At 38.6% G+C, this 72089-nt stretch overlaps 2 protein-coding genes across 2 annotated transcripts; both read left to right on the top strand.

Annotated features, from left to right (window-relative positions):
• The first annotated feature begins 13459 nt into the window (after nt 1–13459).
• Nucleotides 13460–16192, top strand: LOC104444381 (pectinesterase 2-like). The gene is made up of 2 exons (XM_010058038.3): nt 13460–14308; nt 15391–16192. Exons 1-2 carry the CDS (start codon nt 13471–13473, stop codon nt 16077–16079), a joined length of 1527 nt encoding a protein of 508 aa, XP_010056340.3. The 5' UTR covers nt 13460–13470; the 3' UTR covers nt 16080–16192.
• Nucleotides 16193–60371: 44179 nt separating this feature from the next.
• On the top strand, nt 60372–64382 carry LOC104446299 (pectinesterase 2). Its single transcript, XM_039302298.1, has 4 exons — nt 60372–61319; nt 62280–63077; nt 63696–63736; nt 63840–64382. The coding sequence occupies exons 1-4, from the start codon at nt 60461–60463 to the stop codon at nt 64380–64382; spliced, it is 2241 nt and encodes a 746-aa protein (XP_039158232.1). The 5' UTR covers nt 60372–60460.
• Nucleotides 64383–72089: the final 7707 nt, after the last annotated feature.

Here is a 72089-nt window from a genome sequence, read left to right as displayed (position 1 = left end):
CTATTAAGTTTGATCCCCTTAAGGGTCCCCAATTCGATAGCTTGCTGAATAAGAGTAGATAAGACGTTAGCCAAAAGAATAAACAAGTATGGAGAGAGAGGATCTTGTCTTAGGTAATTGTTACTAAAACCATCCTTATTTTCACTCCTAATCACTTACCCTCCTTTACTTTTGAAAATTCCACTCACTGTCCTCTAACAAAATCTTATTTGTTACTAAGACAAAATAGCCCTCTTTAGAATTTCCAATCCTCCTAGATTCTCACAAATCCTCACCTCTTTCATCATCCGCCACCATCTACTGCCGCGGCTGCCGTCATGATGGTGAGCACCGAGCGGGCAAAGGCCTCGGCAACAACTGGTTGTGATGACTGAGCCTAGGGTGAAACTTCAATCATCTAGTTTAATTAAATTATATTCTTTTCTTTTATTCAATCAAGTCCTCTAACTTAACAAGAATGCTCAATCAATTTCACTTTCGCTTGCCACTGCCTAATCCGCTGCGTTGATGTTTTGACATTGCCGAGGTGGACTTTATAAATTGGTGACGTGGCAATAGGATTGAGATTACGTATATAGTTTATACTTTCTGATTTAGGTAAGAGTGGACACAATCTCTAGATAAGATAATAAGTTAACTAATTGAAATCATAAAGTGCTACTCGTTAAGTCATCAATCATAAATGTCCCGATCCAACCAGACATTTCTGTTTGACCAACAAAAAAAATCACACATCTCTGGCGTGGCTCTTCGGGACCCTCACTAGACAATAATGAGAATAATTATGTAAATTTAGTAGAGTTATATATCCTTTTGGGATAATGTATGACCAAACTTTGTTGGCAGTCAAATAACTCTGGTCAATTTGTTTAATAATTAGTTCTTTTTTTTTTTTCGCTTAATGTTAGATTAGTGCATCAATGCATGGTTTATAAGTGAAAAATATAGTGAAGCGCAACGCTTCGATGGCTACCCTTAAATTGTTCATTCAGATTTAATTTCAATTTCTCATTATGTTTTAATCAAATTTTTTTTTTTTCATTTCAATTAACTTTGCTATCAATTTAGGATTATTGCTAACTCATATCAATCAGAGCTGCTGAAGAATCTGAAAATTCTTTAGCTGGTTGTACATGCAGCATGTACAATATAAGTTATCCAACGGGGAAAATAATGATAGAAATCGACGTGTGCTTTAATATTTCCTGATAATATGCTAGATAATTCGGAGATTGGTTCTTGATTTTGAAGCTACATCTTGAAAATTTATAGGAATTCTATGGCATTTTTTTGTTGTATACGAAGTTTAAACTAAATCCTGACAATTCCTCTCCAACTTGCACGCATCAAGAAGTTTGTCCTATTGAATACGGCTTTCAATGGCTTCTTTAAGCTCTATATGAAATCGACTTGGTTTCTGGTTTCAATATAATGGGTATGCATTTTTCAAATGCAAGTTTAGACCATTTACGAACTGTATAACTACTCTATTTGTGGCCTTTAATATACACACAAACTGCGTTCTTATCAGAACTTGGAATTGAATGAGTAACGCTATACTTACTAAGGCTGGTTACAATTGATCCACTACGTAACATGTCAAGCTACGACTAATCCTTTAAATAAATGGGTCATATTTAAGAACCAATAACAGTTTGACACATCACTTGGTATATCAAATTTGTAGGCAAGTTTAATATTTTCTTGGAATTGAAACGTTAGAGTAGGCCCCCCACATTTTTTTTTTGGGAGAGAAAATAATCATACAAATACCTAACAAAAATATTTAGTTTTCAGAACGTATCTAAAGTGAAAAGTAGATTAAGGTGCTCTCTGATCCGTTCCCTTCGAATGCTACTAACCAATGAAGGAACATCCTCCGTCATTTTATGTGTTAACTCAGCGCTAATTTAGACAAACCTAAAACTGGAATTTTAGTTTTAATGAGGAGATAAATTTACTTTGATCGCAACATGGTTAGAACTTAGATTGAAAGAATCAACGAGCGACACTAGAAAATATTCAAACAAAGGAGGATGCACCAAAACTCCCCATCTCATTACAGGCTCGTAGACATGCATGTGGACGCATAATCATTTGAGTAGATAAATCATGTCAATAACTGCTTTTGTTTTGTACATGATTATGTCTTTTTGCTTATGGTCGTCTGAGAGAAAAATAATATTCAATAAATAATGTTAGTTAAACGAATGATTGTTTTTAGCAAACCGCAACATCTGAACCCCAAATAGTCCAAGAAGTTTGTTATCTACAAGTCAATCATCACGGGACGCACGATGGGATATTAATAGAAGAAAAAATCGTATCATTCTTATGATTACTCTTTATTACTCAATATGTAATAATAAACAATAATATTCGATACGATCGGGCAATGGTAGCCCAATGATTAGGGGTCACACATCATATCATTGGTGAATCTTAGACCAGCTTGTGTCAAGGACATTTGTCAAGTCATGTGAAGAGAACATTTTAGCTTCTAGCATGTCTATGGGGTTACATGACAGGCCTATACACTTATGAGTTGTCTAGTTATTACATTTTGGAGTAAGAGTAGAACCCTTATGTTAATGCTCAGGTGGATAACCATGCCAATTGTCCCTCCTAACCTTTAACTCATAAAAAAAAGAAAAAAAAAAAAAGAGAGGACATGTCATATATTTGATTTGTCTACCGGATGTATCAGCATGTCATTGGGCATGACTATTTGTATATTACAAATTTTGTTCAAAATTACTTGTAGAGGGTGTCACGCCCTAAACCCCGAGCGTGCGCATATCCCACTGCGGTCGATCAAATATGCGACATCCCAGGATATGTCGCTGACTCATTCATTTATTTACGCATGCGGAAGTGAAACAAATCCCCTGACAACATTTAACTTGGAATAGAAAAGCAGGTGTCGCAACCTACCCTCAGGGAGAGGGAGCAGGTTTAGGGGTATTGCCTAAAGGACGGGCCTAAGGCCCATGATTAGGCGTGGGCTCTCCCAAGCCCATACCCCGCGTGGCATTGGGATATTTTTAAGAAATTTTGTACAAAAGGAGTCGCCACTAGCCTATTGGGGTCGGCTAGAAACCAAGTGAGACATGGGAGCGTGCCTCACTTCCTACGCAACCAGAGAGTCTAGGATCGGGGACTTGATTACACTAATTGACTAATTAGTGCCCTTTCGGTACCTAATCTTGTTCATTTTAACAAAATGATTTTGATCGAGCAGTTTAGATCGATTTCATACCTATCCACTAATATAAGAGGTGAGCATGCGGGTGCACAATCAATAAAGTAATAATTATACCTACCAAGATCCTATTTGCCTTAAAATTAAACACGTGCAAATTAAACATAAAACACACAAATTAAACATCCGATAAAAACAACATATAAGAAAATAAAGGCTTAATCACACTAAAGCAGCAATACATAGCAATTCCTAACCAAACTTTATCATTTTGGATTTTCGGAATTTTTAATTTAATTTAAATTTTTTAATTAAAATTTTCTTTTTCTTTTTTAGAAAAAGGCGAAATTTTTAATTTTTTTGAGTTTTTTTTAAAATTCCAGAAAAGATTTTGAATTTTTATCATTTTTCGAAATTTTTTATTTTGATTTTTTTAATTTTTTTTAATTTTTTTTTAATATATATTTAATATTTAGTATTATTATACTTCAATAAAATGGGTTCGACCGGGTAAACCCGATCCGCCCGTGGGCCCAACCCAAACTCGGATCCAACATTTTTGGGTTAAAAAACCATTTTTTTTTTTAAATTTTCTTTTACAGCCTTTTTTTTAAAGATTCTTTTTGTTATTATTTTTTTAATCTTTTCCCCACTTCATCCTTTCCCCCCGCACATTCTGCCCAACGGTCCTTCCTGAGGCCAGCTTTGCCGTTTTAGTTTTCTATTTTTTTTTATTTATTTTGCTTTTCTTTTTTTCTCGATTTTTCTTGGTTTTTCTTTTCTCTTTCTTTTATTTCTTTCCCTCCTCCCTTCTGACATTTTCACCGAACAGCCCCATCTACTGTCTTTTCTTCTCTTTTTGGGTTTTCCTCTTCTTCTCATTTTTTGTCATTTTCTGGCTTTTCTTTGTTCCTTAATTCTTTTGTTTTTTTTTTTTATTCTTTACGCCCCTCTTCTTCTTCGATGGTTTCCCCCCATGCCCGAAGCTAATCTTCATCAAGGCAAGCCCACACACTAGCTCCGGTCGGAATAATGGGCGCCACCCATCGCCAGCGACCACCACCTAACGGTCGCCCACTTCGACTGGCGTCACCCGCCGTCGGCCATTTTCTCCGGCAACCAAGTGACATCCGACGTGAGGGAAAACACTTGCCGATTCAACGATACAACGCCACTTCACAAAAATGACACCAAAGCATAGCAACACACAAGACTTAAACATTGAAGAACCGTTACAAAAGTAAAGACAAAGTTGATCACCGGTTTAAAAAATGTACTAGCCTTCGGCCTTCTTTGAAGCATTTAGTCGAACATATAGGATGCACCAGTTAACAAAAGGAACCTAGTCTCACTCGGGACATAGATTTGGGGCAAACATCAACACTACATGCACAAGCCATACTAAAAATCTGCTCATGGACCAGTTAATCAAGTCGGAACAGACATAAACGAAGAACAACCATCTCCAGGCTTCAAAAAAACTTGCAGAACTTAAATATAATTTAGGCATTTTCACAAGCACTTGGTGTGCTCGATTGGCACGGGGGATTTTCCACTTGATAGAGACATGAGACAAATCTAAACTGCTACCACGTACTAGAATAGCTAGTAGCTTACCAAGAGGACCGGCTCGGACCGAAACTTGCGCGAACTAGTCAGCACGAGTTCCGGCCCGACGCCTCCCAAGAAACAAAAGACACACGCTCAAAACAAAGCCTACCAGGTTCGAGAGGAGGGTTGCGGCGATGAACGGACCTCCGGCGACGACCAAACACTCTCCCAAGCTTGCTCTTTGGTGTTCTTTGCTCTCTCTCGACTTCGGGCAACGGCGAAACGCTCTCTCCCTTATCGTCTCTCCCTCTCTCAAGCTCTCTCTCCGGTGCGACGCTCTCCCCTTAATCGTCTCTCCCTCTCTCGAGCTCTTTGTTCTCTCTCCACCAAAGAACTAGTCGAGACCTACCTCCCTTTCTTTGTGTCTGTCTTCTCTCGTTTTATACCCGGCCGGCAAGCGCGCATGGCCTCTGCGGCTGCCAGCTTGCCGGCTGGACTGCCCCTCCGACCCGCGGATCACGCCGCTCACCTGCCACCGATCCCCTTGCTCCCTCTGTTGCTGCCCTGTTTTTGTTCTTCTTTGCAGGTCTTGCAGCGAAGACCGACTGCAGGAGGGAGACGGCCAACTCGTGCGTGGGCTGGGTTGAAGGGAAAAAGAAAAACCAAGGCTGGGTCGGGCCTAACGTGAAGTAAAGAGGAAAGGAAATGGAGGAATGGGCCTGCTCAAGGCTTGTCCGAACTTGGCCTAATTGCCCCTCTTTTTCATTTTTTTTTTAATTTCAAAATTTTCTTGTACTAATTTTTTTGATAAAAACTTTTGATTGATTATAAGACTAGTGACACAAATTCTCCTAATGTTTATATGTGATGCAATTTTAATGAAATTTTTTGTTAAGAGATTGGAAATCAATCCCCAATTTTTCAATGCAATTAAGAAACACTTAAACAAATCGCCAAAATTTAGGTGTCAACAGCAGGCAATCAATCACAATACTAAACACTCATTTACAAACACAAAGGGTTTAAATACATCATTTGACTGTCTACAAAATAGACCAGCTCGACAAAAGGGGAACTATCCTAAAACCAACTAGCATGACACATTCTCCAATTCTTATGACTTCACCTCTACAACTCATTAAGGCCAACCAAAGCTATCTGGCCGCTCCGTCCACCAGGGACCTGAAATTTTAATCCCACAACCGGGATGAGACATCGTCTCAGCAAGTTCAACCCCCTAAACCCCTATTAGAAAAAAAATACACCCTGGGTGGCCTAGCCACATCACACAAAAGACTTACCTCGCATTAGTCTTCATCGTAAGTTAACACAGTTTATATAATTCAACCACGTGCAATTATGATAACCAAACAACTTTGGCATAATCACATTATCGAACAATTCAACCACTTGGATCGTCTCGGCGATCAATCGACTCGGTCGATTACATGTCATTCTAGCAAATCAATCACCGTCTCCAATCACGACCCTATAGGTAAGTCTAACATTTAGTGATAATCACGACCCCACTCGGCACAACCTTTAAAAGGTGGTAGATCACGGCCCAATGGGCACAATCTTTGTTAGGTGGTCAATCATGGCCTCACTAGGCACAATCTTTAATTGGTGGTCAATGACGGCTCCACTGAGCACAACCTTTAATAGGTGGTCAATCACGGCCCCACTGGGCATGACCTCTAATCGGTGATTAATCATGGCCAATCTCCCATCAATTTCCACACTTGGGATTTGATAAAGAATCCCTAATTATCGCAATCACACTCAATTTGCCACAACCAATCATCAATTTCAAATTCTAGATGCACAGCATGCGATCGGCACGAAATTCTGAACAACCAGGGTCAAAAATTTTTTTTTAGTTTTTTTAATTATAAATAATAATATTTTAATAATTTCGGAATATAATATAATATTATAAATTCCAGAATTTCGAAACAGTTAAATAATTCAAAAATAAAACCCTAGTATGTCCCATCAAGGCTTAATAGTAAATAACTCTATTAGCTTTAATTAAACACACTTTAAATTAAACAAGCTTCTTAATCCAAATCACAATTAAATAAACTAAACTATCCACCTAAACTTACTTAACTTAGACTAAGTACACTTAGGGCATCATTAACTGTCTAATCAAGATTTAGTGAGCTAAACTCACCAGATTAACGAGCCGAGTGGACCAAAACGACTGGACGACGCGAGGATAGACTTTTCTCAAGGCGGGCCGAGCATCCAGGGTCGGGAAGCCGGCCAAAACGGGCCAAATAGCTGCTGCCATACCCATTTTCTGCAGTTGCTATTCACGTTTGGACGAAGGGGTGTCTTCTGGTCACTGGTTGGGCGCGGGAATGGCGGAGGAGGGCGCGGCGCTCGTGTGGGTGAGGCGGCAACCTCGGCGGGTCTCCCGGCGACCTTGGCGACGGTGAGCTGGCTCCGAACAGCAGCTGGACGGAGGGCTGGAGGCTCGGGGTCGTGCGGAAAAAGGCTGGAGTCGTCGGAAGCGATGTGCGGGCCGACGCACGGCGGCGGCGGCGACGACGTGTGAGCGGGTGGCCGGTTGGGCATGCAAGCAGGCTGGCGAGCTGCTAGTCGATCTTCGCTGTTGCTGGCGCTCTTAGATCTGTTGGAGATGTTAAGCACGAGCGGGAGGTGGAGGAGAGAGGGAGGCAATGGCGCGGGCGGGCGGCGAGTGGCCTGGCGGTGCGAGCGGTGGTGGCAACCGGCGACGAATGGAGCTGAGGGCTGCTGCCTCCGTCTTCTTCGGTTGCTAGGTGAGCGAAGAAGGAGAAGAAGATCGAGAGGGGGTCGACGGGAGAGAGAGGGAGGAGAGAGAAATCAAGGGGAACACTTCTCTCATTTTCTTTTCTTTTTATTTTTCTTTAATCCAACACAAATGGCCCACCATGACCTAAGATGACATCACTTTCCACTACATTCAAATCTCCCACAACAATCTTCAATGGATCCAATTCCATCCTCCGCCGGGGCATGAAACTTTGTACATTAATTTCTTTAATTCCATTCAATTCTCTTTCATTTGAGTCCAATCAAAGTCCATAAAATTAATTCAATGTCACCACACTTCAATTCACATCTTCACTTGTCCATAGAATCAACTTAAGTCCCAAAAGTATGACCAAAAGCGGGTCTACTAATTTCTCGAGCCAAATTATCTATTCTCTGATTATCTTGCTGAAAAACTCGGATTGCATGAAAAATCTTCCAAAGATGAGTCAATGATCCTAAAATGATTTGTGACACACCTTGACTTTCAATTTCTAAATTCGATCTTCACGGTTAATTTCACTTTGGCACGATATTAGTGCGGCCCAACCTACTGGGTAGCCTTTATAAATTTTCATGCATTTAACCTGTGGTTGATCATTTCAAGCCACAATGTACATATTTGAAACATTGGCGACTTTCGGTTGTCGAGGTAATATCAAGGTTTCAAATACGAGCACATGGTACCCAATGGATAGAAAAATCGGTCAAGTGCTGGTTGACAAGAATTGTGCGATCCGGTGGAATCACCCACACTCGATCACATGCCTCTATTGAGTCGACCTATCTCCGGTTTCTAATTGATTTTTATTTGTGCCATAATGACCCTTGCAGATTAGCTCGGTCGAAAGGTCGCTTTCTGGCTAAACTCTCGAGTCTGATGCATTAGAATCTCTTAACGGCTTCACCTGATAGACTAGTTTTTACATGAGTGGCCGACTCAAGGAAAAGAACTATATGCGTGCTAACGAAATGCCCGTCTCAATTTATTAAAAATAAAATTGGAAAATTGGGATGTCACAGAAGGTGCTTCTTATATAAAGAAGTCATCCCATGCGCACTAACTTACCTGCTAGTTTGGATTATCAATACTTTATCAAGCTAAAAACTTTCTCATCGAGCAGACCCTTTTCTTTTTCCTAGAAATGATCTTTCGTTTGCTTCAACAATAATTAGTACATCAAACTACTTCTTAATTATAAGACACTTAATGATCCGTATGCTTTCTTCAACTGTTCATCGATGGTTCTCTCTCTCTCTATAAACGTGAAGAGAAAGAACTTCTTAAGATAAAGGCGACACGTTTAGGACACCCTTTCTCGGGTCAAAACTCAAGAAGAAACCTACAGATTCAACGCTGTTGATCCCACGATATCCACTTTTCGCTTTTGAAGGATTGGCAATAGGGACGGAAGACAACAACCGTCGCCTTCTTTCGCCTGTAGATGTTGCAGAAGCCGCCTGCCTTAGTTGCCTCCCCTAAACGTCAGCTGCCTTATCTCCTATCAGAAATAAATAAATAAAATTTCGGATTCATGTAGGGTTTCGAGCGGCACGGCGCCTGCAGTTTTTTCAACATGCGGTGCCATTATGGGAATTTTCTCTTGAGTTTGTTCGTTGACCGAAAGGCATTGACCCTGGTTGTACGGTCGGCCTACCCTATTCACTTGTTGAGACATTGGATTATACTATTAACCCAGGTTTAATCCCAGTCCATTCAAACCGGAGAAAACAAGACCCAACGCGCTTGCATGAACTAACGAAGAAAGGTTTACTTATAATTCTATAAAGTATATATCAAATGTATCCAGCACATCAGCGTTCGCTCTCAACCTTTAACTTGCTCTATCATTCCAAATACTATGTTTGCTCCGTCCTTTATCTCGCAGTGAGGTTATGTCCACATTTTTACGAGCCGATTTAGACATGAGAAATAGTGTTACGAAATACATTAGAAACATGTTGCAAGCAATGTTATTTGACAAATTAATCATTTTGAAAATAATGGATATGTCTAATGGGATGAATTATGATCCTAAGTTATAATCAAATGGACAAAATCAAAGTTCGATGGTATAGTTGATATAATTATCAGGTAAGTGTGTCTTGGCATTATGTTCTAAATTTGAACTTAGATTTTTCTCATCAACAACCATTTTTAGATTTTATAGTTACTTTTTAAAATTAATTAAATTAAACACAAGAGTTGGGCCTATGGTTGGGCTATCATGGGATTCGAAACTCAAGAACAAGGTAACTTCTATTCAAATCTTATTAATTACATGCAAACTTTTCTACTTGAAATCACATGCATAGGTCTAATGCCCAACTTTTAAGAATGGCTTTTTGTACCCAAAGATTCCCTACAATTTGAGCTTAACGCTAAATTCGATGTCATCTTAAGTCCATACTACCAGCTCGGTTCTGTCTTAGACTCTTAAGTAGTTGTTACCTACAGACCATCCTCACATTTCGCTCTATGATCACTCACTCTCCTCTACTTCTAAAAATCTCACTTATCATCCATTACCAAATTATCGTCAGCTAAAAAGATTAAATTGCCTCTTTCTAAAATTTCCAATCCTCCAAGTCTCCTATAAATCCTCACCTCTTTCATCACCCACCACTGTTTACTGCCGCCGGCACCATGGCGACAATGGGCACGGTAGCGGCTCATAGCGGCAGCTAAGCTTAGGGTTCAGCAGTTATGTTTTGGATTTGGTTTTGGGGATTTTGCCGTGTGGGAAGTTTAGGACTAGGGCGGTGGCTTTTGAGGAAGGAAAATGACATTAACATAAATAAGGCAAAACATGAACAGGCAAAATACCCTAAAAATGACAAAACTCAAGATGTTAATTAGCTCCTTCATTCCCGTCAGTACAAAACTCATTCCATTACGTTTTCTATTCCCCCTTCTCTTTGTTGGGTTAAGTAAACAATCAACCCGCTAACTCTTTTGGTCGGTCAACCTCTAACTTATTATTTATTTATTTATTTATTTTTGCAGTTTCTTAAGTTAAGTCTTCTGCCTTAACAAGATTGTTCTATTAAGGTTCCGTCTATTTTGAGAAAAATGAATAATTTAAAAAATATTTTTTAGAAAATGATTGTTGTATCGCTTGAAACTAAAAAATATTTAAACTCATTCAATTTTCATAAAATAAATGGAACCTAAGTCAGCCTGTCATTTTCCATTAATTAAACCGTTATGTTGATGTTTTGACATTGCTGAGGTGGTCTTGTTTAAATTGGTGACCTGAGAATAGGATGGAGATTATGTATATAGTTTATACTTTCTGATTTAGGTAAGTGGGGACAAAATGATTAGATAAGCTAAGAACTTAATTGATTGACATTATAAAAATACAATTTTTTAAGTCATCAAATTCTCAGCGACAAACTCGCCGGGCTTCTCTGTACCCTCACTAAAGAATTAGCGAAATTGATGATGAGCGAACTTTGCTGACGGTCAAAAAATACTCGTTATTTTTCTTTTTATGTTTGGTTTTTTTTTTTTGGCGCCACAAAAGTTAGATTAGTTCATCAAAGCATGGTTAAATCAGATTTACTTTGAAAAATTCGGATTTAGTTTCCATTTTTGGTGAAGGTGGTTAAATCAACTTGCTTCCATAGTTCAATCCGAGCTGCTGAAATAATTTTGAAAATCCTTTAGGTGGTTGCACAAGCAACACGCAAGACATAAGTTATCCAATGGGAAACTTAATAGAAAGTCTGTTTCTATTATACACTGATAATATAGGTTATCCAGGAAATTGATTCTTCATTTGGAAGTTACGTCTTGAAATTTATTGGACTCGTGCGGTGCTGTCCATTTGAATATGAAGTTTAAACTAATCTTTGACAATTTGGGTTAAACTTAAACGCATCAATTTGTCCAATCGAATACGGCATAGACTTAATTGGCTTCTTTAAGCTCCATCTGAAATCAATTTGGTTTCGAGTTCCGACAGATTACATATATGCATTTTCCAAATACAATTGTAGACCATTTACCCAAACTGGATTTGTTTAGAATTACCCAAAAATACAAAAAAAAAAAAAAGGGTTAATATTCTAAAAAATCCCAAACTGGTACACCTGTGACAAATTTACCCCAAACTATTTTTTTGACCATGAAAAACCGAAAACTGGTATACTTGTGACAAATTTACCTCGACTAATTATAAAAAATCCTAAACTGGTACATTTATGACAAATTTATCCCAAACTAATTTATTTGACCACAAAAAACCCTAAACTGGTAAATTTGTGACAAATATATCATCTGCTAAATTGGATTAATATCACAAAAAAATCACAAAAAGTTTTAAACTGTAACAAACGGAATGTAAAATTATACAAGTTAACTATCATGTGTCATTAAATTTAATAATTTGACAATAAAATTTAACCAAAACTAACAGAGAGCAAATATGTCACAAGTATACTAGTTTGGGGTAAATTTGTCAAAGGTATACCAGTTTGGGGTTTTTGGTGGTAAAAAAAATAGTTTTGGGTAAATTTGTCATAAGTATACCAGTTTTGGGTTTTTCAAGGTATTAACCCAAAAAAATATAATTATTTTTGGCCTTTAAAGATACACATCGGTGCATCACAAACCACATTCTTATTAGAAGCTTGAATTGAACAAGCAATGCTAGACTTAGTGAGATCGAATATAAAATTGATTTATCAAGTAACATGTCAGACTGTGAGTGGCCTTTAAATAATTACGCCATATTCATGAACCAACGATAGCTTAATACATCACTTAGCATATTAAATTTGTACGAAAGTTTAACAAATCTTTAGTTTTCATAAATATACTTCTTTAAAATGAAAAATATAGATTAAGGTGCTCTCTGACCCTACACCATTTTATGACAAAAAAAAAAAAAGGCCCACCCCAGCAGGAAAATTCTCAGTCGTTTTAAGTCTTCACTCAGCGCTACATAATATAAACCCAATGAAACTGCGATTTTTTTTTTTTTTTTAAAGAGGAGATGGATTTACCCTTAATCGCTACATAATCAGAACTTGTATTAAAGAATCAACGAGCAATACTAAGAAAATATTCAACCCTAGGAAAGATGCCCGAAAAACTCCCCAATCCGCATCTCCCACCATTTCATTACTGGCTCGTGTACATAAAGAAAAAGAATAAAGAAATAAAAAAACAAAAATAATTATAAAAATGATATTGTATAAATAATATTAGTCAGTAATTAAGGAAAAACTCATGCAGGGCCGGCTTTTAAGACAATAAAAATTCCAATTTGGCTCAAACTAGCCATATAATCTGACCCTCTGAAAAATTACAAGTGGGCAGATCATTGCAACGCAGCTGGACTCTCTTCATAATCTAATTATATAGATTCGCAAATTAATTTTTTCCACAAATGTATCAACAAAGCGTTTCATAACTCTTTCCCCCTTTTCATTCTCTTCTCTCATTTTAGGCATTGGTCAACTGTCCACAAGCACCCGGAAAAGGCAAATGCAGCAATCGATGTCCATCATTAAAAAAAAAAAAAGAATGATGTGACATGTTTGTCCTAGTTGACAAGCCTGCATTCTCTCTTTCTCTCTCTCGCTCTTTTCTTCTATATTCATCCTCATTATTCAAAATCAACCCATTGTATATAATCTAATAATTAAAACGAAAGTTTCTCAAAAGGAAGGATCATGGGGCACGAACGAACAAAGGAGGTGCAACTGCCGGCCTCTTGTCCCCATTGCGACTTCTTTTCTATATAAAGAGGCCAATCCATGGCGAACGAACCACCCCAACCCAAAATCACTTATCTCAAATTCTCTCATTAACATTCTCGTTTCTCTGCATTCACTCACGTCCAAATTGAAAGTTGCACTTAGCAACATACACGAGTTCGATTATGGGTTTTTATCTAAAGGTGATGATCCCTCTCTTTTTGCCTCTCTTGCTATCTCAAACCATCTCTTGTTATTCCTCTAGTGAGGTGAAGTCATGGTGTGGCAAGATGCCTTACTCACAATCGTGCGAGTACTTCTTGAGCCAAAGCCCTAAGCAAACCCCTCTCAAGCAAAAATCCGATTTCCTCAGGGCTTCGATGCAGGTCGCCCTCGAGAGGGCTCAGCTCGCCTGGACCAACACGTACTCGCTAGGTCCCAGGTGTCGCAACGAGCATGAGAGGGTTGCGTGGGCCGACTGCCTCCAGCTTTACAAGCACACAATCCTCCGCTTGAACCACACCATCAACCGCCAGTGCACTCAGGACGATAAACAGACATGGCTCAGCACCGCCTTGACCAACCTCGAGACTTGCCGGGCCGGGTTCGTCGAGCTTGGTGTCTCAGACAATGTTTTGCCCTTGATGTCGAATAATGTCTCTGAGTTGATAAGGAACATTCTGTCTGCAAACCATGTGCCCTACGTTATGCCGAACTACACTAATGAGTTCCCCACTTGGGTGAGGCCCGGCGACCGGAAGCTCTTGCAGTCTTCATCCGCGGCATCTAAGGCTAATATTGTGGTGGCCCAAGATGATTCAGGGAACTATAAGACAATTAGCGAAGCTATAACCACAACATCGAAGCGGTCTGGCACAACAAGGTACATAATTTATATCAAGGCCGGTATGTATAATGAGAATGTTGGAGTTGGAACCAATTTGGTGAACATTATGTTTGTGGGTGATGGTATTGGAAAGACCATAATTACTGGAAGCAAAAGCGTTGGTGGCGGATCTACTACCTTCAACTCGGCAACAGTGGGTTAGTTTATATCATTTAAGTTATTTATGATTTTGTGCATTTTATTCAAAAAAAAAAAAATTCTTTAAAAGTAAAAAAGAGAGAGAAGAGAATTATCAACAACCAGTTAGTCTATTCATGGGGCTAGCAGGCTTACCTTAGTAACTTAATATGCCTTACAAGATCATAGTTTTGAATATCTGTTGTGATTTTGTTGAACCGTCGAAAAATGTTAAGATATGTGCTATGTTCCACGTGTGATCTGATCCATAGAAATAATTTATACGACCTAATCTAGTAAATAGTCGAATAAACAATTCAACGAACTAAGGTTGTCATTTGCTAATTAAGCCCATACGAATTTTCAATTAGTTAAATTTTGTGGCCGACCTAAGATGTCCCTTTGAGCAAACCAACCTTCTATTTTTCCTTGATTAAAGAGAGGGGGGGGACATTTCGTAGAGATTGGATAAATTGACATATATACTAAGGACTTGTTTTTTTTTATTTTATGTATAAGAAGGTATGAACAGTTTTTTCACATATTTTCTACTAAAAAACTGAAACATTTATGCTAATGTGGCTATTTATTGACTTTCTACAACAGAAAAAGCGGGCGTAAACACGAGATTTTAGATATAATGATAATTAATCGAATTTAGGTTTTGACTGCTGTAAACAATCAATCTTCATAGGAGGAGAATAATTATAAGCTTTGACTTCAATTAATCTGATCGAAGATTAACCTTGATTGAGAACACGTACACAGCTTCGCTTAACATCATCAATAAGACACAGTATATAATAAATATTTATTATACCGCCACTATTACTACATATAGATAATATAATAGCCTTTCGATTGCCTTTATAAGATAGTAATAAAATTAAATTTACGAATAGTCTGATTCTTTTGATTCCTATAATAATTAATGGAGTAGGTCAAGATCATGAATGCACGATTTGGACAATTATTTGGTTCTATATGATGTAGTCAATAATGCATCTGGAGGTCAGTTTAATTCTCGAGATACTTTTTTCGATTTAGATTGTATTCACAAGTAGACATGCATACTAATAATCTTTTCTATCTTGAATTTCAGCTATCGTTGGCGATGGATTCATTGCCCAAGACATCACTTTCCGCAACACTGCCGGTGCAGCAAATCACCAAGCAGTGGCTTTGCGTTCCGGCTCCGACCTCTCGATCTTCTATCAATGTGGCTTTGAGGGTTATCAAGACACCCTTTATGTTTATTCTGCGCGACAATTCTACAAAGAGTGCGACATCTATGGCACAGTTGACTTCATCTTTGGAAATGCTGCCGTCGTTCTCCAAAACTGCAACATCTATGCTAGAAACCCTCCTAACAAGGTCAATACCATCACTGCACAAGGCCGAACTGACCCCAACCAAAATACTGGCATCTCTATCCACAACTGCAAAGTCACTGCAGCTTCAGACTTGACATCGGTTCAAAGCTCTGTCAAAACGTACCTCGGGAGACCGTGGCAAAAATATTCAAGAACTGTTTTCTTGAAGACTTACCTTGATAGTTTAATTGACTCGGCTGGTTGGTTGGAGTGGAATGGTAGCTTTGCCCTTACGACTCTAAACTATGGCGAGTATATGAACACGGGCCCCGGGTCATCGACCACAAATAGGGTCAAGTGGATAGGTTACCATGTCATCACGAGTGCAACAGAGGCCTCAAAGTTCACTGTCGGGAACTTCATCGCCGGTGGCTCTTGGTTGCCCGCCACTGGCGTGCCTTACATCTCTAGCCTTTAAGCTTTGCAAAGGCAGAAAATCATAGCGAAGCACAAAGCTTGGTCACAAGTCGATGGTGCTTAGCGTATATGCAGTATATAGAATCCATGAATACAGATATAGATAATAAGCGCAAGCATATGTTATGGTTTCATTTATCGAGTTTCCTCCTCTTTGGATGTATCATTTGTAATCAAGGAAAATCAGATGTCGTTATTTCACAATTGTATAATTTGCATAAATATAAGGAGTTTACAACAGTCTCTTTGGTTATATCATCTCTCAATTAGAATTTTCCATATTGTTATGCCATCTCTCAATTTTGGAAGTCAGATATCTAAACATATTATTATTTAATTAAGACCATCCCTTTTGCTCACATCAATAGTCGACAAGATCGAACTAATTTTCAGCCTAGGATTATAAGCCTATAATGCAACAATTGAAATGGGCATAAAGTCCAAGAAAGTTGCTGAATCAGAACTGATTAGACTCCACAAATCATTTTTCTCTGTCGAGCAAGCTTTTAAATTGATACTGATCGTTTCAATGTCAACTACTGCTTCTATTGCCTACAAGTTTACATCGACACTTTACGGTATAGATGAGCAACTAGCAAAGAACTGCAAGTATCAGCCTCACCTTTGTGGGTCTATTAGACATCATTTTCTGGTGCATAACGAGTGCTTCTAAGGACTCTGCAAACACAAGGAATGATATGGAGTTGGTGAGATTATATTGACTCTCTAGTTGGGCAGACAAGCATGGCGAGGAGAACCATCGATTATGTGAGGATTGAGATCCTCTTCATTTAGGAAGTAAATTGGCATGGCCTATTTGAATTTAGGGTTTGGGTTGATGTGATCCTTTTGTATTTCTTTGGTAGTTATAAGGGTACTTCGTTTGTGATCCTTTAGATGATGTGGTCGAATCTATTTTCGTTTGTTTTGTATCGATGTTTCATTCATTTAAAACAGGTAAATGAGAGATGTAAATTTATTTAGTTTTGGATAGTTAGCACCCACGCCGAATACTGTACTCCTACCCAAATGCAATCCTGCTTGATTTATTGCATTCTCCTATATTCAAGAATAATGTGTGCTTCTAACAGACCTCCCACCACCTACATGGTGAATTTTCAAAAGTCAACTAAAGTTTCATTTGTTTCTTGCAAAATAGATGATCTGAGATACATTTTTCTAGAAATAATTGCTCACATTACTGGGAAAAATTAATGAACAAAAGTCTTCGGGTGCACTTCCCAAATCCATTTCCTTTTTGTTAATGAATTTAAATGTCAATACACAAAATCTTACATGGCCTCGAAACATAAAGTTGTAAATTCATATCTTTTAAGAAATATTTTGTTTCCTTCATTATAAATTTCAATGCTTCAATCTCAAACCAAAGTCCAAGCTATGCATGAGAAAAAGTTTAAAGAATTTAATTATTGCCTTAATTTAACCGGTTCATTTTTTAGAACAACAGTTAATTGTTCAACAGAATTTCTCGCTTTCCCTTTAGGCAACCTACCTAGTTTTGAAGACAACGGCCTTTACTTAATTTTTCGGCCACACCTAGTGTCCTAAATAACCACCATCGAGTGTGATTAATTCAGTGTTTAGATGCACGCTTGTTTTTCATGAAATTACAAGTCTGAGTCATATGGAGAGCAAATTCCTGGCTAACTTGTACTCTTGGTATTGTTACCAGCTTATGTGGAGTGAGTTACAAATTGCTGGCATGTCGACGGCATGGCAATGACAAGATTGCAAATTTGAAATCTTCGGACAAAAAATGGTGATAAATAGCTATGACTTAAATCGATCATTGAGACTCTTACAGTAGCGTTCAAAGAGGTCAATTGATGCTCCTCATCCCTCCTCACTCTTTTACTTATGATAAAACTCAATACATAGAATGGCAGTTCCATCAAGACAAGGGAAGATATTTCATTTTTAGCTTGCAAGGCTCAAAGATAGTTGCTTCATACTTGATCGATCAATCAAGGTCCTTATCTTCAAAAGTAGAGGACAACCGTAAGTTTAGCCAGTTCAACAAGGAATCGGTTAATTCTCCAATCCAGTTAGAAGACGCAAACCAGGCTGAAAAAGTATGACAAAACACATATGACAAATAGATAAAATGCATAGGCCAACATTTTTTTTACACGAATTGACATGTTTGGTGTAATTTTTCTACATATTACTAACTTAGACCTAAACTTTTTTTATAAAAATTGACTTGTTTGGTGTAATTTTTCTATACATATTACTAGCTTAGTTTTAATTTTTTTGATGATTTGCTAATTATTGGCCTTCTACCTATCTAGCTTTAGGACTGACTGGAATTTTTTTCCTCCTAATTCTTACTTGGTATGTTATCTTGAATTTGCCTCAATCACAAATGCACTTTATCCATGGTTATCAAATTTGGCAACCAAGACTTGAACCTATAAGCCATAAGTCAAGACCTCATACCCCATTACATCTTCTCTTGCTTCCAAGGACGTTTCACTTCCTCTTTAAGATTCTGTACTCTTTTTCTTCAAAAGCTTCACTGGAACTGTTGATGATGTTCTGGATTTCCTGCTTGAGAAAGTTAATTTCGCAATGGGAATTGAAGAGATTCTTCCTCATTCATTTAGCCTACGCTACGGAAACTGCATGCTGTTTTTTTCATTCAAAATTCAATTACCAAAATCGAGAAATGTCATACTTCTTTAACAACTTCTTCCACTCTCCATCTTCAAGCCAGGAAGTTTCGAACATAAATTCCTTCCTCCTTTTATCGATTAGCTGATGGAGAAAGCAAGATTGGGCTGATCTGACCAAATGGCAAGAATTGCACAAGCTTTAACGTCTGGGAACATCAACCTCCATTCAATGTTACTTTAAATACCCTACCTAGTTGCTTTTTAGCATAACCATCCCCTTCTCAATTATTTGCCCATCTGTATGCACACCCTTTCTACTCAATATCCATCAAAGAACAAGAATTCAAGCAGTCCCGAAAAGCATTTAAGTGATAATTTTCAGTCATATATTTTCCAACTTTCTCCCAACGGTGGAGAATGTCATTGAAACCTCCAAAACAAACTCCAGGAAGAAGATTGAGGGAATGCATTCTTTGCAAATCGAAGTGTCTCTTGATATACATTTCACGAATGAACAAAAGTGAGTCTCGTTTGTTGTCTACTTCAATATCTTCCCAAATCAAATTTATATTCTCCTCAGAAGCAGCATCAGTATTTATAGAAACCATTTCATTCCACGAAACAGCCAATTCCCTTGCAATTCCTACTAGGGGTGATCGGGTCCATGGTGGGTTGGACCCTGTTCCCGACCCTGTTATAACCGGTTCTCTTTTTTTGGATCCTCTTCTCTACCCTGTTTGCATTGGACCCTGTTCCCGGCCCACTATGTTTTTCTAGTTCGGGAATAGGGTTAACCCTGTTTATATTGGAACCTGTTTTGCAAAATTTTTCTGTCATCTCCAACTTTTTTTCCCTGGAGAAGAACTCCAACACGTAACTCACTGCCAAGAACACCACTAACTGCTTCCATAACTGCCCTCTGCACACAGACAAAAGAATTTAAAGAACAAAGAATTAACGGAGATCAGTAACCAAGAATGATGGTGTGAGGTGGATACAAATTCTAGAAGTACCAACTTGAAACTCAAAATGAGCTTACTCTAGCAAATCTGGTGGCCCGGGGCATGGTAGGCACTTGATAGCCATTGAATCCATATTCTAACCTCCTATTCAGCACCATATCGCAGAAATCATACTAAATAAGATCAACCAGATACAGGGAACAAACTCTCTTCAATCCATCTTATAATTCAGCTATCATTCAATGCTTGAGACACCATACCAGAACCTGAAAGCATAAAAAGCTTGCAGCATTAAACTAAATGGAGAGCAGACATTATGATCCAAAATAAAAACACATAATTTGCTACATTATATCTATCCGAAGAAAAAAACTTGCTTGATTAATTCGCAATTATCATGATCGCACGCATGCATGCACAAAAGCAGGCACCCACACACACAGAATACCACTCCAATCTTTTGTGTCGCAATGATCACAAGACATAACATTTAAACAGTAAAAATCAATTCACGAAATCACATTTGGTGGAAATTCCAATTAGGAAGCAGTTTTGATCGGCAATATTACTCTCCCCAACAAAAACTCAGAATAATGTCACTGCTTAGGGTAGTCGTCAAGAAGTGAAAAGACAAATTAATAAACCCGTTCTAGCCATTATGATCTAATTCCCACAATTAATGCACAATTTAACAAAATTTAAAAACATTTATCCGTGACAAGAGTTCAAAGTCCAGAAGTTCGCAGATCCAGCCAAGCTTGACACTCGGAAAAAAATACATTAATTTGGGAAAACTCTAAGGGATATGCAAACTGCAGAAAAGAGAGGAAAAGATTGGGTTTTGACAACTCGCGTAAGGTAACATCAAAGAAAAATACTGATGGACGGTCAGAAAATGTCAAGACTTGAAATTCAAGAACGGAAAAGCGGAATTACGAGTAATTCCCAATTTGGAGAAAGGTACGAGGAGAGGGGAAAAGAAAACCGCTTAAACCATCACAAAACCCTCATGCAGAGCAAGGAATCGCCAACATTGGTTCTCCGGCGGATCCGAAAGCCGCTCGAATCTTTGAACAAGGTGGAAACAAGGAGATCCATAACACTCATCGAACGCCGTCACGTTTGTGTCTGACGCTAACGGCGCCGGGATGGTGAGGATGGCTAGGACTAGGTGGGCAAGCGGAGGCAGGATGGACGCGAAAGCAGCACCGTTGGCAATCGCCCGTGCCGCTCACCCGTTGGCAATGCCCGCGCTTGGCCAACGCTTGGATGGATCGGTGGAGGTGAGAGGCCGAGAAATATTGCAAATTGAATGTTGAGCGGCGTGAGAGTAAAGACTAAAGATAGTAAGAAACGACTAGGGTTTTGGTCTTTTGGAATTTTGGGGCCCAAAATTCGGTTCTCAAACCGATTCCCGAACCGGAAATGCTGTCGATAGAACCGTGGCATGGTCGATCCGGTTCCGACTGGGTATTATTCTAGAAATGCTGTCGGTGGCTCTTGGACCATTATTATTCTAGAAATGCTGTCGATAGAACGACGTGGCTTGGTCGCAGTAGTGGCGAGACCGACTGGACCATTATTATTCTATGGTCCCCTCGGGGACCATTATTATTCTAGAAATGCTGTCGATAGAATCGGTTCAAACCATTATTATTCTAGAAATGGGTTTGAACTTTGGGAACCGGTTCGAGACCGACTGGACCATTATTATTCTAGAAATGCTGTCGATAGAACGACGTGGCTTGGTCGCCCGACCGGTTTCAACCGACGTGGCATGGTCGCAAGTGGCGAGACCGGTTCCCGAGACCGATTGGACCTTTATTCTTCTAGAAATGTTGTAATATTAGTAGATAGCCAACGGTCCCTATTTTCTTGGGTGGGCTCAGTGGTTATTGAACGGGAGGAGTTGCAGAGGTGAAGCCATAAGGATTGGAGCGTGTCCGATTTGTAGGTCGTAGGACAGTTCCTTTTTAACCGGTCTTTTGTAGACTTTTGGCTGTAGACCCGTATTTTATTGTCGGGGTTTTATAATACGTTCCGCTTGCGCAATAATAAATTAATGGGGTCGGCGACATTACAGGTTGCACACCCCGGTTCAATTCCTATAGCATTTACCACAAGACAAAGCTGAGATTTTGAAAAGCTTTTTGAACCTTTGAATCTCTGATTTCTGATTCTTCATCTCCCTCAGATATACTACATTAGTTTTTTCTTGAGCCATGATAACTCATAAAGCCCGGATTGTCAAAGGTGTGTCCAATCTCTAATAGTTCCAACATAAAGTTTTAATTTGTAATCCGGTGACTTATTATGGTTAGCCACAGAAACCCCTTTATTCAAATCATCGAGCACCAGAATTGGAGTATCCAAAATCTGAGTATCCAGAATTAGGTAATTGAGTTCCACAAGGACTACATCTCCTTAATTTATTATTTACTGGGTTTAGGACCACTGCAAGTTCTCTTTGGGGTTTCTACCACCATTGGCTCCACCCTCTTTGTTGGCCTTGGAATAACTAGCATACTTTCACAAATCTCTAGCTTTTTAGTTCTGTGTTTACTTTCTATTTGTACCTTTTTCTATAGGAAAAGTGCCAAAAAAGTCTTAAACCTTTTGGCTTTGTGCCGATTTAGTCATAAACCTTTTTTTGGTGCCGATTTAGTCATAAACCTTTTTTTGGTGCCGATTTAGTCCTAAACCTTTTTACGTTGTGCCAATTCAGTCCTTTCTGGCCAATTTTGGCTGGATTTTGCTGACTGGACGCTGGCCGGCTGACGTGGCCTGATCGGTGCTGACATGTACAACTTTTAATAATATTTTAATATTTTTGAATATTTTTTAATTTTTTTCTCTTTTTAATTTTATTTTTATTCTTTTTCTTTTTTTCTTCTCATCTTCTTCCTCCAGCCGGTCGCCGGAGCTCGGCGACCGGCCAAAGGTGACGACCGGCGTGGTCGAGGTCGACTTGGCCGGCCACCTCGCCGGTGGCCGCGAGGGTGGCCTCGCGCCGGGCGAGCGAGGCTGGCCCTCGCCAGATCTGGGAGGCCGAGGACGAGGCTTGAACTTGCCGATTTGGCGAGGGTGAGCCTCACCCGCCGGCGCGAGGCCGCCCTCGAGGCCGGGTGGCGAGGCTCGACCCTCAAAAGATTCGGCGAGGGCAAGCCTCGCCACCCAAGCCTTAAGGTCAAGCCTCGCCTACCCAGCGCGAGGTTGCCCTCGTGGCCACTGGCGAGGTGGCCGGTGAGGCGTCGAGCTTCGGTGACCGGCTAGAGGAAGAAGATGAGAAGAAAAAAATAAAGAAAAGAATAAAAATAAAATAAAAAAAATTCAAAAATTCAAAAATTCAAAAATATTAAAATATTATTAAAAGTTGTACACGCGCCCCGATCAGGCCATATCAGCCGACTGACGTCCAGTCAGCAAAATCCGGCCAAAATTGACCGGAAAAAACTGAATTAGCACAACGTAAAAAGGTTTAGGACTAAATTGACACAAAACCAAAATGTTTAGGATTTTTTTGGCACTTTTCCCCTTTTTCTACTGCAACTGTTGAGTCCTTTGGATCTGATATATACATTCTGATGGGGCTAGAAGTCCGCCTCACAAAATTCACGATTTGAGTATTGTTGAATGGGTCTCTAGAATTATTTCTTCTTCTTCTTCATCTTCATTAATTTTTGTAGCATAGAAGATCTTTCAAAAAGGCTTCGTGAACTTCTGCTCTAAGCCATTGCCCAAAACAATTCTTATTTCCTGCTGTAAGTTTTGCTTCATCAAGAAATCTCACAATACTTCCCATAAAGACCCATCTTACCATATTAATAGCAAAAAAGCGGCAACCTTTTATATTTAACATCAAGTGAAATTTTCCTTTGAGACTAGTAAGGGTACCAAATTTCAATGGAGCATCCGAGTGCATGTTATTCCCATTTTATAGGAAGAAAATCCTTTTGTTTCCACTTTCACCTCCAAAACTATTACGATCCTATGTGCTGCTCTGTTAATAGCTTAATCAGAATACCATCTATGCGACATCTCATTGATCTGGACTCAGAGAGCACAAATAAAGAACTGATAATGATAGCAATGAGAGGTGTATCAGGCTCCCATGGCTTAAGCATTAATGGGTGGGTTGAGAAAGACCATAGATCACCTTCTAGCACTGTCTTTTTCCACTTATGACTTGAAAACATAGGCAAAGGGGCCATAATTTAAGTTGAGACTTCATTTTCAATCCTTTAAGCTCTCTTCATTAGGGGCAAGCATGGTTCGAAGGTAGAACCTGAAACCTAAGAACTAGACTGGTGGGAACCTATCCAGTTCTAAATTCGAGGTTGGTGGAACTTAAAACCTAAAATATATAACTTAGAACCTCGAACAAGTTTTTGTGTTTTTTTATCTATGTTTTCATGCAATCTTGTAGTATTTTATACTATTCAATGATGAGTATATAATTTGGAATCATTACTCTGAACTTCCATTTTATGACTAAAACTTCTACTTTCTTAATTTTTGATATTTTTTATGTGTCTAAATATAAGTTATAGCTAGTGAATTATAGTAGTAAGTGATGGTCATTAAATGTATAATTCATTGTAATCATCCAATTAATAATATAGGTGGAATCTGGGTAGATCTTGGAACCTATGACATAATAGGGTTTTAGTTCTAGGATATGTAGGGTAGATTTTAGGTTTCAAAAAATGATGAAACTATTCTAACGGGTAGGTTCCATATTCCCAGTAAAACATATATTAAATCTGAAACTACTCATCCATACCATTTATCATATTTAGAAGGGCTTGGAAATTAATACTAGCTTTGTATATAGTTTCCCGAAGAGAGTGAGACAACATTTCATTAATTTTTTATTCGTCATGACTCAATCTATTACAACTCCTTAAACCTCTCCACGCTTGGAGCTTTCCCTCTACCAAAGGTGTAGCCATGACAAATCAGCTTTGCTTTCCGTAATGAAGGAGAAAAAAACCGAGTCTTAGAGGGAGGTCATTGGTCATTTTTGAACCATTTACTGCTGTTAAAAGCATGGGAGCCGAACACTCCTCCACACTGTTATGAATTTAAGACATGTGCATTTTGGGTTAGAATTTATGGCCTCCCTTTGGAATGGAATTTTGAAAGTATGATAAAGAAGATAGCAAGTTCAATGGGGAGAGTTCTGGAGGTGAAAATAGATGCTAAAGGCCCTGCTTTTCAAAAAAATAGGGAAAGCAAGAGTGGAGTTAGATGTGGAGGCTGAATTGCGAGTAGGACAATTGATGCGCCATGGTAATAAAAAAGTGTGGCTGGACTTTAAATATGAGAGATTGCCATTTTTCTGTTTCTCTTGTGGCAAGATAGGCTATTATGCGACTTATTGTAAAGACATAACTGGGAGGGTGCTTTGGAGGCTGGCTGAAAGCAGAAACTTCTGACCATAGTCCATTATGGAAAGTGTTCTACCATGAAGTTTCATCAGTACAAAATGGAGAAGAGGTTGTTCTTGAAACCCCTGTGCAACCAGGACAAACTGAAATCAAGGAAGAACACCAGCATCTTACGCTTATTAACAACTAGAATTTTCAGTAGTGAGGTCCAAACCAGATGCTAATGGATCATTACTCTCACACTACAAATGAGATAATGATGCAAAACTCAAGGAAAAGAATGCTTTTACTCACCGGTCCGAGTATAATAGCAATCCTAATCTCCAGACATCTACTTCAAACAGCATCAGAAAGAAAACCACTATGCAACCAAATACCCCCTCTTTCAAGAAACAAAGGAAAATCAATGTGCAAGTAGCACTAACTCCAGTACAGGGCTGGTTGGATGAGACTCAGCTCCTTGAAACCCTCGTTCAAGTGACTGAAGAAGTTGAAGCACGGGCTGTGGTGGCTAGCGCTAATAAGCCACCAAATGACCCATGAATATACTAAGCTGGAACTGTCAAGGGTTGGGCACACCCTTGACAGTTCGGGAATTGAGAGCCTTAACGGCTCAATATAGGCCTTGTTTGGTTTTTCTAATGGAAACAAAAAATAAGGCTGAATATGTGCAAAGAATCAAAAGAATACTTCAATTCCAGAGGTGTTTAGTAGTGGATCCAGTGGGTACGGCAGGAGGATTGGCTCTTAAGTGGGATGATAGGATTTCACTGGATATTGACACAATGACTGAAAACTTTGTGAATTTAAAGTGTGAAGAAGGGATTTCGGGTAAAAAAATGCGTATCACCTTTGTCCATGCTCCATATACCTACCCAAGAAGGCTGCAACTTTGGGAGAAATTGAAACAAATCAACTCCTCAAATACTTTGCCTTAGGTGTGCTTGGGGGATTTTAATGAAGTGTGGTTTCATTGGGAAAAAGTGGGGAAACGACTAGCTGAAAATTTCATAATGACGGCTTTTAGGGATTGTTTGGACGCATGCTCTTTCATGGACATAGATAGCAAGGGATGTTCCTTTACCTGGGCAAATAATAGAGAATGGGAAAAATATGTCAAAGAACGATTAGAGAATAATGTGCACGATAGAATGGCGGCTGATGTACCCTGAAGCCGAGGCCTTTGCTCTTCTTGCAATAGGATCAGATCATAGTCCTATTATATTGTCTCTTCAAACAACTCAAGCTAGAAGAAAACACAACTTCAAATTTGAGGCATTCTTGCTTGAGAATGCTAAGTGCAGGGAAGTGGTATTAGAGTCTTGGCAAACGATAAATCAACCCAAACAAATTTAGCTGGAAAACTTTCTGTTGTTCAGAATGCTCTATCTAAATGGAGTAAAGAGAAATTTGTGAATGGGAAAAAGAGAATTAGTATGCTGAAAAGGGAGCTGGAGTGCCTAACAAATCAAGTTTCATGTTCCTTCAATAAGGCACAGTTTCAAAAGATACAGGGTGAAATTGATGAACTTGGCAAGAAGAAATGTATTGATTGGTTGAGATGGGGAGATCAAAATACAAAATACTTCTACGCGACAACCATCCAGAGAAGACAAAGAAACATGATTTCTATGCTGCAAAATGAAGACAATACATGGCTGGTTGAGCAAAATCAGTTGCGAGAAAATACCGTGCACTTTTTCAGCAAGTTATATCAGTCCTATGGTCCCCGGAATTTTGCTCCAGTGGTAGATCAAATATCTACAGTAGTAACAGATGATATGAACAGAAAGTTACTGGCTGAACTTACTTTAGAAGAAGTTACTACAGCAGTCTTTCAGCTAGGAGCGACTAAAGCTCTCGGGCCAGATGGTCTTAATGGATTATTTTATCAACATCATTGGGAAGACATCAAATAGGACATATTTAAGGAGGTCGAGAACTTTATGAGCACCAGCTCATTCTCACCAGCTCTAAATCAAACACATATTTCCCTTATTCTGAAGATTCCAAACCCAGAGAGATTGGATCAGTATCGCCCAATCAGTTTATGCAATTTTGGGTACAAGATTATCTCAAAAGTGCTGGTTAATAGACTCAAACCCCTAATATCAGAAATTATAGCACCAGAACAAAGTGCATTTGTTGGAGGGAGGCAAATTTAGGATAACATATTTATTGTCCAGGAAGTTCTTCATCAAATTCGAATCAGGAGCAGGAAAAAGAAATTCTAGACTGTTCTAAAATTAGATATGAAGAAGGCCTATGATCGAGTGGAATGGGATTTTTTTGGAGGCATGCCTTTTAAATACATGCTTTGATGAGAAATGGGTGGGATGGATTATGCGATGTGTTACTACGGTCACATTCAGTGTTAAATTCAATGGAGAACCTCTGCAATCTTTTCAACCCTCAAGAGGCCTCAGGCAAGAGGATCCCTTATCTCCGTATCTCTCTTTTTATTGTGGCTAATGTCTTGTCATTATTGATGAAGCAAGATGTGGAGAATGGGAGTATTAAAGGAATTAGACTCAATCGAAGCTGTCCTACTTTGTCTCACTTATTATTTGCCGATGATTCAATCTTTTTCATGAATGGCACTACTCTAGAATGTCAAAATCTTGCTATGATCCTTAATCAATATTGTCAAGCAGTTGGGCGGGAGATTAATCTAAACAAGTCGGGAATTTTTTTCAGCAAGGGATGCCCTCAATCATTAAAAGCTAATATGGCCAGCACATTGAGAGTCCCTATTATTGATGTTTATTTGGGTATTCCTTTTGATTGGGGAGCATAAAAAAAAAAAGATGTTTACATGGGTGCTTGGGAGAATTAGTTCAAAACTAGAAAGTTGGAAGGAGAAACTGTTATCCAAGGCTAGAAAAGAAGTCCTGCTGAAAATGGTGGTTCAAGCATTACCTCAGTATGCAATGTCGGTATTTAAAATCCCGGTCTCTATATGCAAGGCTATTGAACAGAAAATTGTTGCCTTTTGGTGGAGGACCAATGAAAAGAAAGAAGGTATCCATTGGAAGAGATGAGATTTATTGAAAACCAGAAAAGATAGAGGTGGAATGGGGTTTAGAGATCTTATATCCTTTAATAAGGCAATGTTAGGGAAATAGGCTTGGCGGTTGGGACAGCAACACTCTTCTCTCTGGAGTAGACTATTTAAGGGTTTATATTATCCCCATACAGATTTTTGGCATGCAGCGAAGGGTCTTCGACCTTCATGGGGATGGCGAAGCTTGATTGTAGGAAGGGATTCAATTGCACCCTAAGTAATGTGGCAAGTAGGAGATGGATCTAAGATTAAAATTTGGGAAGATAAATGGCTGCAAAGAGGAATTATTGAGGGCCCAATGAATGTAAATGAACCATCCTTGGTGTCAGATCTTATAGATAAAGAGCGAGGTATATGGGATGAAACGATTGTAGTAGCACACTTTGAGGAAAGTCTAGCTGAAGAAATTCTAACAATCCCAATCAAGCTTCAAACAGAAACAGATAAGCTGATATGGATTGGTACTCAGGCAGGCAAGTATGCAGTCAAAAGTGGATATAATCACATGAAGGAGGATACAGAGCAAAGTCAAGTAAATCAAGCCACAATGTCGTTTCAGCCTTCCCCCACGCTATGGAAAGATATTTGGAAACTACATACTCCATCCAAGGTGAAAAATTTTATGTGATGCTTATGTCAAAACGCTTTACCGACGAAGGATAATTTGTTTAAGGAAAATCTTACCCGATCCCATATGCCCTCTATGTACCCATGAGAGAGAGACGGTGGAACATCTTTTCTTATTGTGCCCGTGGACTAGCCAAATATGGAGCAATCTGCGATGAAAATTAAAATCTCAAGTCAGGGCTTGACAAGGATAGAAGAATGGTTTTGCATACTCAAAGATAAGGTGACTAATCCTCCGAACCTGCAATTGGTAGCTGTAGTGCTATGGTCAATTTGGAAGGCTCGGAATCAGGCCATCTTTCGGGGGAGGGAACAAAAGGCGTCGGCCATCCTAGAATCTGCACAAGCAACACTAAATAGTTATCAAAAATGGAATCCATGGACGGGCGATTATAAAGACAGAACATGTAGTGAAGCTAAGAACAAAGCAACCCCAATAGCGAACATCAAGCTAATTAATAAGCATCGAGCTGGTAGAGAGTCGGGAGGGGCACAACGAGCTGAAACCAACACGATGGGACTTAGAATAGATGATGAACAGGAGGAAAGAGCAGATGAACCAAGCACATACCTGCGATTGGAGCTCAATGGCACTTGGATAGGGGGTAATAGACAGCTTGATGTAGAGGAGGAAGCCAAAATTAGTAGCAGAATAGGGATCGGTGCAGAGCCTTCCTTGATGAGCCCCTCGAGAAAGCGCTACAACGGAGGAGCTGAGGGCAGAATTGGCGGATCTGAAACTAGGAGGCCAACTCATGTGCCGAGAACTCCAACCCGATCGGTGGGCGTCAATGAGGAGGAACGATCGGAGAAAGGAACAGGGCACAGGCGTCTTCGACCGAGTGGTGAGTTGAGACAGGGGTTTGTTGGGTTGGCCACCAGAGGCAACGCCGGTCCATGGAGCAGAGAAGGCAGAGAGGAGCTGAGATCTTGGCGCAACGAAGGAATGAAGCAAAGTGGTGCTGGACGGAAAACCCATGAAAATGCCAGATCTGAAACCCATGAAATCGAACCACCTCAGCCATGATTCCACCACACGAAGGAGCTTGGAAGATTAATATAGATGGGACGCACGAACCTAGTTTGTTGAGGAACTCCATAGCTGGTGTGTGCAGAGATTCGAAAGGGAGGTTGGTGGAAGGCGTGGTTAAAGAAATCAAAGCCTCTTCTCCCCTTATGGCCGAAACCCTAGCTTTATGGGAAGCCATTGACTTTTTCTACCCTAAAAGACACGAAGCACTTATCTTTGAGTCAGACGGTTTGCCACTTGTCCAAGCCATGCACAGATCAGATCAGCTGAGTTGGGAAATCCAACCTATTATCAGTAAATGCAAGGAAAAACCGGGGGCCTTCACAAATTTTCATATAGCCCATTGTTTTAGAGAGGCCAATATGGTTGCAGATTGGGTCGCTAAAGCCCATAAGAAAAAACACTTACCTCTGAATTGGGTCTTATCTCCTCCCCAAACTTTGCTAGACCTATTATGTAATGATGTCCATTTATCGGGCCTCTCATCTTTGCGCACTTAATGAAATTTGCATATTTCTGACCAAAAAAAATAAAAATTACAGCTCCTTCATCTTGCGATCAGAGTTTACTAGTCGTTTGTAGAGCGAGGTGGACGAGCATCCACATCCTCTTCTGTATGGTTCTAGCTGACCGAGATGGCGACAAAGATCAAAATAGACAAAAACCAGAAGCTAGCGAGGGAAAACAGAATTCATGAAATTACCACCATGAGGGGGTAAAGACAAGCTCTTTCAAACAAAGCGGATTAAGGTAGTTGAAAATACAGAATTATAATGCCATTTTATTTTTATTTTTTATTTGTTTGCCTTTGAACCAGCAATGCTAGACTTCCTTGCGTTTAGCAGAGCTTTTCCAAAAGTCCTTTGGGCCTTCAGAGGTTTTGCACCAAAATTAAGGTGCTTGGTAACACCACAATCTCAAAACCCATCAAGCTAAAAATTCATTTCAAAAATGCTACTTTGGAGCTTTAACGATTTTTTTCTTCCAAATTTGCCCTGACTAATATTTTCGTTTTCCCGTCTTGCCATCAAGATTATCTAAATTCCAGTTTTACCTTCTCTCTCTATCTCTTCCCCTAACTAATTTTTTCGTACAGAGGCAAATTGACTATGAAATCCCGCCTTTTTTTATCCACCGTGTTCGGTGTGGAGTGTTCTTGGAGTCCGGAAGCCGCAAATGAAGCCCCCACAAGCCCTCGGTGACAGATTCTTTTATCCAAATGCAAAGTCATTACCCCCCGAAGAAGCAATTAGCAATAATTATAAGTTTTGACTATATGGTTACAAACATAAATTTATGATGGTACTAGAATTAATTATGGTAAGTTATCAGAATAATACGCATCATAGGCTAACGGTTTAAGCTTATGAAGTAGATAATTGCACACTTAAATGATCTTTGAGCTTATCTTCGAAATAAGTTACCATTGAGTTCACAAAAGGTTATGACTTAATAGCCAAAATTGAACTACTCAGTGCTGCCAATCCTTTGGCACGAACAGCTTAACCACCTCAATAAAGTCAACAGCTTTGAATGAATATTAAATATGATCGAGTTCATCTCTTAATAATTGCCATGATACCATAGCTAAAGGTCAATAATTTCAATTATATTATAATAAAACGGCAGTTCGGTGGTGGACTTTTTATTTCATTATCCACACTATATTGCATTATATTCCCCATTGAGTTCATAAGATATTTATTGACGAGAAATATGTTCATAGCCTTTTTTTTTTTTTTTTTTTTTTTGCGTTGTACTCTTTGTTCTATATCAAAGATCTTTTATCGTCACTTGATTAGGATAGTAATAACCAGCCTATACTTTGATTTTTCCAATTGAAAGCCTCTTTGACGTACATATGTAGTATGACGATCAAGCGGATTAAGATGCTGATGGATGTGCTGTCCTTACTAAGATTATGAAACACACTCGAATTATAATTGGTTAAGTAGGTTTTTTGCTTAGATTTAGATCGATAGTCAGGCATTTGGGAGTAAATTATTTGATTATTATAGTTCTTTCATATCAAGAACTCAATATGTTTGTCATATTGATTATTTAGATTAGGAAAAATGATATAAATAGTCCATAAATTTTGAATTGTTTTGCAATGTGGTTCTCGAATTTTTAATTTGTTTAATGTGATTTTTGAATTTTAGCCAAATATATAATGTCATCTTTGAACCTTTAATTTGTTCAATTTGGTCCTTAGACTTTAAGGTGTGCCAAATGAACTGCACAAATCTGACATTTTAATGTACTTTCTTGTTTTCCGATTTATTATTGTCCAATCACTTACTTTCCTTGCAAGACACGAATGTGCCAAATTTCTGGGGAATAGATCTTCTTTGACCTGCATGAAGATTGTTAAGACACTATCCAAAGACAAGAGAATCATAACCTTGGACTCTGAACAGTTGCGAAAACTCTACGTTACATTTACGTGCTTGACAAGGCGCATGTTCGAAATCTCTCTCCTCAGCTGCATGGCTCTACGTAAGTTTCAAAATCGACCAGAGTCAAAAATCTTGCATCTTCCCCTAGCTTAGCCTGTGAGAGAGAGAGAGAGCCGTAACATCTGCCCCCCACCCCCCCCGCCGGAAAGTCCAAGAAGTTTGTTATTTTCGAAATCATCAGTTGACCCACGACGGCAAATTAACAAATCTTCTGTATTGTTCTTGTGACTTGTAGAGATATGGGATTGCATTATTCCAATGTCAATTTTTAGTCCATCCAAACCGAAGAAAAGAGGGCGCAACATGCTTCCGTAAACTAACGAAGAAGATTGATCTATAACTCTAAGGATATATTGAACAAACCCGGCATATTAATATTCTCTCTAATCTTTTACTTACTCTTTGTTTCCAATGAAGATTCATTCCACTATTATCTCAGCGACATGGCTGTGTCCACATTAATATCTTTCTCGTTTATTATTAAGCAATCACTTATTTTCAACGAGATACAATTGTGTTAAATTTCTACAAAATAGACCATCTTTGACATGCATAAAGGTTGTTAAGACACTATCGAAAGATATGACGTTAACCAAGGACTCAAAAAAGTTGTGAAAACTCTACATTTGCGTGCTTGACAAATTGTATATTCAAAATCTCTCCCTCTCCCTCTCATTTGCGTGGCTGTAAGTAGATGTCAAAATCAGCCTGAGTCAAAGAAGTTGAAGCTTCCTCTGGCTAGTCCGAGACCTTTATAGGTAAATTAGGGTAACATTTTCTCCACGAAGACTTCACACCACAGATCCACCGACCAGAGAGAGAGAGAGAGCATTTAAATGTTCTTATTTTATTCGAATATTTTTTATATTATTTTTATGATTGCTCATTATTGCTCAATATGCAATAATAAAGAACAACATTCGATACCCTTTAAATGTTCTTAATTTATTCGAATCTTTTTTATATTATTTTTATGATTGCTCATTATTACTCAATATGCAATAATAAAGAACAACATTCGATACCACCAAGGGTTGTAGGAGGTCACAAATTCAAGCCATATTATTGGCAAACTTGTAACTGATTGTGCTTTGGATATTTGCTACATAATATGGAGAGACCTCTTGTCGCAACCTCCTTTTTCAAGCGCCCACTTATTCACAAGCTCACAGATGGAGGGTAACGGCCCGCTAAATATTAAGCTTAGCCCGGCTTTTCCAAACCCACTAATTACAACTTATATTTCAAATTTTAACCTGCAAGATAATTTCAAATAAAAGTCGCCACTACTCAATTTTAAGTGGGACGATTAGAAATCAAAGTAAAATAATAGGAGAAATATTTTACTCTTGTGCAACCAAAGAAACTAGAATTGAGGATTTGATTACACTAATTAATCAACTAATGCCTTATGGTATCTAATCTTGTTTCAATTGTAATGTTTGATTTTTTTTTTTTTTTTTATTTTAAAGGTTTTTCCATGCATTTGTGGAGAAAACTAATCAAAAACTATTTTTTAGACTTTTTCTGATTTTTTGGAAAATATAAAACATTTTTGTATTTTTTCCGATTTTTTTATTTTATATTAAAAATATTATTTTAAAATATTATTATATAATATTATAATAAAACAGACGAGTCCGAGTCACGTCGCCGTACTCGACCTGGATCAAGGCCAGCCTGGGTCTTCGGCTGGGCTGGGCTCATTCATCGAGCCCAATGAGGCAACCTATTAACCCAAGACCAAAAAAGCAAAAGCCCAGTCCACAATTTAAACCAAGTCCGGCCCAATGAAACGAAACCCTACCAGGTACCGGAGCGAACCGGGTCGGTCAGACCCGCGAGGGTGAGGCGACCCAACTTGGCTCGCCCAAGCCGCCGCCCCTTCTCTCTCCGTCTCTCTCACCGCCCTCCGTTTGCCGCGATCTGGCCGGCAGAGACGGCGGCGCCACTTGCCTCGGCCAGGCTACCCACCCGCTCGGGCGTCAACTTGGCTTAGCCCAAGCCGCGGCAACGCAGGCCTTCTCTGATGTCTCTCCCGGAAGTCCTCTGAGCTTGCTGACTCCCTTAGCCAAGCTCACGGCCCGGTTATTTATAGGCGAGGAGGGTCCGGTCGATGGAGGGTTCAGCCGCCGGCCCTCCGAGCGCCGACCGGGCCGCCTCTTGGTTGAACCGGCGTCACCTCGACCGTCTGCTCCACGCCCTGCTCCGCATTGAAGGCGTGCGATCTGCGTCCTGTTCCTCTGGATATCTCGCCGGCCAACGCATTGTTCCGCGTGCGGGCGTAGCCCGGGCGCGCTTCGCCGTTGCCGCGGGTGTGCTGCAAAGGAGGAGGAGGAGAAGGGGGCCGGGCCGGGAAGTTGAGGGGGGCCAGATGGACCTGGGTCCATGCGGAAGAATAAAAAAGGGAGGCTGGCCGAGAAGGCCTAGCCCCGCGTGGGCCTCTTTTTTTTATTATATATAATAATTATTATTATCCAAAAATAGTGTAAAATAAGGGAAATAAAATAGAAAATAAAACTTAGTAAAAGCAAATGATATTAATACCTAGGTGATGCAAAAACTATTTTTGTTAGAGCTAAATTGGTCCCTAATTTTCTTATGCAATTTAATCCTAAATAATTAGTCAAAATTTATATGATTGTGGACATAGGCTCGTGCATTGACGAGTAAAATTGACTAGTTATGATTTAAACTGAACATTTCCAAGTGAGTATAGAACCCTTGTAGTAACATCCGGATGAGTAGTTGCGCTAGTCCCTCCTCTTAAACTTTTGAGAAAAATAAAAAGAACATTTGATATAGTTGATTTATCTTCTTAATATGATGTTGGCACGTCACGAGACATAATCATTACACAATATATATTTTGCCATATAAGAAAAAGTAGCAGCTTTGCTCCAAATGTCCCGACTTATAAGCGGAAATGCATTGTTGATACTCTAAAAGATTCAACAAATTTCAAATCAACCAAAGATTTTATTATTTTAGGAAAGATCATTCATTTACCTCAAAAGAAATCAGTACATTGGGGTACTTAATTAATTTGAAGACATTATATGATTATATATATTTTATTTTTTTGACGTGAAGTGAAAGAACTTTTTAAGATAAAGGTGACACGTTCCTGACGCCCTTTTTCGAGTCAAAACTCAAGAAGAAGTCTATTCAACGTTGTTGATCCGAAAATATCCTGTTTTCACTTTTGAACGGTCAGGCAGCAGGGACCGAAGACAACAACTGTCGCCATCGCCTCCAGATGTTGCAGCAATCCGAGCCATTTTGATTAGGTGATTATTGAGCCGCCTTGCTTTAGCTGCTTCCCCAGTTCCCGTTATGTCAACTGTCTTATCTTCTTTCAGAAATAAATAAAATATTTGGATTATTCTAAGGTTTTGAGCGGCACAACACATGCAGTCTTTCCAACGTGTGGCGCCTCCCGTAAAGTTTTCTTGAGGTCGTTCGTCGACCGAAAGGCACCGACCGTGGTTGTAAGGTCTGATTACCCTACTCATTTGTGGAGATTGGGACTATACTATTCCAATTATAATTTCGATCCATTCAAGCCGAAGAAAAGAAGGCCCAACTTGCTTTCACAAACTAATGGCAAAGATCATTTTGTAATTCGTAAGTATATATCTAACAAACTCAGCACATTGGCATTCTCTCTTATCTTGAACTTTCTCTTAATCAGTTCTGTACATTCCATTATTATCTCCTCAATGTGGTGATGTCCAATTTTTTATCTTTCGGGCGAACATGCTAATATAGGTGTGAGAAAGAGAGTTAAGAGATGTGTTATGAATGTATTACTGTCCCATGTTACTTGACAAATTCATCTTTTGAAAAGAACATGCTTGTCTAATAGGATGAGTTATAATCCTAAGTTACAACAAAATGGACAAAATCGGAGTTCAAGACTATAGTCAAGACAATTATCCAACAGTTGTGCTTGTATCTCAAATTCTAAACTTGAACTTTGATTTCCCACATCAATAATTTTTTAGATCACATATTTATGTTTGAAAATTATTTGAATCAATATCTAGGGCTAGTGCCGTTAATTGGGACATCATTGCATTTATAGCTATAGAGATGAAGGTTATCTATTAAAATCTCATCAATTGTGTGAAAATCACTGAGAACCACCAACACTAGCTAAATGCCTAAACTTAATTGAGTATTATGCGCTCATGCCCCCAGGTTAGAAAAGATTCATTGGAATTTTGACACGCTATTTATAACTAAACTTCTTGCAATTTGCTCTATCTTAAGAAGAATAATTATAGCATAACATAGTAATGTAAAAGTTATTTAGAATAATGGTCTTATATGCTAGTGATTTAGGAGAATGGGTAGTCACAATCCTCAAATCAATAATGGATAAGGCCATTTCTACAAATTTTACTTTACACTGTCAATGCATATTTTTCCTTCTAAGAAAGGCTTTCTTCCCCATAGCCTCCCTATAATTCAAGCTTAATTCCTAGTCCAGTGTCATCTTAATCTACTAGTACTAGAGTTGATTTGTCTTAGGTAATGGTTACTAAAACCATCCTTGTTTTTAACTCCCCAATCACTTAATCTCGTCTACTTTTGAAAATACCACTTACCATCATCTAACAAAATCTCATTTGTTAAAAAGACCAAATTACCTTCTTTAGAATCTCCAATCCTCCTAATTTCCCACAAACCCTCGCCTCTTTCATGATCCACCACTGTTTACTGCCGCCACCGCCGTCATGATGGTGGGCACAGCAGCGGAAGGCCTCGGCAACGACTCGTGGTGACAACCGAGCCTAAGCTGAGACTTCAATCATCTAGTTTTAATTAAATTATTATCTCTTTTTTTTTTCAATCAAGTCTTCTAACTTAACAAGGATGCTCGCCGCTTACTAAATCGTTAAGTTGATGTTTTGACATTGCCGACGTGGACTTATTTGAATTGGTGACGTGGCAATGGGATTGAGATTACGTATATACTTTTATACTTTCTGATTTAGGTTAGTGTGATTAATTGACCATAAAAAAAGGTACTGCTCGTTAGGTCATCAAAATTCTCATCATAAATGTCCCGATCCAACCACACATTTCTGTTTGACCAAAAAAAAAAAAAAAAAAAAACGCACACACACATTTCTGGCGTGGCTTATCGGAACCCTCACTAAACAATAATGAGAATAATTATAAGAAGTCAGTAAAGTTATATATCCTTATTGGGATAATGTATGAGCAAACTTTGTCGACAGTGAATGATTTCCGGTCAATTTGTTTAATAATTAGTTTTTCTTCGCTTAATGTTAGATGAGGGCAACAAAGCATGGTTTATAAGTGAAAAATATAGTGAAGCGCAACGCTTCGATGGCTACCCTGAGTTGTTCATTCAGATTTAATTTCGATTTCTCATGAAGTTTTAGCCAATTTCTTATTTCATTTCATTTAACTTCAGTATCATTTTAGGATTATTGCTAACCCATATCAATCAGAGCTGCTGAAATAATCTGAAAATCCTTTAGGTAGTTGTACACGCAACAAGTACAACATAAGTTATTCAATGGGGAGAAAAGTGATAGAAATGGACGTGTGCTTTCAATATATCCTAATAATATGCTAGATCATTCTGGAGATTTTCTTGATTTTGAAGCTACATCTTGAAATTTACTGGAATTCTAAGGAATTGTTTGGTAGGATACAAAATTTAAATCCTGACAATTTTTTTCCGACTTGCACGCATCAAGAAGTTTGTCCAATTGATTACGACTCTCAATGGCTTCTTTAAGCTCTAACTGAAATCAACTGTTAGACAATTCTTATAAAACTTGATGCGGAAATTCATAACAAATCAATGATATTTGATCTTCATGATTTTCACAAATAGATTCAAACAAACCTTTATCCATAGCACTACGCTTGATGATGATCGTTGTAGAAAACCCAATGATCTCGAACCAAAAAGGAGAAATCCGATTTCTCTCCCTTAACCCACTAAACCTTAATGTATTCAATTGATGGAGGAGAGAATACGTTCTTTTAGTTACTGTTGTTCATATGTGAGTGGAGAGAGGACCGGACTCTTTTATACGTTCGTTGAAAAGGTGCATTCCATTAGAGCGATATACCCTTTCGTTTTATTAGAGTCGTACCTTCTCATAACCAATATTATTTATAGCATTTCAATCATTTATTAAACCATATAATAAATCACATAATATGAGCCACAATAATTCTTACATTCTCCCACTTGGCCCATATGATTCTCCTTTCATGGTTTAATGAAGACTATAATGTGCACAATAAGATTATGCTATAAAATTTCATTAAATCGGCAATCACATAATAATCACAATTAAGTAAAGAAAACTAATGCGAGTCATAGCGGTTATATGTCATTAATCGACATAGTCCCTTCTATGTACTACAACTATAGTGCTTTACTTAACATGATCCATAAATGAGAAGTACTATAATAGTCCAACTATAATGTTTCTTTAGAAACTATCCTGTTTAACATTAATCTATTTCCATAATGTATACTAAATAGAAAACAGGAAATATCATAAACATGTAAGTGAGCTCAAAGTGTCAAATACATAAACTTAATACAATCATAATACAAACATTAATGACGTCCAATAATGCCCATCCTTTCAACATGCTCATTAAATGTTTTGGGCGGCAATCCTTTTGTTAATGGATCTGCTATCATAAGATTGGTGCTAATGTGCTCAATTGACACTCTTTGTTTCTGAACTTCTTCTTTGACAGACAAGTATTTGATCTCCATATGCTTAGCACCCTTAGAATACTTGTCGTTCTTAGAGAAGAAAACTGCTGCAGAGTTATCACAATAGATTTTCAGCGACTTGGTAATACTGTCGACGATCACAAGCCCTGAAATAAAATTCCGCAGCCATAATCCATGAATTGTGGCCTCAAAGCATGCCACAAATTCAGCTTCCATAGTGGATGCAACAATAACCGATCGCTTCGCACTCTTCCATGAAATTGCCCCTCCAAATTAAGAAACAAGTAACCAAATGTTGATTTTCTTGTATCGACACATCCGGCTAAGTCTGAATCTGAATATCCAATCACCTCGAGATGATCAGATCTTTTATAAGTGAGCATATGATTCTTCGTTCCTTGCAAGTATCTAAGAACTTTCTTTGCAGCTTTCCAATGATCCATTCCAGGATTACTTTGATACCTACCCGAAGATTCCGACAAAGAAACCGATGTCCGTCTCGGTGCAAGTTTGTGCATACATTAAGCTTCCCACAATAGATGCATAAAGAATATTATTCATTTGTCCTCGTTCCAATTCGCTTTTCGGACATTGCATAAGGCTAAATTTATCACCTTTCTGAATTGGAACTATTCCTGCTGAACATTTACTCATATTAAATCTCTCTAAAATTTTCTCAATGTAGGCTTTCTGAGACAATCCTAATAATCCTTGTGATCTATCACGGAATATTTCTATTCCTATCACATATGTTGCCTCTTCCATATCCTTCATTTCAAAATTCTTAGAGAGAAATTTCTTGGTTTCATGTAACAAACCAAGATCATTAGCAGCAAGCAAAATATTATCAACATACAGAACTAGAAAAATAAACTTGCTCCCACTAATCTTCATATATATACACCGATCAACGGTGTTTTCCTTAAATCCAAATGAAGTTATGGTATCGTTAAACTTAAGATACCATTGTCGAGAAGCTTGTTTAAGTCCATATATTGACTTCTTTAATTTACATACCATGTGTTCCTTTCCTATAACTGAAAAGCCTTCGGGTTGGTCCATATAAACCTCTTCATCTAAATTCCCATTAAGAAAGGCGGTTTTTACATCCATTTGGTGTAACTCCAAGTCATAATGAGCCACCAAAGCCATAATGATTCTAAGTGAGTCTTTCTTAGAGACCGGTGAAAATGTCTCTTTATAGTCAATACCTTCTTTTTTGCGTAAAACCCTTTACAACAAGTCTGGCTTTATGTCGTTCAATATTACCTTTTGAGTCGCGCTTGGTCTTAAAAACCCATTTACACCCGACCTTTTTACATCCTTTAGGCAATTCAACTATATCCCAAACTTGATTTTGATGCATAGATTTTAACTCTTCTTCCATGGCATTAAACCATTCATTAGAATCTTCACATTCCATGGCTTGGGAAAATGAATCTAGATCATTTCCAATTCCTAAGTCAATTTCTGACTCTTGTAGATAAACCATATAGTCATCAGAAATAGCCGACCTCTTTTCTCTTTGAGATCTCCTTAATGCTATTTCTTGTGACTCGGTTATTGGAAGTTCATTATTGACATCTCCATTATTGAGTGTTTGTTGTTCTCGATTATTGTTAGATTGTACTACAATATCAGAAACAACAACTTTAGAAGCTTTAGGCATAGGAACTTCTACCCTTACTTCTTGAATGCAAGCATCACGCATTCTTTCACTCCCACTGATGTCACCATTCTCAATGAACCTAGCATTTCCAGATTCAACAATTCTTGTACTATGATTAGGACAATAAAATTTATACCCTTTGGATTTCTCTACATAACCAATGAAATAACCACTGGTCGTTCTTAAATCCAATTTCCTTTCATGTGGATTGTAAATTCTTACTTCTGCTTGACAACCCCAAACATGCAGGTGTCGTAAACTAGGTTTCCTTCCCGTCCACAGTTCAAATGGAGTCTTTGGAACTGCCTTACTAGGAACCCTATTTAATAAGTACATAGAAGTCTTTAAAGCATACATCCACAAAGATAAGGGTAAAGATGAATGACTCATCATACTCCTAACCATTTCCATTAAAGTACGGTTACGCCTTTCTGCTACACCATTTTGTTGTGGTGTACCTGGCATTGTGTATTGAGCACAAATGCCATGTCTTTCAAGGAATTTAGCAAATGGACCTGGACATTATCCTGATTCATCATATTTTCCATAATATTCACCACCTCTATCCGATCTTACTATTTTCACCTTTCTATCTAATTGCCTCTCAACCTCTTTAATATACACTTCAAGTGCATTTACTGATTGAGACTTATCATGCAATAGATAAATGTAACCATAACGTGAAAAATCATCAATGAAGGTTATGAAATAGCTTTCCTTACCAAAAGATGGAACATCGAAAGGACCACATATGTCAGTATGTATAATCTCAAGAAGCTCTGTGCTTCTTGTGGCACCTTTCTTAGTGTGCTTTGTTTGTTTACCTTTAATACAATCAATACACACTCCAAGGTCAGTAAAATCCAAATTTGGAAGAATTTCATTCTTCACTAATCTTTGCATTCTTTCTTTGGATATATGACCCAGCCGTTTATGCCACAAGTAAGCAGAATTTTCATTCACCAAACTTCGTTTAGTGCCAACATTATGATGCAAGGTCATTAATGTCTCAACAAAAGTATTATCAAGTCTAAATTTGTAGAGACCATCACATAAAGTTCCAGTTCCAATAAGAGTATCACTCTTAAATAGACTGAAAGATTCAGATCCAAACTTACAATAAAATCCCGCCACATCAAGTCTTGGCAAAGAAACTAAATTGTGAGAAAATGTAGGTACATAAAGGGTTCGAAACAAATCCAAATAATGCCCAGTATTTAAGATCAAACGATAAGTGCCAATGCCTTCAACTGGAGCTTTGTCTCTGTTCCCCGTAATCACATAACTTTCATTTGGCTTTATAGTTTGGATCGTAAGAAATCCTTGCATCGTATTTAACACATGAGTGGTGGCACCAGAATCAATCCACCAAGTATTATAAGGAACTTCAGTAAATTTTGATTCAAAACATACCAAAGCACAAGGCTTACCTTTCTTTTCGAACGAAGCCTTACATTTCAGACAATCTTTCTTCAAGTGTCCAATTTTGTTGCAAAAATGACACTTAATAAGATTGCGTTCCTTCTTGTGGATTTGAGAAGCCTTTGAAGAGTCATTCGGACGTGTAGTCCTTTCTTCTTGCTCCTTCCACCTTTCCTCTTAAAATTCTTTCGAACTTCTTGATGACTTGAGAGATGAACAGAATGAGCCTTTTGATTCTTTATCCTTGTTTCCTCTTGAACTAGCATACTAGCCAATTCGTTTACATTCCACTTGTCCTTTATAGTGTTGTAATTCATTTGAAATGGCCCATATTGCTCATGAGGTAAGGAATTAAGTATAAATTGTACTAAAAAGTACTCATCCACATTCATTCCCAAAGTCCTTAACTTTGTTGCTAAATTGGTCATCTCAAGTATATGCTCATGCATGGTACGCGAACCATCATATTTCATGGTGGTCAGTGTGCTCATCAGTGTACCAGCAAGTGACTTATCAGCAGTTTGAGAACGCTCTTCCACAAATTTCATAAATTCCTTAGCATTGTTAGTCTTGGGAAGAGAAGTCTTTAAGTTGTTTGCAACTGTCATTCGCATGAACATTAAGCTCAATCTGTTTGATCTTTCCCAAGCTTTATGGAAAGATTTTTCATCATTGCTACTTTCATCAGTAATAGCAGCTGGTTTCTCAGCTTGAAGTGCTAAATCAAGATCCAAGACACCTGAGTGAAACTGGACTTGTTCACTCCAATCAGGAAAATTTATCCCATTGAATAAGGGAACAGATGAGGCGTGCGAATGGAGTGAAATAGGTACAGATACTGCAAATGTGCAATAAAATACTCATACATTAATGCTTTGAGAATATCATATAATCAGATTAAACTAAACTACACATGCACATCATAGTTCTCCTTTGGGCGATCCTATGATATACAAATATATATAAACCATAATGATGCTAATAACTTTTATTTGATAATTGTAAATATATCTTATTAAAATTTATTTGTTATCTTTGGATATACAAACAAATTTAACAAATCATATTAATTATCAACCATCATGTTCATGAATTATAAGAAAATAATTAACCTTTGGGTTAATCCCTAAGTTCTTATAATAAATGAACTTCAATATACCCATAACTCCAATAATGATATAAAACATATCAATTTCATATATAGCATCACTTAATCATGGGTAATTGAATAAAATAATTTACAATATAAAAAATTCAAAAGACTTCAAGGTTTGGCCACTTTGGTGACTAACAAACCATTCATAATATGAATTTTCAATATTGTAAAATACAAATATTTACCAAATTTGCACACCAGGATAAAATGCAATTAAAGCATAAGAGCAAAATTGTAAAATCATAATTTCATAAGGGCAGAATCATAAATTTAATATCTAGGGGCAAAATGGTAAATAATCAGCAATGGCAAAATTGTAATTATTAATTAAACAAGGGCATAACAATAAATAAATTGCGAGAAGGACAAAATTGGAATTTTAAAAATGGCATAGGGGCAAAACGTAAATAAGGCCGCGCGGGGACGTCAGGCGCGTGCCTCGCACGCGCGCGTCCAACGCGCGGGCGCGGGCGTTGCACGCACCTGCAACCGCGCGGGAAGCCCCGCGCGCGTGAAGGCGCGTGGCGCGTGGGTTCCACTCGCCTGCAACCGCAGCGCGCGCGTGGAGCCCACGCGCCTTCTTCCTCGCGCACAGACGCGATTCTTCGCCGTTTTTCGCCGTTCCGCCGCGGTTTCGCCGGCCGTTTCTTCTCCGGTAGCCCATCCCAGACACAAATAAATAATGGGTTTTGAAGAGTATGCCGGCACGACCACATGGGTTTAAGTTTCGGCAAAAATGACCAAGAAATTGGCCCCAAATCAAACCAAAATTTTCAGAACACAAAAACTCCACCACCGCCGCTTCCGCCGCTCGATTAGCCTCCGGCGAACACCAATATACCGGAAAAATCATGGCTAATGTTCCTCATGACAGTGCGACGGTGTGGGTCCGAAATCAGCGGTGGGTTGCCGGATTATACCCGGAACCGGCGAGTTTCTTCCTTGCCCTCAAAATTCCGAATTCCACCATTTTTGTCCTTTTCCACTCGTGCACACACAGTAACTTTTCTTCACCATTTTAGTCCATGAAAAACGTTCCATCATTCGGATTTTCTTTAACAGAACCTTCCAAAACATTTCAACAACAACAAATGCTACGAACATGATCGTTCAACAAATCATCAAACATCAACTATAATATTTCTTTAAACGGAAAAATCATGAGATCATAAACCAAACGCTCTGATACCAACTGTTAGACAATTCTTATAAAACTTGATGCGGAAATTCATAACAAATCAATGATCTTTGATCTTCATGATTTTCACAAATAGATTCAGACAAACCTTTATCCATAGCGCTACGCTTGATGATGATCGTTGTAGAAAACCCAATGATCTCGAACCAAAAGGAGAAATCCGATTTCTCTCCCTTAACCCACTAAACCTTAATGTATTCAATTGATGGAGGAGAGAATACGTTCTTTTAGTTACTGTTGTTCGTATGTGGGTGGAGAGAGGACCGGACTCTTTTATACGTTCGTTGAAAAGGTGCCTTCCATCAAAGTGATATACCTTTTCGTTTTATTAGAGTCGTACCTTCTCATAATCAATATTATTTATAGCATTTCAATCATTTATTAAACCATATAATAAATCACATAATATGAGCCACAATAATTCTTACATCAACTTGGTTTCTAATTTCAACATAATGTATATGCATTTTTCAAATACTAGTTTAGACCATTCATGCAAACTATATAGCTACTCTATTTTCGGCCTTTGAATATACACACAAATTACGTTCTTATTGGAACATGGAATTAAATGAGTAACACTAGACTTACTAAGACTAGTTACAGTTGATTCACTAAGTAATATGTCAAGTTACGAATAGTCTTTTAAATAAATTGGTCATATTTAAAAACCAATAACAGCGGGACATCACTTAGTATATCAAATTTGTAGGCAAGTTTAACATATATATATTTATTTTTTTGGAATTGAAATGTTAGACTAGGTCCCCCTTTTATGTTATTTATTATTTTATTTTTTTGGAGAGAAACTAGTCATACAAATACCTAACAGACAATTCATTTTCATATTGTCTCTAAAGTAAAAGGATAGATTAAGGTGTTCTCCAACCCTCCCCATTCAAATGCTACTAATCAACAAAGGACCATCCTCCGTCATTTTATGCGTTAACTCCGCGCTAAGTTAGATAAACCAAAAACTGGGATTTTATTTTTAAAGAGGAGATAAGTTTACCTTGGATCGCAACATTATTATAACTTAGATAAAAAGAATCAACGAGCGATACTTGAAAATATTTAAACTAAGGAAGGTTGCACGGAAAACTCCCCATCTCATTACAGCCTCGTAGGCATGCGTGTGCATGTATAAGCATTTTGATAGATATAACTACATTTGTTTTGTACATGATTATGTCCTTTTGCTTCTGGTCTTCTCTGAGGAAAATAATATTCAGTAAATAATATTAGTTAAATGAATGGTTATTATTAGTAAGCTGTAACATCTGAACCCCAAAAATAATCCAACAATTTTGTTATCTACAAGTCAATCATCACAAGACCCACAACGGGACATTTATACAAAAAAATTCTAATACTCTTATGATTGCTTTTTATTGCTCAATATATAATAAACAACAACATTCGATACCATCGGGCGTTGGTAGCCCAGTGATTAGGGTTCACACATCATACCATTAACGAACCTTAGACCAGCTTGTGTCAAGGACATTTGTTACATAATGTGGAGAGACTTTTTAGCTTCTAGCGTGTTCGTAGGGCTGGATGGCGGACCTATACACTTATGAGTGGTCTAGTTATTACAATTCGGAAAAAAAGTGCAGAACCCTTATGTTAATGCTCAGATGGGTAATTGTACCGATTGTCCCTCCTAACCTTTAACCCATAAAACAAACAATAACATACGGTATATTTGATTTCTCTCCTATATGTATTGGCATGTCACCGGGCATATGACTATTATGTAATATAGATCTTGTTCATAATTACCTTTGGAGGGTGCTTCTTACATAGCCAAATAAGAAAAAATAACAGCGTCATCCCACGTACACTAACTTATCTGCTAATCTGGATTATCAATACTTTAACTGACTAAAAAATTTCTCGAGCAAAGCCTTCTTTGCTCCCTAGAAATGATTATTCATTTGCTTCAACAGAAATCGGTACATCAAGGTAGTGCTTGATTATAAGACACTATGATACGTGTGCTTTCTTCAAATGTTTCATCCATGGCTCTCTCTCTCCCTGTAGACGTGATGGGAAAGAACTTTTTAAGATAAAGGCGACCCTTTACGACACCTTTTTTGGGGTCAAAACTCAAGAAGAAGTCTGCAAATTCAACGCTGTTAATCCGACAATATCCACTTTCCGCTTCTAAATGATCAGGCGAAAGGGACAGAAGACAACCATCGCCATCCTTCGCCTCTGGATGTTGCAGAAGCCGCCTGCCTTAGTTGCTTCCCCTTATGTCAACAGTCTTATCTTGTATCAACAATAAATAAATAAAAAAGATTTCGGATTCTTATGGGGTTTCGAGCGACACAGCGCATGCAGCTTTTCCAACGTGTGGTGTCATTACGTGGAGTTTCTTTTGAGGTTGTTCGTTGACCGATAGACATTGACCGTGGTTGTAGGGTCCGATTACCCTATTCACTAGCAGAGATATTGGATTATACTATCAACCCAGTTTTAATCCTAGTCCATTCAAACCGGAGAAAAGAGGTCCAATGCGCTTTGCATGAACAAACGAAGAAAAATCCACTTATAATTCTGTAAAAACATATTAACAAAATCAAGCACATTAACATTCACTCTTTCTAACACTAGAGCTATGGGTTACATATTCCACCAATTGCATGCAAAATTTTCTAGGTGAAAGCCACCCGCACATATCTAATGCCCAACTTTTAAGAAAGAGTTTTTTTTACCTAAAGCCTCCATACAATTCAGGCTTAACATCGAATCCGATGTCTTCTAAAGTTCATCTTAAGTTCCTAATTGTAGCTTGGTTCATCTTAGGTAATTTCTACCTATAAACCATCCTCACATTCACTCTATGATCCCTTCCTCTCCTCTACTTTTAAAAATACCACTCATCATCCTCAACCAAATTATCATATGCTAAAAAGATCAAATTACCTCCTTTCAGAATTTCCAATCCTCCAATTTTCCCATAAATCTTTCATCAGCCACCATTGTTTACCGCCGCTGCCACCATTGCCGCAATGGGCATGGTGGTGGCTAATAGCGGCAGCCAAGCTTAGGGTTTGGTGATTACGTTTTTGGTTTGGTTTTGGGGGCTTGGGTGAGGTAGGAAATTTTGCACTTGGGCGGTGACATTTACGGAAAGAAAACGACGTTGTTTGAAATAAGACAAAACATGAACAGGCAAAATAGACTAAAAATGACAAAACTCAAGATGTTAATTAGCTCCTCCATTCCCGTCAACATAAACCTCATTCCATTGCGTTTCCTATTATCCCTTCTCTTTGTTGGGTTAAGTCAACAATAAACCCTCTAACTTAATCTGGTTACTTTTGCAGTTTCTTTTATATTTCGTTAAGTCCTCTAACTTAACAAGATTGTTCCATTAAGACTCTATTTATTTTGAAAAAAAAAAATGATTTGGAAAATATTTTCCAAAAACTGATTGTTGTATTGCTTAAAAATATTTTCTAAATTATTTATATTCCACGAAATATAAGTCACCCTGTCACTCTCCATTAATTAAGCCATTATGTTGATGTTTCGACATTGCTGAGGTCATCTCGTTTAAATTGGTGATAAGCCGTTATATTGATGTTTTGACATTGCTGAGGTCGTCTCGTTTAAATTGGTGACCTGACAATAGGATGGAGATTACATATATAGTTTATACTTTCGGATTTGGGTAAGTGGGGACACAATAATTAGATAAGCTAAGAACTTAATTAATTGACATTATAAAAATACAAATTTTTGGGTCATCAAATTCTCAGCCATAAACTCGCGTGGCTTCTCTGTACCCTCACTAAAGAATTAGTGAAATCAATTATGAGCGAATTGATTTCACTAATTAAATCAGATTTAATTTGAAAAATTCAGATTTATTTTGATTTTTCGTGGAGGTGGTTAAATCAATTTGTTTCCATGGTTCAATCCGAGCTGCTGCAATAATTTGAAAATCCTTTTAATGGTTTTACAAGTAATACGTAAGACATAAGTTGTCCAACAGAAAAACGAATAGAATGTCTATTTCAATTATACACTTATAATATAGATTATCCAGGAAATTGATTCTTCATTTGGAAGTTACATCTTGAAATTTATTGGACTTGTGCGGTATTGTCTATTTGAATATGAAGTTTAAACTAATCTTTGACAATTTAGGTTCAACTTAAATGCATCAAGTTTGTCCAATCGAATATGGCACAGACTTAATTGGCTTCTTTAAGCTCCATCTGAAATCAATTTGGTTTCGAGTTCCAGAAGAACACATACATGCATTTTCCATAGACCATTTACACAAACTCTACTTGTCTAGAATTACCTGAAAATACAAAATTGTGATTATTTTTTACTATTGAAGATATGCATCACGAACCATGTTCTTATTAAAACCTGGAATTGAATGAGCAATGGTAGATTTAGTGAGACTGAATTTAAAATCGATTTATTAAGTGATGTGTCAGACTGTGAGTGGCCCTTTAAATAAAAGCCATATTCAAGAACCAATAACCATTGGACACATCATTTCTTAGAGAGAAATAACCGTATAAGTACCTAAAAAAACAAATCTTTAGTTTTCATCAATATACTTCACTAAAATGAAAAAAAGATAGATTGAGGCACTCTTAGAGCTATCCCATTCGAACGATATTAATCAAGGTGGGAAAATTCTGTCATTTTGAGTCTTCACTCAGCGCTACATCAATAAACCCAATAAAACAGTGATTTATTTCTAAAGAGGTGATGGATTTATCTTTAATCGCTACATAATCAGAACTTAGATAAAAGAGTCAACGAGCAGTACTTAAAAAACTATTCAACCCTAGGAAAGATGCCCGAAAAACTCCCCATCTCCCACCATTTCATTACTGGCTTGTGCGCCTGCATAAGGATATTAATGTAGGAAAAAAGTCATGTCGATAACTGCAATTCGTTTTGTACTTGTGCACCAAAAGAAATAACAATTTTTTTTTTTTACAAAAATAATATTGTATGACTGATATTTATCAGTAATTAAGGAAAAACTCATGAAGGGCAGGCTTTTAAGACTATAAGAATTCCAATTCGGCACTAAATAAATTCGGGCAGTTCATTGCAACACAGCTGGACGCGTTTCATAACTCTTTCGCCCCTTTTGATTCTCTCTCTCTCTCTCTCTCTCTTTTGTTCCCTTGCTCTTCTCTCGTTTTACGTATTGGTCAACTAACCTAGTGTTGTAAATAACTACAATTGAGCGTGATTGATTCAAGGGTTAGGTGCGCACTTATTTTTCATAAAATTACAAGTTCAAGTCATATTGAGATCAAATTTCTGGCTAACTTGTACTCTTTGGTATTGTTACCAGCATATGTGGAGAGAGTTACAAATTGCTAGCATGTCGACGGTGTGGCAATCATGAGATAGCCAATTTGAAACATTCGGATAAAAAATGGTAATAAATAGCTATGACTTAAATTGATCATTTCATATTGGATGCGAGACTTTTATAATAGTGTTCAAAGAGGTGAATTGACGCTTCTCATCCCTTCTCACTCTTTTACTTATTATAAAACTCAATACATAGAATGGCAGTTCCATCAAGACAAGGAAAGATATTTCATTTTTCACTCGCAAGACTCAAAGATGGTTACTTCATACTTGATCGCGATCAATCAAGGTCCTTATCTTGAAAAGTAGAGGATAACCAAAAATTTAATCAGCTCAATAATGAATCGGTTAATTCTCCCGTCCAATTAGAGCACGCAAATCAGGCGAAAAAGTATGCCAAAACACATATGACAAATAGGTAAAATGCATAGCCTAAATTTTTTTTTACACAAAGTGACACGTTCGGTGTAATTTTTCTACGTGAATTGTCGATCTAATCTTATACTTTTTGACAATTTGTCAATTATTAACCTTCTGCATATCTATTTTTAGGACCAGCTGGAATTTTTTCCCCCTCCTAATTCTTAGTTGGTGCCAGACCTCTTATGCTATCGAGATGTTATTTTGTCTCCCACTTCATCCATGGTAATCAAATCTGGCAACTAGGGCTTGAGCCTACTAGCCACAATCTTTGAGAACAATTTTATAAAGAAAGTTGCAAAAGCTGACGAGACGAACTTGCTCTAGTTTTCCAAGACAGGAATGTTAGATACGAGGGAGACGCGAGTTCTATTCAATTCTGGATTCAAAATTCCAGAGTTAAAGAAGTCTGTCGCTGTAGCCAATACATCTATTTCATATCTTCCAGGTGGTGCTGAAAATATAATCCATTCGAGCCATCTTTATAGTCTAGGTGCTTTCGAAGCTCCCAGTTAAAAATCTACATCTTTCACCTCTTCCATATACACCTTTGCTGTTATAAACCGATTCATTTTAATCCCGATAATGTACTGGATTTCCAGCTTGAGAAAGTTAATTTTAGCAATGGCAATTGGAGAGGTTATTCTTACTCCATTTGGCCGAAGCAACGGAAACTGCGCACAGTTTTTTCCTTACAAAATTCAATTTCCAAAGTTGAGAAATGTCATACTTCTTTAACGACTTCTTCCACTCTCCATCTTCCAGCCAGGAAGTTTCGGACTTAAATATCTTTCTCCTTTTATCGATTAGCTGATGGTGAAAGCAATATCGGGCTGTAATCTGACCAAATGGCATGAAGTGCCTAAGCTTTAGCATATGGGAACATCAACCTCCATTCAATGTTACTTAAAACAACCCATCTAGTTGCTTCTTAGCATAAGCATCCCTTTCTCGATTATTTGCTTATGTACATGCACGCCCTTTGCACTCAATATCCATCAAAGAACAATTCAAGCAGTCTCGAAAAGTATTTAAGTGATAACTTTCAGTCATATGTTTCCTAACTTTCTCCCAATGGTAGAGAATGCCATTGAAATCTCTTCAACAAACTCAAGGAAGAAGAATGAGGGAACTCGCTCTATGCTATTCCGCCCACAATTTAAGTCACTTGATATATGTTTGACGCGACAGCAAAAGTGAGTCTCATTTGTTGTCCACTTCAACATCTTCACAAATCAGATTTATAATCCCCTCGAAGCAGCATCAACATTTAAAGAAATCATTTCATTCCCCGAACAGCCAATCCCCCTGCAAGTCCTACAGGATTTACCACAAAACAAAGCTGAAACTTAAAAAGCTTTTTCAACCTTTGAATCACTGATTTCTAATTCTTTGTCTCTATTAGAAATACCTCATTGATTTTTTCTTAAGCCGTGACGACTTGTGAAGCCTTGATTGTCAGAGGTGTGCCCAATTCCTAACAGTTCCAACACAAATATTTAATTTGTAATGCGGTGGCTTATTAGGTTAGCCACTGAAACCCATTTAGCTGAATCATTAGACACTAGAATTAGAGTGTGATATCTTGATTTTTAGGTTCTGATTTTGATTGAATAAGTTGGGCTTTTCATTGACGCGCCTATAGTGCTTTTCTCGGAGTTGGCCACTCATGAGATAACTGACCTATCAGGTAAAGCCATTAAGGGATTTTAATGCAATAAACTTGAGAATTCAACTAGCAATCGACTGTTCTACCGTACAAATCTGCAAGGGTCATTATGACATTGTCAAAATTGATCAAAGATTAAGGATAGGTCGATTAAACTAAGATGTGTGATCAAAGTGCGGGTGATTCTACCTGATTGCAAAATTCTCGTCGATCAGCAATAGACCGATTTTCTGTCGTTTTGGGTACCATGTGCCTATAATTGAAATCTTGAGATTTTCATGACCACCGAGAGTCGCCGATGCGTCAAAGTAGTACATTATGGCTCGAAGAAAATCGACCACAAGCTAATTGCACTAAAAATTCCTAAAAGCTATTTGGTATGTTAGGTTACGCTAAAATCGAGTCTGATTAAAATTAACTGCAAATTTGAATCCGATTTCAGAAATTGAAAATTCTGTCACGTCACGAGTCATTTTAGGAACGTTGACTCATCTTTCGAGGAATTTTCAGTGAGTTTGAGATTTTTATGGAAAATCGATTCGGACGATTCAAAAAATGGACGGAGATTCGAATTGACTAATTTGAAGGGATTTTTGGCCTCTGGAATAAGCTACTTGGTGAAAGGTAATTTCGTGGGCTTTTTCCGCATCAAATCGGACCTCAATCAGAAATCATATTTCGAGAAAAATGAAAGAATTCAGACTTGAGGGAAATTTGTGGGTTTGAGGGACTGTTTTATTTTGATCCTCAATTGGACTTCAAATTCTGCAAGTTGAGGAAAAAATTGGCCATGGGATGAATAATTGACAAGGTTGTTTGAAGTTGAGCTGTTTGGTCCCACTCGCGTGCCCCTATTCGATCGTCTCTCTCTCATAATCTCTTTTTCCTTTCTCCCTCACAGCCAACCACCTCTGCATTCTTATCTTTAACTTTTGTTTTTATTTCTTCTTTGGGCTTCTCTCTCCGCTGGCTTCGACGACACCCCTCCCCTTTGACTCATTCGGTCAAATTTCCCTGCCAGCTGCCCCGACTCATCTATTCTTCTTTGTTTATTTTCTTCTCTTCTGCTGGTTCGGTTAAAGACTCCATTGGCCCGCCCCCTTCGTCCGTTTCTTCTTCACGTGCGCCCCACCGAGCTTTCTACTTCTTCTTTGTTTATTTTCATTTTGCCCGTATGTTTCTGCCCCACGGAACCCCACCATTTTGTCTTTGGCTGCCACGCTCCATCCTTCGTCCAAGTTGGGCCACCGTTGCAGCCCAACAGCAGCGCTCACGCGTCCAATTCCAGTAGGTCCAGCAGCCGTAACTCGGCCCGACTCCTAGCTGTTTCAGTCAGGGCCCACACCACCACCTGCGGCCACCGAATCTAGCCCAAGCCGTGTCCGAAACAGCCACCGTTGCAGCTCTTTGGGCCCAATTTCTGAAGCCATTTACAACAAGGGTTGTGAGCTTTGCAAGGTCATTTTCGGGTCCGTCCCGGCCTTGCTTGGCGGTCCCACTTTGAAGTTTATCAAGCCTCTCTGTGTCCCTGTCGTTTTGATCCAAGCGGATCATTAATCAAGTAAGTTTAACTCACTAATCCTCGCTGAGTAGGTTAATGATGCTTAAGGATTGATTAGTTTAAGTTAAGCATTTATTAGGTGGTTAGTTAGATTAGATTAGTGATTTAATTAGCCGATATTGCATGTTAGGTGGTTAGAGTAGTGTAGTTAGAGCCTAGACAAGCTCTAGTATTTAACTAGAGTGGTTCAATAATTTTCCGAGTCAATCTCGGCTTCCAATTAGGCTTTACAAGCCTAAGTTCTATTTATTGGTATTTATTTATTATTTTCAGTAATTATTTAATTATTTTTCGAAAATTAGACCGAGATAGTCGGTGACCAGAATTTTATGCTGATTGCAATGGCGTGGTCTATTTATTTAATTGAGCTCTAATTCATGATGATTTTGTATGATTTGTATTTTAGGAATTTATTCCTAAATTTATTTAATTTCAGTAATTAATTGGGAAATTACCGAGCGTTGGTCTACAACGTCGAAAGTATATTTTGAAACTGCTGAAACTAGTGGGATGTTCAAAAGCGTGAAAATGTTATATTTTGGTTAAGACCAACTGTGTGCCCACACACGATTATTTTTATTAGAAAGGATAAAAATGGTGATTTCATTTGATAATTAGAATCAATATTTGCGGCAGCTTTTGGTAAGCATAATTATATACTTTATTGATATTTGAGGCAGCTTATGGTGAGCATAATAGCATACTGTATTAATATTTGAGGTAGCTTTTGGTGAGCATAATAGTATACTATATTGATATTTGAGGCAACTTCTGGCGAGCATATTGAGTATATCATATGAGTATTTGCAGCGGCTTCTAGCAAGCATAATAGTATACTATATTGGTATTTGTGGTGGCTTCTGGCTAGCTATATTATCTATTGCGGCAGCTTCTTGTGAGCATATATAGTATACTATATCAATATTGCGGCAGCTTCTGGTGAGCTATACTACCTATTATCGGTTTATAATAAGCAGTCCTGGGTATGATCAAACTTATAAGTAGTATTGATTGAGATGACCAGGGAATTGTCTTGATGACATGTAATCGATTGAGTCGATTGATCGATGATTCGATCTGTCTTGATGTGTTGAAATGATTGGTTGAGTTTTGAGATATATTGACTTGTAGGAAGGAACAGAGGCAAAGGTAAGACCTCCAACTCATGTTTGTGCTTAGGCAGCCTTAGGGCGTATTTTCTTTCTAATCGGGTCTTAGACGGTTGAACTTGTTGAGACGTTGTCTCACCTCGTTGTGGGATAACCTTTCAGGTTCTTGGATGGAGATTCCCCCCGAACTGCATGGTCGTCCCGTGAGGATTACGGAGCAAGTTTCCAGTTTTCTCGATCTCGGAGGTTTTTCGATTTACGACCTAGTTGTAACTATTGTCTGGATCGAGGAGGTTCCACATCAAGAAATACTGAATCGATTCAGCACTTGGTTTCGTACCAATCCCTATGGTAGTTGGTTAGGTCCCCTTAGGTCTTTCAATGTCTCCTCTATAGTGATTGAGGCTGCTCAAGATGAGGATTCGGTTAACCCTCTAGATGGCGTAGTGGAGGACCCGTCTTCTCGCCTTGGTCCTGTGGACTTTGTCGAATCAGCGAATGAGTCGGACTAGCTGATTGTAGGACAACTTGTTTTGAAGAGTCAACTTTTTTGTAAACTTTGTAAATATTGGCTAGTAATGTATACGAATTAGTCTGATATGTATAAAGGCATGGTTTGGTTTCTGATTATTGGTGGTCCTGCTTTTCTATCCCATTGTGTTATTGTCTCAGGATTATTTATCTGCTTCCACATGTGCATAAAAAAAAAAGAGAAGAAGAATGGGTCGGCGATACGTCTTGGGATGTCGCTTTTAATCGACCGCAGAGTGATGGACACGCACTTGGAGGACGGGGCGTGACATGGAGTGTCCAAAATCTGAGTTTCATCAGCTGCATTGAAACTAGGTAATTCAGTTCCAGAAGGGCTATATCTCAATTTTTTATTTATTGGGGTTTAGGAACCCTGCCAGGTTTTCTTTGGGGTGTCTGCCCCCATTGTTTCCACCCTCTATGTTGGCCGTGGAATAACTAGCATACTTTCAATCTCTAGCTTTTAACTTCCCAGTGTCTACTTTCTATTTGCTCCATTTTCTACCGCAGCTGTTGAGTCCTCCAGATCTGCTATATACATTCTGATGGGGCTACAAGTGCTCACAAAATTCACGATTTGTGTATTGTTTCATCTTCATTTATCTTTGTAGCACAGACGATCTTTCAAAAAGGCTTAATGGCTTCTACTCTAAGCCATTGCCCATAACAATTCTCGTTTTCTGCAGTAAGTTTTGCTTCATCAAGGAATCTCATAATACTTCCCATAATGACCCATCTTACCACATGAATAGCAAAAAAGTGGCAACCTTACATTTTAACATCAAGTGATAAGTTTCTTTCCTTCGAGACTGGCAAATGTACCAGATTCCAAAATAAAAGTAAAATCCTTTAGTTTCCACTTCCACCTCCAAAATTGTTCCAATCCTCCGTGCGGCTCCATGAATAGCTTCCACGGAATACCATATATACAGCATCTCATCGATCTGGATCCAGAAAGCACAAATACAAAACTTGTAGCAATGGGGATGTATACTAGGCTCCCATGGCTTAAGCATTAGTGTATGGTTTGAGAATGACCATAGACCACCTTCCAGCACTATCTTTTTCCACTTCTGATCTGAAAGTAAGGACAAAGAAACCAGACTATAAGTAAGCCGAGACAACATATTCAATCCTTCAAGCTCTCTTCATCATATTTAGAAAGGCTTAGAAATTAATACTAGGTTTGTATATAGTTTCCTGAAGAGAGTGAGACAGCATTCGATTAATTTTTTGTTCGATACGACTCAATCCAATACAGCTACTTCATCTTGTGATCAGAGTTTACTAATCTTTTGCAGAGCGAGGTGAGGCGAGGTGACATCCACATCCTCTTCCATTTGATTTTAGCTTACCAAGATGGCGACAGAGATCAAAATAGACAAAAACCAGCAACTAGCTGGAGAAAATACAGAATTATTGTCACGCCCCGAACCCCGAGACACGTGAACAACCCGCTATGGTCATGGAATTGCGACATTCCCAGGTAGTGTCGCCGACCCCAATTTACTCTTTAATGCGCAAGCGGAACGTACTAAGAAACCCCTTACAAAAGCATACGGGATAGGACAGCAGGAACATCAACTCAAAATCAAACAACATACTTTCATATATCATCAACAAACCAGGGCTTATATACATCAACCGGATCCAGGGCCTATACACCAAAAATGGGTCAGAGTCTATGTGCATCAAAAGAGGGTTAGCCTACACAACAAGGATCAGCCCACCAAAAAGAAGAACGGTCCTGTAACTACTAATTGGACTCGTTCGACGATCCCACATCCTCCACGTCTGACGGCGCAGGGTCCGAAGATGATGGGTTGTCCACCCTACCATCGGGAAGGTCAGCCACACCCTCTCCTAGAAGAGCATCCATCACAGCCAGGGGAATGTCAAAACTGTCAAGCGGACCAACCCTAAAACCATTGTCCCCAAAACGAAACCAAGCCCTATACCTATGGGGCACCCTAACATCTTCGGTCTCCTAGATCCACACGGTAGCCCTGATCAGCTCATAGACCCAATGGCTCCCAGGATCAGGGGCGTTGCGCACATGCTCAATGATCTGCACTGGGAGGCCATTCTTCTCTGGGGGTCCCGCCATCTACGGTCCTGTAATGTTTTTCCCCAAACCGGGATGAGACTTTGTCTCAGCAAGTTCACCCCTCCTAAACCCGTATTAGAAAGTAAATACGCCCCGAAGTAGCTTAGCCACAACACATAGAAGACTTACCTCGGCTTAGCCCTCATCTGCAGGTTAGCACAATTTATATAATTCAACCACGTACAATTATAATAAACAACCAACCATGGCACAATCACATCATCAAAACAATTCAACCACTTGGATCGTCTCAACGATCAATCGACTCGGCCGATTACATGTCATTCTAGCAAATCAATCATTGCTCTCAATCCCGGCCCTATTAAAATGGATTAACAATCAGTGGCAATCACGGCCCCACTCGGCACGACCTGTAATCAGGTGGTAATTCACGGCCTCATCAGGCACGACCTCTAATAGGTGGTTTATCACGGCCTCTCTGGGCACGACCTCTCATAGGTGGTTTATCACGGCCTCTCTGGGCACGACCTCTCATAGGTGGTATTTTACGGCCTCTTCGGGCACGACCTCTCAAAGGTGGTTTATCACGGCCTCTCTGGGCACGACCTCTAATAGGTGGTATTTCACGGCCTCATCGGGCACGACCTCTTGTAGGTGGTTTTTCATGGCCTCATCGGGCACGACCTTTCCTAGGTGGTATTTCACGGCCTCATCGGGCACGACCTCTAATAGGTGGTCAATCACAGCCAATCTCCCATCAATTTCTACACTTAGGATTTCATAAAGAATCCCTATACATCGCAATCACACTCAATTCATCACAACCAATCATCAATTTCAAATTCTACTAGCACAAAGAACGATCGGCACGAAATTCGAGCAACTAGGGTCAAAATAAATTTTTCGATTTTTTTTAAAAATAATATTTTAATGAATTTCGGAATAAGATATATTATTAAATAAACCAACAATTTCGAGGCATTTATTTAAATCATAAATAAACTCCTTTAAGTCACATCAAGATTTATTTTAAAAATAAACATACTTAACCATTAAACTAAACATCATTTACCTTAAACAATCACCTTAATATAATCACAACTAATTAAGCCAATCTATCCACATAATCTCAATCAACTTAAGCTAAACATACTTAGGGCATCATTATCTCGCTAATCGCGGATTAGTGAGGTAAACTCACCGGAATCACTTTCCGACAAGTCTCCGGCGAAGAGCACGACGACGCCGACGACAAACCTACACGGATCAAGACCAAATGAGCACTCGAAGGGGACCAAAATGAGCTCGGAAGATGCTAGATTTCGCTGGTTTTCTTTCTAGCAACTAACCGGCTTGAATGGCGGCGCAACAGCGGCTGAACGGACGGAGAAACGGTGGAGGAGAATCGGCGACAGCTTGTGCAACAACCGGTGGGGGCTTGAGCGGACGGTCGGCGGCGACGGAAGCTTCGGCGGTCGGCTACCAGCAGCTCGGGCGAGGAGACGGCGGCGACGGAGACGCGACGAGCTCGCACCCGGGGCCTCACACGCGAACGAGCGGCGAACGGCGACGGCGTGCGACGGCGGGCGAGACGGCGGCGACGGAGACGCGACGAAGGGCGGATGGACCAGCTGCAAGTTCGCCGGATCCTTTCTCTCCCTCTCCCAATTTCGAATTCCCCTTCCCAAGGTGCTAGAGGTTGAAGATGAAGTGGATGGGACACCCCCACTTTTGGTGAGCCAATTGGCTTGTGACACTTGTCAAGCTCTCCTTAATTTTGGCCTCCACCATGACATCACCTGCTGATGTCACTCTCCACTAACTCAAATCTTCACAACATCTTCCAATAGGTCCAATTCATTTTCCGCCGGGGTCCAAGTTCTTGCACATTTAATTATTTCAATTTCCATCAATTCTCTTCTAATTGAGTCTAAATTAAAGTCCATAAATTAATCCAATGATCCTAATAAGGTATGTGACATGACCGGCTTCCAACTTCTAAGTTCAATCCCAATTTTTACGGTTGAATTCAATCCGGTGCGATTTTAGCTCGCCTAATCCATTGAGTAGCTTTTGGGGAAATTTTATTGCATCCAACCCGAGGGTGATCAGTCCCCAAGTCTGATGCAGTAAAATTCCTTAATTACTTCACTCAATAAACTAGTTCCCTCGTGAGTGGCCAACTCTAAGAGACGAACTACATGCACGGATGAATTGCCCGACTCAATTGACTGAAAATAAAATTGAGAAAAATCGGGATGTCACAATTATAATGCTATATTTTTTGCCTTTGAATATACGCATAACAAATCGTGATTTCATTCGAACCTTGTAGTGGACCAGCAATGCTAGAATTCCTTGCGTTTAGGAGAGCTTTTCCAAAGTCCTTTAGGCCTCTAAGGGCTCTTGCACCAAAATTGAGGTGCTTGGTAACACAATCTCAAATGCCATCAAGCCAAAAATTCATTCCAAAAATACTACCTTGGGGGTTCACGATTTTTTTCTTCCAAACTTACCCTCACTAATATTTTTGTATTCTCGTCTTGCCCTCACTAGATTATCTGAATTCCATTTTTACCTTCACTCAAACACGCACTCTCTCTCTCTTTTCTCCCCTCACTAATATTTTCGTAGAGGCAAATTGACTATGAGATCCCACCTTTTTTTATCGGCCGTGCCCAGTGTGGAGTGTTCTTGGAGTCCGGAAGCTGCAAGAGAAGCGCCCAAAATCCGACAGATTCTTTTATTCAGATGCAAGGGCATTCCCCCCCAAAAAGCAATTACCGATAATTGAAAGTATTCAACCTAGGAAAGATGCACCGAAAACTCCCCCACTCATTTCTAGCTCGTGCATGCATGTGCATACGTATGGATATCAATAAAAAATCATGTCAACCACCGCAATTTTTTATACTTGTGCGCCAGTGGAAATAATAAAGAAACAATGCTCATGAGAAATGTTCATATGCTTTTTTTGCTTTTGGTCATCTCGGATAAAGAGAATATCCCATAAAAGAATGTTAGTAGCTTAGGCACAAACCACGTTCATCTTACACTGCTGGACACTCATAGATTCATTTGGTCTTATTCAATAATCGAAACGCACCTTCCTGGAAAGGTGGTGGAACTGCACGCCACTTGCCCTTCACTTCTAAATAGAGGGACCAATCCGAGGCAAACGAACCACCCCAATTCAAGAACACCAAACTCAAATTCTCTCATCACATTTTCATTTATGCCTCCATATCTTCCGCCTATCTATCGGATCCCGCTAGCAACGTACCTGATCAATCGTGATGGGTTTTCAGCAAAAATTCACGATCCTTCTCTTTTGGCCTCTTTTGATAACTCAAACCATTTCCAGCTATTCATCTAGCGATGTGAAATCATGGTGCAGCACCATGCCTTACCCACAACCATGTGAGTACTTCTTGACCCACCTCCCTCAGCAAACCCCTCTCAAGCAGAAATCTCATTTCCTCATGGCCTCAACGCGAGTCGCCCTCGAGAGAGCCCAGCTCGCCCAAATGAAGTCGTACTCACTAGGCTCCATGTGCCGCAATGAGCGCGAAAAGGCCGCATGGACTGATTGCCTGCGGCTTTATGAGCACATAGTCCATCACTTGAACCGGACCATCCATCGCCAGTGCACTCAGGATGATGTGCAGACTTGGCTAAGCACTGCGTTGACCAACCTTGAGACCTGTCGGGCTGGGTTTGTCGAGCTCGGCATCTTGGACAACGTATTGCCCTTGATGTCGAATAACATTTCCAAGTTGATAAGCAATGCTTTGTCTGCAAACCATGAACCCTATGCTATGCCGAACTACACTCGTGAGTTCCCTACTTGGCTGAGGCCTGGCAATAGAAAGCTCTTGCGGTCTTTGTCCGCATCGTCTATGGCCAATATTGTGGTGGCCCATGATGGTTCGGGGAATTACAAGACAATTAGTGAAGCTGTAATTGCAGCATCGGAGCGGTCTGGCATGGCTAGATGCATAATCTATATCAAGGCTGGTACGTATGAAGAAAATATTGAAGTTGGATCAAAATTGGAGAACATTGTGTTCGTAGGTGATGGTATTGGAATGACCATAATTACCGGAAGCAGAAGTGTTGGTGAAGGATTTACTACCTTCAATTCAGCAACTGTTGGTAAGCTCATATTATTTAAGTTTTTTATGATATTAAACGACCTAATCTAGTCAATAGTTAAATAGACAATTTAACGAACTAAGGTCGTCCTTTCTTGCTAAAGCAAGTACGAATCTTTCAATTAGTTAAGCATGTCTTTATTTAGATGAAAATCGAGATGCTTACGGTACAAGCCTTCTTTGTTTACCTATTTTAAATGGGAATTAAAAAAAAAAAATAGAGAGATTGGATTGAATAGAGGTCTTCTTCTTATTTTGGTACACTAAGCATGTGAAAGACATTGCACATATACAAAAACTTTTACAATTACATAATATCCTACAATATCGAATTGAATTGCCCTAAAAAGCTATTAATCCATAAGTAGAAGTATATATACAGTACTTTTACATCTCTTTTATTAATAGATAGTCATTTTTATTTTTATTTTCAAAAGCAAAGGACGAGGTTTTCATCATAAACAAAAATTAATCGAATTGGGGTTTCGACTGCTGTAAATAATCAAGCCCCAGTAGGAGGAGGAGACTGACAAGCTTTGACTTACAATTAATCTACCACAAGATCGACCGTTTAGGAAAATGTACAGAGTCTCACTTAGCATCATCAACAAAGAGACGACATTATTTAACCACTTTCTCTCGTCATGTGCGAATACTCCATCTATACTTTTCTGGCTGGTCCCGCGTGGCTCCAAATGGCGGCCATTATCGCTATACCTGGATGTAATAGCCTTTAGAATGCTTTTAGGATAAAGGAGTGGGACAATACTCCTATTCTTAAATAAATTTTAAGAGCCTTTCGATTGCTTTTAGTGCACATGGTTGTACAATTATTTGGTTCTGTGAGGTAGTAAATTAAGCATCCAGAGAACCTTGTTTAGTTTGCCGAGATACTTTCTGGTTTAGAATACATGTAAAAGTAGACGTATGCGTACTAATAATTTCTCATCTTGAGTTTAAGCTGTTGATGGTGATGGATTCATTGCCCAAGACATCACTTTTCGTAACACTGCGGGTGCGGCGAATGGCCAAGCAGTTGCTCTGCGTTCCAGCTCCGACCTCTCAGTCTTCTATCAATGTAGCTTTGAGGGCTATCAAGACACCCTTTTTGTTCATTCTGAGCGACAATTCTACAAAGAGTGCGACATTTATGGCACCATTGACTTCATCTTTGGAAATGCAGCCGTTGTTTTTCAGAATTGTAACATCTATGCTAGAAACCCTCCTAACAAAGTCAATATCATCACTGCACAAGGCCGGACTGACCCCAACCAAAACACTGGCATCTCCATCCACAATTGCAAAGTAACTGCAGCTTCAGACTTACTATCGGTTCAAAGCTTCGCGAAGACGTACCTCGGGAGGCCGTGGCAAGAATATTCAAGAACTGTTTTCATGACCACTTACCTTGATAGCCTAATTGACTCAGCTGGCTGGTTGGAGTGGGATGGTGACTTTGCTCTTAGTACTCTGTACTATGGAGAGTACATGAACATAGGCCCTGGGTCATCGACCACAAATAGAGTCACATGGGCAGGTTATCATGTCATCACCAGCACGATAGAGGCTTCAAAGTTCACCATCGGGAACTTCATTCCTGGTGGCTCCTGGTTGTTCGCCACTGGCATTCCATACACCTCTGGCAGTGATGACATGCCTTACGCTTCTTGGGGTTACGATGTGCCTTACACCTCAAGGGGTCACAAACTGTTCATCAATTTCATTGGGGCATACAACGGTTATTTGCTTTTGCTTTTTGGTATCTATTTTCATTTCAACTAATAGCCTATCTTAAAACATCACGAACAAATCTGAATCCTTTCAATTCATCGACATTCACAACACTCATTCATAAACCCTTTAGGTTAGCAAACTTTCCAAACATGATCGAGCTGTCCGCATTGTACCACCCGAAGCTGATCACAGTCGTTGTTTCATGCTTTTGTTCCTCGACTCCTCCCAAGCATTTGTAATAAATGATTAGAAATCGGTCGTGACCCTAACAAAAGATATTATTAAATTGCATATTTGGAGCAGTTTCATTTAACAACATAAAGCCTACATAAATTGTGTTGGACTAGAGCTAATGGACTCCAGTGGGGAAGTTTTGCACTTGAATTAGAAAATCGGCCAAGCCCATTGAACTTCCTATTGTGTTTGAAATCATCATGTGTAATGCACGCGGGAGGATGTTCTAAACTAGGAACGTTGATTATTCATCCAACTCGAAAAGCAATCAAGTATAATCATTACAAACTTCGGTCACCTCTCAAGAACGGATGGAGATATTTTCCCGTTTCATCTAAGGTTAATGAAATAATATAGGTGGGCTTGAATATAAAGGAAGCTATATCTAGGTGGAGATATTCACGTGTAGGTGTGGCTGAAGAAATAAAGAAAGAAAAGGTCCTGAAGTGGGTAAGTAAGAAAGGACAAGAAAGAGGAAAGGAAGTTGAATATATGTATAACTCCTATTATCAGATTTCCTGAAAAAGCAAAAACAGCATATACTTTGGAATAGGAACGTCCAGACACATCCTCCAACTCTCAAACATACAGGTGCACGGTACAAAAGAGACGCGAGAAAAAACAAGTTATCGGAACTCCTACGGCTGCTTGTGGTCCTCCGCCGTTGCCGCGTTCACCCTCACGCCTGCCCCGCCATGCAGCAGTTTCCATTGCTGTGCCTCACAAACCGTGCTCTTGCTGCCCTGGCGAGTGCTGCCAACACCACCGCCACTTCAAGCTCAACACCGGTTTTCTAACGAACCCAACTGGTCGCCGCAATGTCCAGCCACCACCTGAGAAGCTTTCCTGCGACAGCCCCACTTTCCCGACATTCCTGAAGTCCTTCAGCGTCTTAGCACACCCCAGCAGCGTAGACGAGCCTCGGTCGCGAGAGGTCAGTCTCCGTGGCCCTTCATTGCACTCTCGACAAGCAACCGGCAATTACAGCAAGTTCCTGCTGGCCGGCCAGCAGGAACTGAAAAGAAAGTTTTACGCGTGGCGCCTTAAGCAGGAGATGGCAATGGATCGCATCTCCTTGGATAATGATTGTCTTTAGAAATCGAAGGAACTGAAAAGAAAGATTTACACGTCATAAAGAAAATATTCCACTGTGTGCGTAAAAGATACCAGGAAAGAAAAAAGCACGGCAAAGCATACAAATCTGTAATGCAAAATTTCATGGACACATGCAAGAACAAACAAGTCACATGAAGAGACCATAGACAATAGAGAAAGAGCGACATAACATATGTGCTATTAGAAATTAAACCAAATCCATCGTTGTCAATAACTGTTCAATACCCGCATTGAAGAAGAGTCACAATTGTTGCATTATCTTTAATAAATTTGTTTGTATTTCTAGGTGTAGTGATTGTTTTTAGAGATATGGTGAGATACGATAAGATAGGGTGAGACATAATTATTGTTTTATTAGTTTTGATTGTTTTATTAGTTTCTAGATTTTATCTAGAATGTTAGTTTCTAGATCTTATCCAGAATACTAGCTTTATCTATTGGGAAGAGCAAAAATCATGTAACAAATCTATAAATAGGGGAGTCTTATGATTATTTTTTTGTTAAGATGAAATAAATCTACAAGCATATCTATCTTTTTCTCTTCATTGTGTGAGTTGTGAGCATTCCACCTTCAAATTACTTCCATCAAAGTGGTATCGGAGCTCACCGTTTGTGGGCCAATTGGTTTCCTCTTCAATATCCTCGTCTTACCAAAGAAAATTATGGTAATTGGGCCATTAATAGAAAGCTCTACATGGCACCTATGGTGTGTGGGAACTTGTCAACACTAGCTATGATGAGCCCAAGGATGAAGTTACCTTGAACTAGAACTAGAGGAATGCCTTGGAGAAGGTTTGTTCGAAAGATCAGTATGCCCCGTCAATCATCTATCAAGCTTTAAATGATTCCATGTTCAAAAAGGTGTCAAATGCCTCCACTTCTAAAGAGGCATGGAGGATTCTTCACAACACACATCAAGGAGTACAAAAAGTTTAGAAGATTTGCCTTCAAACTTTGAGAGTCGAATTCAAGGTAATTCATATGAAAAAATTTGAATCGATTGCTAATTATTTTACAAAAGTTTTGGCGATTGTCAACCAGATGAAAAAAAATGGAGAAGATGTTTTAGATGTTCATGTTGTCGAGAAAATACTTCGGTCCTTAGATAAGAAGTACGACCACATTACTGTTGCAATTGAAAGATCCAAAGACTTGGATGCCATGATGATCGATGAGCTTATGGGTTTATTACAAGCCCATGAAGTAAGGTTCATAAGAAAAAAGATTGAACTCGTGGAGGAAGTTCGCCAAACGTGGTTGACCATCCGAGATGAGAAGGAGCAAAGAAGAGAACCCACACAAACTTGCGAGACAAACCAAGATCTTGATCATGGTTGAGGCCAAGGTCACTTTCAGGGAAGAGGTCGTGGACAAAGTAGAGGAGATGTTGCTCAAAGTGATAGTAGACACCCAGTATCAAAGAGGTGATCGTGGAAGAGGAAAGAACTCCACAAGCCAATGGTATGATAAATCTAAAATTTAATGTTATCATTGTAATAAACTTGACCATTATGCTTTTGACTACTGGAACAAGGAAAATAGTAGAGCAGATGAAAATGCAAACTTGATGAATGATGCTGATCAAGCTCTATTATCGGCTTTCAAAGAAGATGAAGGAGGTTAAATTGATATGCAATATTTGGATACTGGTGCAAGTAATTACATGTGAGGGAGAAATGATATATTTACCGAGTTCGATGAGACAACTAAAGGGAAAGTCTCTTTTGATGATAACTCCAAAATTCTTGTCATAGACAAAGATACAAGTCTGATTTGCTTGGAGAATGGTGCATGCCAGTTTATTACTAATGTTTATTAGGTCTCGAAAATGTCAAGTAATATTTTGAGTTTGGGACAGCTTTTGGAGAAAGGCTATACTGTTCATATGAAAGATCTTAGTCGTGTGCTAAGAGATAGGAACAATAAATTGATTGCAAATGTGAAGATATCGAAGCACAAGATGTATACTCTCAAGATATAAAAAATGATATATCTTGATGTCTGAAGGCATGCATGGATGGTCCTTCATGTTTATGGCATTTGAGATTTGATCATCTCAATTTTGGCAAACTTAATTTGCTTTCTCGCAAGAAGATGATTTATGGCTTGCCATATATTGATCATCCCAATCAATTATGCGAATGATGTGTTATAGATAAGCATTCCAGAACTAGCTTTTTGAAGGAAGCAACTTATTGAGCGAAGAAGCCACTTGAATTGATTCATTTTGATATGTGTGCTCAATCATTCCTCACTTATATAGTAATTATCAATATTTTGTTACTTTTATTGATGATTTTACTCAGAAAACTTAGGTGTATTTTTTGAAAGAAAAAACAAAGGCATTTGATACTTTCAAACAATTCAAAAACCTGGTTGAAAAGGAAAACGACTATTTTATCAAAGCTTTGAGGAAAATCATGGTAAAGAATTCACCTCAGCCATATTCAATAAATTCTATGAGGATCATAGTGTTTGGTGTTTCTTGACAACTTCATAATCTCCTCAACAAAATGGTATAGCTAAAAAAAAAAAAAAAGATAGAACCATTCTTGACATGGTTCGAAGCATGTTGAAGAGCAAAAATTTGTCTAAGGAGCTATGGGTTGAATCTGTTTCATGTGCGGTCTATCTTCAAAATAGATGTCCCACATATGAACTCAAAGGCGTAACTCCACAAGAAGCATGGACCGAGAGAACACCGAGTGTTTCACACTTGAGAATTTTCGGGAGCATTGCCTATGCTCATGTCCCAAGACCAAAAAAGATCAAACCTGGAAGACCAAAGCAAAAAGCTCATCTTTATTGGGTATAACTCCTCATCTAAAGCTTATCGTTTGTTTGATCATAACACTTTGAATTATATATAAGGAGAGATGTCAAATTTAATGAAGATGGCACGTGGGAAGGCAACCCAAAAGATGAAGTAAATGCTTATGGTGATATCGATCATTGCCAACTTCTTCTCCAGTATCTTCTTCAAGTTCATCATTACCAAGTCATGAATGAAGAAATTGATGCCATTGAGAAGAATTAAACATGGGAGCTTGCTGATCTTCCAAAGGACAATAAATTGATTGGAGTCAAATGGATGTACAAGGCCAAGAAGAATGAGAAAGAAGAAGTGACAAGATATAAGGCTAGATTAGTCATGAAGGAGTACAAGAAAAAAGTCGGAATTGACTATGATGAAGTTTTTGCTCCTATCATCCTCATGGTAACAATTATATTGATTATTTATATTGTTGCTCAAAATGATTGGTGAATTTATCAAATGGATCTCAAATCAACATTTTTGAATGACATCCCTGAAGAAGAGATTTATGTTGAACAAGCCGAGCAGTTTGTAGTGAAAGGTCGTGAAAACAAAGTGTTGAAGTTGAAGAAAGCTGTATATGGACTTAAACAAGCATCAAGAGCATGGAATTCTAGAATCGATACATATTTCAGGGCGAATAGATTCTCTCAATGTCAATTCTAGCATGTACTCTATTTGAAGCAAGAAAAGGGTGATGTTCTATACACCTATTTATATGTCGATGACCTTATTTTTACAAGAAATAATCTGGTGATGATTAATATTATGCCCTGAATCTCGAGCATGCAAAAGTCTCCCAACAGTTGATTAAAATGCAACGTTTCAAGAGGCGTCACCAACTCATTCTTTTTGTCTTTTGATTAAACGCATGCGGAAGCGACTTAAATAAACACCCAATCAATCAACAATTAACAAGAATAGCAAAGCACAATAGATGATTTCCAAAAGCACAACCTTGTTAACCCTAGAAAGTTTAACAATTACAAACCCATTCAAAATGGTGACTTCCTACCAACCAACTCAAAAACCTACTAGGGTCAAGGTTGACATAAACTTCACTAATGGCAAGCTAGCCAAAAAATGCCTCATCATGCACCCACTACAACTGTACTTGGTAGTTCTCCATGCTACGGCCCTGAAAATAATTAACAACAACTGGGTGAGATATAAATCTTGGCGAGTCAACTTCTTAAATCTCAATTACGAAGCTAATTCATCTCAGAGGTAGCCTAAATACGCAACGGCATACAATCTTATATTGCCTTGACACACCTCTACACATTAGTACATCTCACATGGCAATATTAGTACAAAGCACATAAATAATAATTAAAACACATTCGAAATATTCCAAACGCATTGTCAACACACGAGTTGTAATTATTATGACCCCTCGGGCCATGGTCAACACAAGAGTCAGTGGTCTTCCAGCATGACCGGGCATCGTCTCGCCTCATCGGGCACGACATTGTCTAAAACCCCTGCCTAGACGGCATTCTATAAAGAAGTAATTGATTCAGCCTCAACCACGACTTCACATCCAAACCCTCGCTAGGCATTCAATAAAATTTGGGCATCACCCCCAAAATCCCATTAGGTGACAGGTTCGATTAAATGACCACTCAAGCACACTAACAATCAAACCAATTCTTATTGCCATTAAGTAGCCTAGAACAAAAGAGTTTGTTTTCAAATAATTAATTTTGACAATTTTTCACATTTAAAAATCCTAGTTTAATATTCATGCGTAATCATGTATTTGAAATTAACCTGTCAAACTTTACAAAGTGCTATTTTAAAATCTCATTGTTTTATTTAGCACGTAAAATTTGGCATCCAAACCCAACACCTTAAAATTCTTTATTTTCTTGCCCATAAAACCCTTTTTTGAAATTAATAAATAAAACCTATAATTGAACAATCAACAACATAGCATCACAAGCTCAAACAATCGAAATTGAGCACAATCTTATTCAGAAAAAACGAGCATAAAATTCTACCTAATAGCTAATCCATAATTAATAAATCTAATCACAATTAATTAAGCTAATTGCAATTAACTAGGCTAAACTCAATTAATTAACCTAACTATAATTAATTAAAAATTAATCGCTGTTAATTAAAATAATCGCGATTAATTAAACTAAAATCGATTAATTAATCTAATCACGATTAACTAATCTAATCGTGCATACTAAAACTAATTGCACTTAAATTTAATCTAAACTATCCTTAATTGCAATTAAGGCTAAATTAAAATCAATTAATACTAAACGTCATTATCCCTAAACTAATCTACTCCATAAATGTAATTAACACCATAATCCATGATTAGGAAGTTAACTCATGGGTCTTGCGGTGATGGTGAGCTCGCGGCGATGCCAGTGTGATGGTGTTGAGAACTTAGGTCTCACGGCACTGATGGTGGCACGAATGACATGGTGAAGGTGGCGGCTCTGCACTTAAAGCCCATGGCCTCCTTGGAGATTAGGTGTTCAATGGTGATCGGGGTGGCTCGAGGCGACGAGGACGACAGTAGTGGCTCAAGCAAATGATGGTGACGGTGGCTTGGGGACAGTGGCAGTGAGTGGTGGTGGTCCGACGGCCAAAAAGGTGGTGATGATGATGATGAAAGATGATGGTGGCGGTGGGAAGTTGATGGTGTGGATGATGGTGGTGATGGGGGTTGGCGAAAGGGGATGGTAGTGAGGATGGGATGGTGTGGATGAGATGAATATGGTGGTGAGTGAGGAAATGGCGGCTTGCGGCAAGAGGGGAAGAGAATGAAAGGGAGATGGGAGCAAAAAGGAAAAGGGGCGTCCGGCAAAAGGGGAAGGCGTGAAGGATGGGGAGAGAGAGAAGGGGAGAAAGAAAATAGATTTTCTTAGGATTTCTCTAAAAAAAATACCATTATCTCTTCTCACCAACTCCCTTTAAAATCCGCTTTGCCTTGCAAATTGTCCCCGAAAAAACTTCTTATATCTATTTTTTTTAAAACCAAAATCTTGGCCAAAAATTTACAACCTTGTCACTGGGTCCGATTTTTCCTTTTCCGATCTCTGATTTTTCATCTGTAATTCTCTTTACGGAAATTTCAAACTTGTTGATAATACGGCAGATGATGAGGCAATGTCCAATAATTTAATCTTGAAACCCTTGAAGGTTCGATACTTGAAATCAGATTAAACTTCATGGCTAAAAATCAATCAAACACAACTTTAGTACAACCTAAGCTTTCGAGTGGCTTTTGGGGTTTCTCGCACGGTAGACCTGTGGTTGATACCTTTTGATCCATATTTGTGCATCTTCAAATCGTGGATGACCTTTGGTTTTCATGTAATTGCGAGGGTTCAATTATGTACTATGAATATAAGATCAATAGAAAAATTGGTTTATCGTCATTTGACACGAATATGTTCTTTCATTGAATCGATTTATATCCATTCACTAATTGACTTATAATAGTGTACTATTGACCATTATCGATCCTTATGGTCGAGCGGTAAATCCCTGATTGAATTCTCTGATATTCGCGTTTTAGTTCTTTACAGCCTCACCTAATAGATTAATTAACTTGTGAATGATCAATTTATAGTAAAATAACGATAAGTGCGTTGATGAAATAACCACTTCATATATTTCGAAATAGACCAAATTTCGGGATATCACAATTGATGCTTTTAAGGCATAAATGGGAAAGATAATGGTTTCATGAATCATTTCCTTGGGATATAAGTGAAGCAAAGTGCCAGGGGGATTTTTATTTCCCAAAAAGATATGCAGATAATATCCTTGAAAAATTCAACATGAGAAATTGTACTCCAGTAAATACACCAAAGTAGTGCAGAACCAAGCTTTCAAAGTTTGATGATGGTGTTGATGTTGATTCGATATATTAGAGAAGTTTGATTGAGAGTTTGAGATACTAGACATGCATGAGACTTGATATTATCTCTTAAAGCTATAAAGATAATACTTTGGTACATTATAGGTACTACTTCTCATGACCTACACTATTATCTCTTTGAATCTTTCCTACTTAGAGCTTATTTTGAAAGTGATCATGGTAGAGATATTGATGATTGAAAGAGTGTCATAGGTTTTGTATTTTTCTTGTATGACACTGATTTCACATTGTCATCAAAGAAGTAACCCAGTGTCACTCTATTGACGTGTGAAGCTAAATATGTAGCTGGATCCTCATGTGTTTGTCATGTAATTTGATTGAGAAGACTACTCAGAAATATTCTTATGGAGCATAAGGAAGCAATTGAGATTTTTATTGATAATGTTTCTGTGATTGCATTGGCAAAAAGTCCAATTTTTTTATGACCAAAGCAAATATATTGATGTTCGAGATCACTTCATTCAAGAACAGTTTAAAGAGAATGAGGTTTAAGTTTTGCATGTGAAGACGCGAGATCAAGTAGCATACATTTTTACCAAACCTCTCAAGATCGATGAAAGAGAATTTGGTTTAAGGGGGAGTGTTTGAAATTAAAACAAATTCATTGGTGTCAATAACTGTTCGGTACCCGCGTTGAAGAAGAGTCACAATTGCTGCCTTATCTTTCATGAGTGTGTTCATATTTCTATATGTAGTGATTTTTTTTAGAGATATTGTGATATATAATGAGATAAGCTGAGATATGGTGATTGTTTTGTTAATTTCTAGATCTTATCCGAAATGTTAGTTTCTAGATCTTATTTGGAATGTTAGCTTCATCTATTGGGAAGAACAAATGTCATGTAACAAAACTATAAATAGGGGAGTCCTATATGATAGAATAAAGTCGAATAATGAATTTCTATATATTTCAGTGTGTGTAATACTGATGATACAAGAGCCTATTTATAGGCTATTCTAGG

This window comes from Eucalyptus grandis, chromosome 9, assembly GCF_016545825.1.
Source record: "Eucalyptus grandis isolate ANBG69807.140 chromosome 9, ASM1654582v1, whole genome shotgun sequence".
NCBI lineage: Eukaryota > Viridiplantae > Streptophyta > Magnoliopsida > Myrtales > Myrtaceae > Eucalyptus > Eucalyptus grandis.
This window is presented reverse-complemented; position numbering and strand designations above follow the sequence as displayed.

Bases quoted from the DNA above. Each gene is read 5' to 3' on its own strand.
- LOC104446299 (XM_039302298.1), top strand. From the start codon at position 60,461: ATGGGTTTTCAGCAAAAATTCACGATCCTTCTCTTTTGGCCTCTTTTG. The intron at 63,078-63,695 runs GTATCTATTTTC...ATTCACGTGTAG, and splicing joins TTATTTGCTTTTGCTTTTTG to GTGTGGCTGAAGAAATAAAG. The intron at 63,737-63,839 runs GTAAGTAAGAAA...ACTTTGGAATAG, and splicing joins AAGAAAAGGTCCTGAAGTGG to GAACGTCCAGACACATCCTC.
- LOC104444381 (XM_010058038.3), top strand. From the start codon at position 13,471: ATGATCCCTCTCTTTTTGCCTCTCTTGCTATCTCAAACCATCTCTTGT. The intron at 14,309-15,390 runs GTTAGTTTATAT...CTTGAATTTCAG, and splicing joins CTTCAACTCGGCAACAGTGG to CTATCGTTGGCGATGGATTC.